General features: G+C 48.6%; 3 protein-coding genes across 3 annotated transcripts; 1 reads left to right on the top strand and 2 right to left on the bottom strand.

The window, feature by feature from the left end:
• Nucleotides 1-608: 608 nt before the first annotated feature.
• On the bottom strand, nt 609-13,429 carry LOC309408232 (nuclear pore glycoprotein p62-like; the record flags this gene model as incomplete). The annotated part of the gene is made up of 12 exons (XM_082004021.1): nt 609-700; nt 3,393-3,459; nt 5,391-5,502; nt 6,197-6,331; nt 6,444-6,493; nt 6,881-7,025; nt 7,166-7,280; nt 8,467-8,562; nt 10,533-10,661; nt 11,066-11,179; nt 11,904-12,298; nt 13,137-13,429. The coding sequence occupies 12 exons, from the start codon at nt 13,427-13,429 to the stop codon at nt 609-611; spliced, it is 1,743 nt and encodes a 580-aa protein (XP_081860147.1).
• Nucleotides 13,430-15,123: 1,694 nt separating this feature from the next.
• Nucleotides 15,124-26,707, bottom strand: LOC309408296 (nuclear pore glycoprotein p62-like; the record flags this gene model as incomplete). The annotated part of the gene is made up of 12 exons (XM_082004091.1): nt 15,124-15,215; nt 17,908-17,974; nt 18,674-18,785; nt 19,480-19,614; nt 19,727-19,776; nt 20,164-20,308; nt 20,449-20,563; nt 21,751-21,846; nt 23,817-23,945; nt 24,350-24,463; nt 25,188-25,582; nt 26,421-26,707. The coding sequence occupies 12 exons, from the start codon at nt 26,705-26,707 to the stop codon at nt 15,124-15,126; spliced, it is 1,737 nt and encodes a 578-aa protein (XP_081860217.1).
• Nucleotides 26,708-27,743: 1,036 nt separating this feature from the next.
• On the top strand, nt 27,744-37,023 carry DNAAF6 (dynein axonemal assembly factor 6; the record flags this gene model as incomplete). Its single annotated transcript, XM_082004184.1, has 6 exons — nt 27,744-27,830; nt 29,504-29,567; nt 31,069-31,174; nt 33,014-33,110; nt 33,861-33,946; nt 36,894-37,023. The coding sequence occupies 6 exons, from the start codon at nt 27,744-27,746 to the stop codon at nt 37,021-37,023; spliced, it is 570 nt and encodes a 189-aa protein (XP_081860310.1).
• Between the last annotated feature and the right edge of the window lie 34,015 nt (nt 37,024-71,038).

Genomic DNA, 71,038 nt, shown 5'->3' on the forward strand with positions numbered 1-71,038 from the left:
CCTCGCAGCTGAACACAAATCACCAGACAAGTACCATTTTTCTACTGGCACGTCTAATGACTTTTAATTGCATAGCAATTCTGCCTGCAGGTACCAGCACAAAAGCAGTTTATTGCCAAAAGTGCAGAAAACAAGGCCCACTTTCAGAAGCGGAAGCATACCTAAACAAAGACTCCGGCTGGCAATATGAGGAATTTGAGGCGCTCAGACTGCTGCGGCTCCTTCTGAGGACAGCTCTTCATCAAACCATCTCTGTAAGGACCTGAATAAAAGCTTATCAAGTTGACCATAGCCAAGGTACGTTTCAGTGCTGGAGAGCTCAGCCATGGAGTCACACACCGCCTCAATCCCTCAAGGACAGCATTTGTGTAACACCAGTCGTAAAGAACAGAGACAAACAGCACAAACTTTCAGCACCGAACTTCATGCAGTCTCTCAGACTGGAGGGGGTAAATTCCAGTAAGACACTGAAAAGACCGGCTTTGGAACAAACAACAAAGTTTATTGCAAGAAAAGAAACAAACCCAGATCATAATTCAAGACCTTGGTCTCCAGCAACCTCTGTTTCCTGGGGAGGTTTTAGGGTAATCCTTTAAGCTTTGAGTCATTCAATCAAATGTGATGCGAAAACTGCGCTCCTGCTCCTTGCGGCGGCTCTCGCAAACCTTTGTCACCTCTTCTACCTTTCTCTGCAACACGGCTGTGGGAGAAACAAGCTATTAGTCTTACAATCACCCTGAAACACAACCCTGCAGAAGGAGAAAGAAAAACATTTTGGTTTTGACAGTCACTCAGATTTGACAGGGCGCAAAGAAGGAGGAAAGCCCAACACAAAGCATTGCTAATGCTCCAAGGCAAAGATTGTCTAAAAAGCATTCTGAGGCATTCAGGGACTGGCAATCAGAATCAGAAGAGTCCTGGGACATGTTGTTGACACTTCTGCCATGCCAGTTTGTGGTGGTTTCGGGGCACTGTGTCAGAGAGCAGAGCAAAGCCTCCCTCAACAGCAACTGCAAGCTGCTCTGCAGCTTGAGAAAAAGCAACTGCTGCATAAACCAGCTTCCCCTACCCACCGCCTGCTAAACTAGCTTGGAATTACGCAAATTACAGGTGAACCACACAATCTGTTAGAAGTACATATGTATTTTCGTGCACGATATCACACAGCCCGAACAAGCTTTTAACTGTAAATACAGAAAAGGCAGCGCAACCGCACAGAAGAGCTGTGCACCACTCACAGCCACAACACAGCTCATCTGTTATTTGCAGATCAACAGTTTGGAAATACCTAAGCCACCAATTGGTCATCAACTTCAAATGCAGCAGGCATCGCAATATACAAAAATCTTGGCACAAGCTAAAGCAATTTCTAATTTAATTCCATGAAAGCTTATCAGAAGCTATTCAGCAGGGCTACGGCAGTATGTCAGCCTGTGGCCTGGAGACAGATATTCCAGGTTAGGTTTATTTCCTACAGCATGCCAAACCCAGAACTTTCCAGTAACATACTAAGCTGCACATTTCCATTTGTCACTTTTCAAAAATTCACCATGCACAAATGACTGCAGCATAAAATGGCAGCCTGCTTCATTGCCTCGCAGATCTCTCTCGCTCGGCTTGGAATTCAGTTGTAACTACGAAAGAAAAGACTCTGGTTCTCTCAGGAAGAGGCAGCAGGTCAGAACAAGGCTTTGCCCAAACACTCCTTCTTTCACTTGGAGAAGCAGCACCACCCTGCGTCCGTGCTCAGCAAGTCCATTTAATTGTGGCAGTGTAGGTTAACAGTAATTTGAATCAAGTGCCACGGTTGCACAGAGCTGTTTCACAACTCAGACAAGGTACAGCCACCGTGTATGAGTGTGTCTAGAAAAGGTCACCGGCTGTTGTGAAACAGCCCGGGAGGTGTTCCACAGGAAGCAAAACTGGTAACATCACCTACACCACAGATGTCCTAGTTCTGCCGGGGGGGGGGGAGGAGAGAGGGGTGTTTGGTATTTTTTTCATACAAAAAGAACGTTAAGGAATGTGTCCTTCCCAGGCCTACTCAATTTACTAATGGCAAGGCCTACGTGAAGCCTTATTTCCAACCTGCTTCGTTTTCCAACTTGCTTCGTTTTTCCACCATACCACTTCAGTGCACACAGTAACAGGAATTCTCCTTGCCACAAACCCCACACAGAGAGAGCAACACATCAACCTTTGCTTAAAAACTGCAATTTCTTAGGCTTATTGCTTCTTTCTTGTTTGATGGTGAACTGAAGATGAACCGTTTCTGTAGATGTACACTTCCCAACAAAGAGAAGGAATCGCTATTAACTGACAAGACAATTTCTTCAGTACTGAATGACAAATGGGTCTCCTTTCTAGGAAAGTTTAAAGGAAACAGGTTGCTATTTTCACACACATTCTGTAAAGTCAGAATTGTCATGCCACAGGAGCGGCAGCAGATTTCCCAATAAAGGCATGTTTGGAATGCAGAACTTAGCATGTATGTTCTGGAAGAAAAAGACAAATTAATTCCAGACCTAAGCCACTAATACTATTGGCTTAACATGGATAGTGGTATGCCTGCTTTCACCCAAGCAGCACACCAGGTATGAGCACTTTTGCAGCACTGCAGCCAGACGGTGCAATGTGGTGCTGGTGAGAGGAGCACTGCTTTATTCTGCCATGGCCCCACGTGGCTGCTAATATCAGTTAAAATCAGAACTGTGTAGAATTCTTGAATCCCTCGCAAGGAGGCACTCCCTGTGAGAAAAGTTCCTTTCTGTTGTTTGTTTTTAGAATGGCACCATGGTATACTAGTTAAGGGTGAATCCAAAACAAGAAACAACAGTAGCTGCACTATCAAGTTTTCACTGCTGAGTGCATCTTCTGCTCTGTACTACACCTCAAGTTACTGCTACTGTGAAATTTCCACACTATTACACCAGAGTTACCACGCCTGCAGCTAAATGCACACGGCTCAGTCTTACCTGGATTTGGTGTTCCCATTGTAGGGGGGAGGGTGGTAACATTAAACACACATACACACCCCGCCCTCACCAATTGGCCTGTTCCAAAGGGAAACCCCAGGACACTTTAGAAGTTGGAATATTTAACCTTCGGTCGACAGAACAAAGCCTAAGGTTTTCAAGTCCTCTGCTTTGCACTGATGCATTTCAAGCAGTGCTTTTTTGTAAAACAGCAGCAGTTGCCAGGAATTACTTCTCAGCAGAGGCCTTTAATGCACATCAGGCGACTTCCAGCACAGAAGGGACAGTGTCGTTGAAGGTGAGGAGGAGAAGATTCCTCAGGAATCTTCAAGAATTCATTTATGTTCAAGAAAACACTTGCACATGCACTGCCTGCTTTCTAGTCACATTCCCAAAGAGCTGCAAGACAACTCTCACCTGAGTTCTGCTCAATCCACTGAAGTGAATCCATGTGTGCATTCAAAATTTTACAGATCTGCTGAAGCTGCGCAGAAAGAGAAGGTGCAAGTCATTTGTTATGCTACATAAAAACTAAGAACAGTAAAAGACAGTCTGCCTGTCACTGCCTTTGGAACATGATGCAATCAAATTTCTCATATGTACAGCTCCATTAGCTTAGCAGCCACTTTCCCAGGGAAGTCTATGCAGCAACTGTGTTGCTTTGCTTCTCTTCACCTTAGAGCATACTCCTGTGTCTTAGGCTTATTCCAATTCAGACCTAGGAACTACCACAACATTCATCACCTGAGGCTTGAGGTGTCAAAGGTAAAAAGGATTGGGGACAAAACCTCCATCTTGCAATACTGACTGGAAATTTTTACTGAAAAAAAACTTCTCAGTAAAGCCACAAGGTCAATTAAATAGTATCAAGGGTCAATTTAATATATATCACAAAGAGCTGGTAATTCAGATCATGTTTTCATGAGGGTACAAAAGTAGTATAAGGAAAAAGCAGCTATGGAGGGCATTCTGAACAAAACTAAGATTTGCCACAGGAAAGATACAAGTGGTGGAGCAGTTAGCTGGATCAACTTTAAGAAATGCCTCTGAAACAAGTTGTCATCTACACAAAAATTAGACAGCAAGCAAATAACCATTTTGTTATTTGAGTTCATACCAGAGTGAGATACTTTGAAAACTATTAACAGAACTGTAGACTAACTACGAGAGTCAGGCTGGCTTGTGTTGTGCTATAAAATGCATAGAATCATTAAGGTTGGAAAAGACCTAGAGATCATCAAGTCCAACTGCCAACCCAACACCACCATGCCCACTAAACCATGTCCTGAAGTGCCACGTCTACATGTTTTTTGAGCATCTCCAGTGAAGGTGACTCCACCACCTCCCTGGGCAGCCTGTTCCAATGGCTGACCACTCTTTCAGTAAAGAAATTTTTTGTAATATCTAGTCTAAACCTCCCCTGGTGCAACTTGAGGTCATTTCCTCTCATTCTATCACTAGTAACTTGGGAAAAGAGACCAACACACACCTCACTACAACCCCTTTTCAGATAGCTGTAGAGAGCGATAAGGTCTCCCCTCAGCCTCCTCTTCTCCAGGCTAAACAACCCCAGTTCCGTCAGCTGCTCCTCATAAGACTTGTTCTCCAGACCCCTCAGCAGCTTCGTTGCCCTTCTCTGGACACGCTCCAGCACCTCAGCATCCTTCTTCTAGTGAGGGGCCCAAAACTGAACACAGTATTCAAGGTGTGGCCTCACCAGTGCTGAGTACAGGGGCACAATCACTTCCCTACCCCTGCTGGCCACACTATTTCTGATACAGGCCAGGATGCTGTTGGCCTTCTTGGCCACCTGGGCACACTGCCGGCTCATGTTCAGCCGGCTGTCAACCAGCAACCCAGGTCCTCTTCTACCGGGCAGCTTTCCAGCCACTCCTCCCCAAGCACATAGCATTACATGGGGTTGTTGTGACCCAAGTGCAGGACGCTGCACTTGGCCTTGTTAAACCTCATACAACTGACGTTGGCCCATCAATCCAGCCTGTCCAGATCCCTCTGCAGAGCCCTCCTACCCTTGAGCAGATCAACACACCCACCCAGCTTGATGTCATCTGCAAACTTACTGAGGGAGCACTTGATTCCCTCCTCCAGATCATCAATAAAGAGACTAAGCAAGACCGGCCCCATAACTGAGCACTGGGGAACACCACCTGTGACCAGCTACCAACTGGATTTAACTCCATTAACCGCAACTCTGTGGCCACGGCCATCCAGACAAGTTTTTACCCAGCAAAAGGTTTAATGAGAAGAGAACCAACTGAGGGACAAAACAAAAAACCCTTCTCCAAAGGTGAAACTACAAACAGCAGAGTATCCACAAGTGGACAAACAAACATATCTTCAAATATCCTTTGTCTCTTTAGTAACAGAAAAAAACCAAAAAAAGCTTGGATTTACCGGGTCACTCGTGTCTGCCGGGCCTCCTGATGTATTCAAATGCTCAATGATGTCCTTCAGATCTTGTGCCATACGCTTCAACTGAGCATCAATGTTTTCAGCCAGTTTATAGCTGCAAAACGCATGGGAACTGAGGTCAGAATATTTAAAGTGAACTTCAGAAGACCTGCTCCCAGTCACACCACCTTTAGGCAATCAGAATCAGCCTCCACGCCTTGCAACCAAGGCTGGAAGATACGTGGGAACAGCACCATGAGAGCCATTCTATCACACACACGAAGTAACTCCTAAACTCCTTCTCTCTTGACAGATACACGGAGACACACAAGCAATAGTGTGGAGAGCTTTCTGGAACGTTTTGTCAGAGCTGAAGGAACCAGCTCATCCAGATGCTTCCAAGATTCCTATCCCTTGCACCAAACACTTTTTTAATTACCATGCTACGATTCCACACTTAAGCCTTTACAAGGATGCTTGTGCCACACACAATGCGTTCCGCTGTCATCGCTTCGATGACTAAATAATCACCGATTTTTAGAGATTATGCCAAAATTAGTAGCCTTTTCCCAGACAGCTGATTAGACCAACACCCAAAAAGCTTTTCATGCTGATTCAAAGGCTTCCAGTTGCAACTCCCCTGCTTCTAACGCACAAAATCTAAGTTGCCATGCGTAAAACAGGACTTCATATTTGACAAAGGCCATTGACAGTTCAATATAGTCATGTATCCCAACTCCACTTCTTGCTGATGGATCATCACCACATTAGCCTGCTCATCACATGTTCCAAGCAGATTTTTGTCTTACGTCCTCTCCCGTTCTTCATCTGCATGCTGCAAGTAGATAGTCCCGCTCTGTTCCTTCACAGACTCCTCCAGAGGGGTCAACAAGTCTTCAAGCTCTTTCTGCTGGGACAGAATGAAGTCTAGCTCCTGATCCAGTCTGAAAAGAGAAAACGTTAACTACTCAACTCAGAGGTCACATACTTTCTAGATCCACCATAGCACAACGCAACAAGAGTTTGTTCCTTTTTCCAGCGTTCATGGTTTCATACCTCTTCTGATCGAGCTTCACTTTCTCTACTTCTCTGTGTAATGAAGTAATCTGGAGACAAAAGACACTTGGTTATACTATGAAAATTCAAAAGTCAACTCATAAAAGAAGAGCGGTGGAACTGAGAAAGCCAGCACCATACAAATGTCCACTAGAAACAAGAAGCAGTTACACAAAGATTTACAGACCAAAAATTGAATAACGGAGGTTTGGCTTTGAAGGCTCCACCCCAAGATAACTTCTTACCACAGTGTAAACACATTTCCAACAGACATACAGTGAGTCTTTCAAAAGCATCCAGACGTCATTCACGTCTATTTTTTGACAAGTAAAAAGTCCCACCTGGGACCAGCCAGCACCTGCTGGCTGCATCTGTAACACTTAAGGCATTTACGGATCTAAGCAAGCAAAATCAGGTCACGCTGGATGTCACCTTACCTTCTCCCCATTCTCTATCAGCGTCCGATCCCAGGCATTAACTTGCGTAGCTTGATGGAGAAAGTGTTTCTCCTGGTCTTCCAGTTCCAGACTCCACTTGTTTATCAAACTCTCCAGCTGGGCATAAGTCATCACTGGAGGCGCACTGAGAGGAAGCGCGAGACGGTACAGAACACGAGACCAAAAACCAAAATATAAACAGGACAACACTCATTTCCCCTTCCTCCCCCAGATACCAGCATTAATACTGCCTCTTGCCCCAGTCGGTTGTAACAAAATACTCACCTGGTGGTGGTTGTTGTGGTGGTGGTGATGGCAGCTGTGGACGTCCCAGCTCCAATGGCACCAGTTGTAGTTAACGGCTTAAGACTCAAAGCAAAGCCAGAAGCAGAAGTAGTGCCTGAAAGAAGAGATTCAAGTCAAGCAACGGAAGAGGACCCATCTGCTCTCGAGCAAATCGAGACCAGGTCCAACATACACTTCTAAGCACACTGCTCTATGAGCTCAAATAGGTCCCTTTAACAAAAAGCAAATCCCACGTCTGTCAAGAAGGGAATGAAGCACATCTTGACACAAAGGTAGTGGACTGCCAATGCCTGACTAGTAGTTCCAGTAAAATGAGGAACTGACAGCCTGCACTTAACCTGGGCATTACTCAAAGCAGCACAGCATTAGCCCACACACCCCGCTCAGTCTCCCCATGCTTAGACCTAATAACTATCAGCACGCCCAGTTCCTCTCCGGCATCTTTTTCCAGAAGATGAGATTTCCAAGTTTTCACAAAGCTAAGAGCACCTGTCAGATGGTACCGTCAGCAGGTCACATGCCACTTCTAGGCATTGAGCTCAAATTCTTCACTCCAGAAACAAGCTTTAAACAAACCTTGAGAGCCGAGCAGCATCCATGTTCTTACACGGAAAACTGAGCACTGACTGCATCCGAAAAAGGATGTTCAGTCCTGAATCCCAACACTGTGCAGCCGCAGATGCCACCGCAGGTTTTCACAGGACAGTTGCTGCTTAAATACAGCACTTACCTCTGCCGCCTTTTGTTTTGGAAGAAAAGCTAAATAAATCCATTCCTTTGAAACTCACAATATGGAAGAAACAGATTAATGGGGCAGAACTGAAACATAAAACAGCTCTCCCTAGCACTGCCAAGTCTTTGGCCTCTCCCTTCCCCCATCGGGACACCTCTCCCTCACCTCGCAGAGCAAGGCAGGCTACACAGGCAGGCTAGAGAAGGAGCAGATAACCTATTTACTTTACTTGCTCCAGACCGGAACATCAAAGCCTACGGGCCTTCCTTCACCCAAAGCCCCTTTGCTGCTGACAGGCTCTCAGAAGTCACAAGTAACTGCGCAGCTCGGGAGATGGAAAAGGACGATCAGAGAAAGAAACACTGTGCTGTTTTCAGCTACTGCAGGACATTACAAATTAGAATTGCTGTGCTGCTGCACCAGCGTGGCCGTTTACACTACTACAGAGCACTGAAGTCAGGCTTCATAGAATCTTTGGGTTGAAAGGGATCTTTTAAGGTCACCTAGGCCAACCTCCCTTCAGCTACTTTCAGCATCCAGTTCTTACTAGTGGCCGTGCTTGTTGCGGCAGCTGTTGTTCCAGGAACTTTCAATCCAAACCCAAGCGTTCCAAGACTGGCTGTCCCAGTGGAAGGGGCACCAACTGTAAACAGAAGACAACATTAAGAGTTCGTGTAACCCATTAAATACAGTGCCCCTTTGGAAAGCTCTGCCCTGCCCGCTCACCCATCTCCACTTGGTCTGGATTTCTATTAACCAGCATCACTGTTTAGGTGAAGGATCATCCAGCCACGCCATGAAAAAACGCAGGCTGAACCTACAAAATAGCCAGAGTGCTCTGCCTGCCAAGCTACTGTCACTTCTCTTTAACCGATTTTGAATTATCCAACATTTAACTGCTATCAAATGCTAAAATAAGCAAAGGGTCCCGGACACGGGCAGGCAGGAAACCCAATCTCTGCATGAGCCTACTTGCTAAAGCAATACAATCGCACACACTACAGGAAACACGCTGGTCACATCTCAGGCGCCTGGAAACAAACCACCTATTTCCATCCAAGAACAAGGTTTCAGACACCCTGACAGAGAATGCCCATTAGCTTAAAAGCATTCTTAAACACTAAGATAAAGGTCAGCTTTGGAACTAGAGTAGTAATGCAAGCATTGGAGAGCTACTAAGAAAACAAGTTGTTAGGCTGGTATATACTGTATCTACAAATGGCAGCTGATTAGTTAAAAGTAATCAGTGTGGCTTTAACATAGAACTTCTGAAGGTCCTTGGCAGCAGCTGCCTAAAGTTTCAGAGGCAGTGTAAGGCACCATTACCCACGGAATAGCAGCATTAGGTCTGGGAAACGTTGACATGTACTGCAGCTAGTCTCCATAAGCAAAGGAAACTGAAGCATTAACATCTCCCTGCGGGTTGAGAAAGCAGGTCATTAGGACTGCCTTCAAAACTTGGCTACTGCCTTATAGCGATCGGAAAATAAGACACTATTTCCCGCCTTAAAAGTAATTTTGCAAGAAGAAACTTGCCAGTCATTACCAGAGGAACTTGCAAACATACAACTGTGTGAATACTTGTTTTCAGCACACTGCACCTCCGCTGTCACAGGCCACCGTCCTTAAAGCAGTGTGAACACCTAATGCAAGAGTCAAAGGCAGACGTAGCCAGATTCAAGGCACTGGAGTCTGGAGGACAGCAGCTAAAACACCACTAGAAAGCTCAGTTGTGGCAATGCTACCCAGAGAGACAAACAAAAAATTCACATACGCCTACAACTGCCATGTGCTGCTTGCCCACCCTGAATCTAAAGTGTGCTTTGCCTCGAACATAACCCTCTGTGCCTCACCACTGAAGACAGCTTGCCAGAAATCACAAAGAGGGAAGGGGGCAAAGGGTGAGAATAGACAGCCTTTTGAGATCTCCCATAATATGGGGTAATATCCCAGCATCTGCAGCTCCACTACTGACACGTACCCCAACAGCCACGTTGTGGCATGCTCGTTTTGGGGAATGGCTGAGGACTTTGGGTTTGTCTAGTTTGGAAAAAAGGAGGCTGAGGGGCAACCCCATTTGCTCTCTGCAGCTTCCTGAGGAGGGGAAGTGGAGAGGGAGGTGCTGATCTCTCTCCCTGGACGCCATGGGAACAGCTCAAAGCTGCAATTGCAAGGGAAGGTTCAGACTCCGTATTAGGAAGCATTTCTTTACCAAGAGGCTGGTCAAACACCAGAACAGGCTTCCTAGAGAGATGGTCGATACCCCATGCCTGTCAGTGTTTACGAGGCATTGGGACAATGCCCTTAACAATAAGCTTTAACCTTTGGTGAGCCCTGAATGGGTCAGGCAGGTGGACTAGACAATCATTGTAGGACCCTTCCAAGTGAAAATATTCTAGTCTATTCTTGTTTTGAACAGAACCCTCCACGCCCCACCACTGAAGGCAATTTGCCAGAAACCATAAAGAGGGCGGGTGGAAGAGAGTGAGGAGAGCTGGCCTTTTCAATTCTCCCGTATTACCCCAGCATCTGCAGCTCCATTACTGACAGGTCACACCAACCATGCTGCTCATTTATTCCCCCAACGGATAACACCTGTATATTGTGACTTACGTGAGAGGCCCGTGGTGGCAGACGACGTCGGTGCTGAAGAACTCACTATAGATGCAAACAACGTAGGCCCCGTTGAACCAAGAATGGAGGTTGTGGTGGTAGAGGCAGTTGTAGCAGCTGTGGATGTTACTACAAACAGAACAAGCCGAGATCTTGCACAATCACGCTGAGAAGGCGATACAAATTTGCCCATCTACAACACTTTTTTTAGGGATGTAAGAATTTTAAACTAGCTTTCCTCTTCTTCTACCTCAACCCCATCTCTTTTGCAATGTACCCTTTAAACCCGTGGCTCCCTTCCACTACGCTCCAGCAACAAGTACAGAACACAATTTGGTACATGGGATGCAGTAATAAGCACAGGATGTTAAGTTCCACGGCTGTATGAACTGTCACAGATTACTCATGCCATTGCAAATTCACAGTAACAAATACTTCGAGCCCATTTCCAGACTCCACTTTAGAAAACTATTCCCAGAAAGACAGCAGATTCGCTATGTCTTGAGTAATCGTCTCCGGAAATCACTTCCTACCTCCAAGTTTCGTTCCAAAGGACAGAGCAGGTCCCTGGCTGGTACTAGTGGTCAGCGTTGCCGTGGGTGCACTAGTGGCTGCTGCTGTTGAAGGCAATGACACAAAGTTTAGAACTGTAACAAGTAGCATAAGTAAAAGGAAGAGACGAACCTTTTGCTACAGAGACACTGCAGTGCCTCTGCTGATCACAGCAATAGTCAAGTTAGAAGCAGTAAGGGGATAAGAAAAACATTAATATTCAATGTAACAACTACTCTGCGTTATCCAGGAAAGGAACTAGAGCTAACAAGCTCATTACCTACAAAGACTTTCAAGAACGATTCTAACACAGATGAACATCACCCTCACCCCAGAGCTGATGACCTTCCCTCCAAGGCCTGCACTGTCACCAACAAGTCAGTCAAAAGCTGCAGACAGAACTTCTGCCAGACTCTGCAGGAGTGGGCAGGTTCCTGCCGTCAGGGAGGTGAACAGTGGCTTGGCACCCTGGGCCGGGCACATCCTGCAGCAGCCCCACCCCACCACTCTGAGCCCTTTCCCTCTGTACCAGCAAACACGCCAAAAACCCTTAAAAAGTGCTTCAAATGCAGCTGGCGCTTCTACACACACTGGAAAATTATTTCAGCCTCACTCTCCAAACCCAAAGGCTAAATAGCAATTGCTGCTCACCACTGAAGACCTAGGATAAGCATATCGGAAAAACCACTCATTCCAGGCACTCGCTTCATTTCACACCAGCAGAAGCAGGAGGCTGCAGAACCTACACACCATCCCCAGTTGCCCTCCATGCCGACAGGCTTCCCGACCACAGCTGCCTTTTCAAGCCCAGGCACTCACCTGTGGACTGCCCTCCAAGGCTGAAGGGGGTTGTTGACTGGGTTGCAGCTCCCAAGGTGGCAGCAGTGGTGGCAGCAGCTGCAGGTGCCGTTCCAAAAGTCAACCCTGCGGGCGCTGCTTGCGGAGCTGTAGCGCCGATGTTGAAGCCGGCTGTTCCAGCCTGAGTCATGGTACCGCTGGAAAAAGTAAACCCTCCAGTTGTCCCAGACTGAGCGGTGGTGGTGGAGGTGGTGGTGGTGGTGGTGCCAGCAGATCCAAACACAAAGCCAGAAGGGGCTGCTGCTTGACTCGAGGGCACGCTGGTTGGTACAGAGCTACCAAATCCAAAGCCCCCTGTGGTGCCAGTAGCTTGAGTTGCAGTGCTGCCTCCAAAGTTCAGTTTTGGCGCATTTGCCCTAGAGAAGGAAAGAAAAGAAGCCCGTCTGTTTGAGACATACATCCAGTCAAGTACAGAGTCGGCTTTCCTACAGACCATTTGCTGACAGCAGAAACCACCTTTCAGAGAGACATGCACTGGGCCAGTTTATGTTTCAATTTTGACAAAGACTGTACCGCAACTCTCACCACCTGCAATCCTCTGTTTGGTCTCTTTATACTGACACCCCCTTAATTACCTCCACCCATCCCGGCACCAGAACACCTTTATGGCAGCGTTAAGTGAAGTTGCTTTTCCTCTCAGCTCCTAAAGCACCCTTTTCACTTCCTCCACATACGACTATTTTTTCCCAACTAACTTTTACTGCTAGTCCCCATATGAGCTCCCTTCCCACTGCTCCCATCTGGCAAGCTTCGACAACAGCAGTTCTGAAGAATCGCTTCAACGCTTGCAGCCTTTCCTAAGGACTAAATGGTCCCACTTGGCCAGAGACACGTTCTAAGCGCTCTGGACTGGGATCAGAAAGGACGAGACGTTTTACACTCGGACGCAAGGCTTTATCATCTCGTCCTGCAAGCGTCAACGCCCCAATCACAGACAGAAGCATGGAAGAGCTTATTCTTAGCACCCATCTGAAAAAGTCACGCTGACAAACAACCGGGTCTCGCTGAACGCTGTTCCGCATGTGCTGCAGTGCAGCGGAAATTCTAAGGCACAAGAGCAACAGGTTTGCTCCCTAGAGAATTACTTGCGAAGCAACGAGGAGGACCTCATCCACTCATACTCCCCAGCGGCCAGGGCCGCTCGGCAAAGCCGCCACCCCCGCCCCGGGAACGGCCGATCCCCGCGCCCCTCACCCTGGCGGGAACACGTTTGCTGCCGGAGCTGCCGTGGCCGTGGCCGTGGCCGTGACCGGCGTCCCGAAGCTGAAGCTGGCGGGCTGCGCGGCAGTGCCCGGCGTGCTGAAGGAGAACAGCCCGGCGGACTGGCTGCTGGCAGGAGGCTGGGCCGCGCTCCCGAAGCTGAAGCCCCCCGAGGCGGCAGGCGTGGAGAAGGAGAAGACGCTCGTGGACGTTGTGGCGGCCGTCTTCGGCGTGCCGAAAGTGAAGCCGCCTCCCGCCGCACCCGACCCGAAGCTGAACTGGTTCATGGCGGACGCGGGCTGCGGGAAGGGGGACCGCCCCCGTCAGGGAACCCGGGCCCGGGACCCGGCCCGGACGACGGCGGCCCAGCTCCCGAGGCCCAGACCCGAGCGGCCGACCGAGCCGCACGGCGCCACCACCGACAGCCCCGACCGCCCCCAGGCGCCGCGCGCGCACGGATGACGCACTTTGCCGCCACTCTTGCGCCTGCCCCTCTCCCCCGTCTCCCAACCACTGGCCGGGGCCTTCCCACCCTCAACAGCTATTGGCTAGTCCCGCCGCCGCTCGGGCGCGGCCCGGTCGGATTGGCTCGCGAGGCTACAAGAGGCGAGGCGGGGCAGCGGCGCCCCGTTGCTGGGGTGACGGGCGGCGCGGCCGGTGCCGGCGGGCGGCTGCGGGCCCTGCGGTGTTTGAGCGCGCGGCGCGGCTGCTCGTTACCGCTGAGGACCCGGTCGGCCGCGGTCGGGCCGCTGCGTCGAGCCGAGCCGGGCCGCGGCTGGTGCGTCTGTGGGACGGTGGGCTGCCCCGGTGCCCGTACCGGCGCGGTCGGAGGCTGCTGTGCGGCCAGAAAGGGGGGCTGGGAAGCTGGGTGTTTCCCAGACACTGTGTCTCCCTTCGCCCTCAGCCTGGACCTTGAGCTGGGGCTGTCTTAAGCTTCTGGGGCAAGGCAGATGGGCAGAGAACCTATGTAAAGACCTCTGCCATAAGACAAGTTACAGAGCAACTCACAAGTGTTGAGTCACATCAAAGTCAGTAAATGACGCTAGAAAGCGGGCCCTTCCCTTTTTTCCAGGGGACAATAAGACAAGGCATTGAGTGCAGCGAGAGGGAAGCAAATACAAAGCCAAGCCCACTACGCATTATTTGCACCCCTTCAGCTTTTTGCAGAATAGAAGCATAAAGTGCAAAGGAGAACCGAGTATGACAGCAGTTCTGCTAAACATGTGAGCATTCACTTCCCTCTATCAGTAAAGATACACCGGAATGTGCATTATAATCACACTTCACCAAAAAGCAGCAATATGACCCTGTCCCTCAAAAAGTCCTCGCAGCAGCCTTGTTGACAAGTGTTATTCCCCACACCCTCGCAGCTGAACACAAATCACCAGACAAGTACCATTTTTCTACTGGCACGTCTAATGACTTTTAATTGCATAGCAATTCTGCCTGCAGGTACCAGCACAAAAGCAGTTTATTGCCAAAAGTGCAGAAAACAAGGCCCACTTTCAGAAGCGGAAGCATACCTAAACAAAGACTCCGGCTGGCAATATGAGGAATTTGAGGCGCTCAGACTGCTGCGGCTCCTTCTGAGGACAGCTCTTCATCAAACCATCTCTGTAAGGACCTGAATAAAAGCTTATCAAGTTGACCATAGCCAAGGTACGTTTCAGTGCTGGAGAGCTCAGCCATGGAGTCACACACCGCCTCAATCCCTCAAGGACAGCATTTGTGTAACACCAGGCTGCACGCAGTCGTAAAGAACAGAGACAAACAGCACAAACTTTCAGCACCGAACTTCATGCAGTCTCTCAGACTGGAGGGGGTAAATTCCAGTAAGACACTGAAAAGACCGGCTTTGGAACAAACAACAAAGTTTATTGCAAGAAAAGAAACAAACCCAGATCATAATTCAAGACCTTGGTCTCCAGCAACCTCTGTTTCCTGGGGAGGTTTTAGGGTAATCCTTTAAGCTTTGAGTCATTCAATCAAATGTGATGCGAAAACTGCGCTCCTGCTCCTTGCGGCGGCTCTCGCAAACCTTTGTCACCTCTTCTACCTTTCTCTGCAACACGGCTGTGGGAGAAACAAGCTATTAGTCTTACAATCACCCTGAAACACAACCCTGCAGAAGGAGAAAGAAAAACATTTTGGTTTTGACAGTCACTCAGATTTGACAGGGCGCAAAGAAGGAGGAAAGCCCAACACAAAGCATTGCTAATGCTCCAAGGCAAAGATTGTCTAAAAAGCATTCTGAGGCATTCAGGGACTGGCAATCAGAATCAGAAGAGTCCTGGGACATGTTGTTGACACTTCTGCCATGCCAGTTTGTGGTGGTTTCGGGGCACTGCGTCAGAGAGCAGAGCAAAGCCTCCCTCAACAGCAACTGCAAGCTGCTCTGCAGCTTGAGAAAAAGCAACTGCTGCATAAACCAGCTTCCCCTACCCACCGCCTGCTAAACTAGCTTGGAATTACGCAAATTACAGGTGAACCACACAATCTGTTAGAAGTACATATGTATTTTCGTGCACGATATCACACAGCCCGAACAAGCTTTTAACTGTAAATACAGAAAAGGCAGCGCAACCGCACAGAAGAGCTGTGCACCACTCACAGCCACAACACAGCTCATCTGTTATTTGCAGATCAACAGTTTGGAAATACCTAAGCCACCAATTGGTCATCAACTTCAAATGCAGCAGGCATCGCAATATACAAAAATCTTGGCACAAGCTAAAGCAATTTCTAATTTAATTCCATGAAAGCTTATCAGAAGCTATTCAGCAGGGCTACGGCAGTATGTCAGCCTGTGGCCTGGAGACAGATATTCCAGGTTAGGTTTATTTCCTACAGCATGCCAAACCCAGAACTTTCCAGTAACATACTAAGCTGCACATTTCCATTTGTCACTTTTCAAAAATTCACCATGCACAAATGACTGCAGCATAAAATGGCAGCCTGCTTCATCGCCTCGCAAATCTCTCTCGCTCGGCTTGGAATTCAGTTGTAACTACGAAAGAAAAGACTCTGGTTCTCTCAGGAAGAGGCAGCAGGTCAGAACAAGGCTTTGCCCAAACACTCCTTCTTTCACTTGGAGAAGCAGCACCACCCTGCGTCCGTGCTCAGCAAGTCCATTTAATTGTGGCAGTGTAGGTTAACAGTAATTTGAATCAAGTGCCACGGTTGCACAGAGCTGTTTCACAACTCAGACAAGGTACAGCCACCGTGTATGAGTGTGTCTAGAAAAGGTCACCGGCTGTTGTGAAACAGCCCGGGAGGTGTTCCACAGGAAGCAAAACTGGTAACATCACCTACACCACAGATGTCCTAGTTCTGCCGGGGGGGGGGGAGGAGAGAGGGGTGTTTGGTATTTTTTTCATACAAAAAGAACGTTAAGGAATGTGTCCTTCCCAGGCCTACTCAATTTACTAATGGCAAGGCCTACGTGAAGCCTTATTTCCAACCTGCTTCGTTTTCCAACTTGCTTCGTTTTTCCACCATACCACTTCAGTGCACACAGTAACAGGAATTCTCCTTGCCACAAACCCCACACAGAGAGAGCAACACATCAACCTTTGCTTAAAAACTGCAATTTCTTAGGCTTATTGCTTCTTTCTTGTTTGATGGTGAACTGAAGATGAACCGTTTCTGTAGATGTACACTTCCCAACAAAGAGAAGGAATCGCTATTAACTGACAAGACAATTTCTTCAGTACTGAATGACAAATGGGTCTCCTTTCTAGGAAAGTTTAAAGGAAACAGGTTGCTATTTTCACACACATTCTGTAAAGTCAGAATTGTCATGCCACAGGAGCGGCAGCAGATTTCCCAATAAAGGCATGTTTGGAATGCAGAACTTAGCATGTATGTTCTGGAAGAAAAAGACAAATTAATTCCAGACCTAAGCCACTAATACTATTGGCTTAACATGGATAGTGGTATGCCTGCTTTCACCCAAGCAGCACACCAGGTATGAGCACTTTTGCAGCACTGCAGCCAGACGGTGCAATGTGGTGCTGGTGAGAGGAGCACTGCTTTATTCTGCCATGGCCCCACGTGGCTGCTAATATCAGTTAAAATCAGAACTGTGTAGAATTCTTGAATCCCTCGCAAGGAGGCACTCCCTGTGAGAAAAGTTCCTTTCTGTTGTTTGTTTTTAGAATGGCACCATGGTATACTAGTTAAGGGTGAATCCAAAACAAGAAACAACAGTAGCTGCACTATCAAGTTTTCACTGCTGAGTGCATCTTCTGCTCTGTACTACACCTCAAGTTACTGCTACTGTGAAATTTCCACACTATTACACCAGAGTTACCACGCCTGCAGCTAAATGCACACGGCTCAGTCTTACCTGGATTTGGTGTTCCCATTGTAGGGGGGAGGGTGGTAACATTAAACACACATACACACCCCGCCCTCACCAATTGGCCTGTTCCAAAGGGAAACCCCAGGACACTTTAGAAGTTGGAATATTTAACCTTCGGTCGACAGAACAAAGCCTAAGGTTTTCAAGTCCTCTGCTTTGCACTGATGCATTTCAAGCAGTGCTTTTTTGTAAAACAGCAGCAGTTGCCAGGAATTACTTCTCAGCAGAGGCCTTTAATGCACATCAGGCGACTTCCAGCACAGAAGGGACAGTGTCGTTGAAGGTGAGGAGGAGAAGATTCCTCAGGAATCTTCAAGAATTCATTTATGTTCAAGAAAACACTTACACATGCACTGCATGCTTTCTAGTCACATTCCCAAAGAGCTGCAAGACAACTCTCACCTGAGTTCTGGTCAATCCACTGAAGTGAATCCATGTGTGCATTCAAAATTTTACAGATCTGCTGAAGCTGCGTAGAAAGAGAAGGTGCAAGTCATTTGTTATGCTACATAAAAACTAAGAGCAATAATAGACAGCCTGCCTGTCCCTGCCTTTGGAACATGATGCAATCAAATTTCTCATATGTACAGCTCCATTAGCTTAGCAGCCACTTTCCCAGGGAAGTCTGTGCAGCAACTGTGTTGCTTTGCTTCTCTCCAGCTGTGATGAACTGACTGTAACACCTATTCCACACTCCCTGTGCCAATCAGGGGAAGGAGGGAGAGAAAATCAGGAGTAAATTTGAGCCTGGGAAGAAAGGAGGGGTGGGGGGAAAGTGTTTTAAGGTTTCAGTTTATGTCTCATGATCCTACTCTGATTTTGATAATAATAAGTTAATCTCCCCAAGTTGAGTCTGTTTTGCCCGTGATGGTAACTGCTGAATTCTCCCTGTCCATATCTTGACCCACAAGCATCTCATTATATTTCCTCTCTCCTGTCCAGCTGAGGAGTGATAGAGCAGCTTTGGTGTCCACCTGGTATCTAGCCAAGGTCAACCCACCAGAGTTGTCTTAAGATGCAAGTTTTAAATGGAAGAGAACCAATCCAGGGACAAAACAAAATACCCTTCTCCAAAGGTGAAACAACAAACAGCAGAGTATCCACAAGTGGACAAACAGTTAGAACTCTTATCTCTTAACACCACACAAAAAAAAAAGCTTGGATTTACCGGGTCACTCGTGTCTGCTGGTCCTCTTGATGTATTCAAGTGCTCAGTGATGTCCTTCAGATCTTGTGCCATACGCTTCAACTGAGCATCAATGTTTTCAGCCAGTTTATAGCTGCAAAACGCATGGGAACTGAGGTCAGAATATTTAAAGTGAACTTCAGAAGACCTGCTCCCAGTCACACCAACTTTAGGCAATCAGAATCAGCCTCCACGCCTTGCAACCAAGGCTGGAAGATACGTGGGAACAGCACCATGAGAGCCATTCTATCACACACACGAAGTAACTCCTAAACTCCTTCTCTCTTGACAGATACACGGAGACACACAAGCAATAGTGTGGAGAGCTTTCTGGAACGTTTTGTCAGAGCTGAAGGAACCAGCTCATCCAGATGCTTCCAAGATTCCTATCCCTTGCACCAAACACTTTTTTAATTACCATGCTACGATTCCACACTTAAGCCTTTACAAGGATGCTTGTGCCACACACAATGCGTTCCGCTGTCATCGCTTCGATGACTAAATAATCACCGATTTTTAGAGATTATGCCAAAATTAGTAGCCTTTTCCCAGACAGCTGATTAGACCAACACCCAAAGAGCTTTTCATGCTGATTCAAAGGCTTCCAGTTGCAACTCCCCTGCTTCTAACGCACAAAATCTAAGTTGCCATGCGTAAAACAGGACTTCATATTTGACAAAGGCCATTGACAGTTCAATATAGTCATGTATCCCAACTCCACTTCTTGCTGATGGATCATCACCACATTAGCCTGCTCATCACATGTTCCAAGCAGATTTTTGTCTTACGTCCTCTCCCGTTCTTCATCTGCATGCTGCAAGTAGATAGTCCCGCTCTGTTCCTTCACAGACTCCTCCAGAGGGGTCAACAAGTCTTCAAGCTCTTTCTGCTGGGACAGAATGAAGTCTAGCTCCTGATCCAGTCTGAAAAGAGAAAACGTTAACTACTCAACTCAGAGGTCACATACTTTCTAGATCCACCATAGCACAACGCAACAAGAGTTTGTTCCTTTTTCCAGCGTTCATGGTTTCATACCTCTTCTGATCGAGCTTCACTTTCTCTACTTCTCTGTGTAATGAAGTAATCTGGAGACAAAAGACACTTGGTTATACTATGAAAATTCAAAAGTCAACTCATAAAAGAAGAGCGGTGGAACTGAGAAAGCCAGCACCATACAAATGTCCACTAGAAACAAGAAGCAGTTACACAAAGATTTACAGACCAAAAATTGAATAACGGAGGTTTGGCTTTGAAGGCTCCACCCCAAGATAACTTCTTACCACAGTGTAAACACATTTCCAACAGACATACAGTGAGTCTTTCAAAAGCATCCAGACGTCATTCACGTCTATTTTTTGACAAGTAAAAAGTCCCACCTGGGACCAGCCAGCACCTGCTGGCTGCATCTGTAACACTTAAGGCATTTACGGATCTAAGCAAGCAAAATCAGGTCACGCTGGATGTCACCTTACCTTCTCCCCATTCTCTATCAGCGTCCGATCCCAGGCATTAACTTGCGTAGCTTGATGGAGAAAGTGTTTCTCCTGGTCTTCCAGTTCCAGACTCCACTTGTTTATCAAACTCTCCAGCTGGGCATAAGTCATCACTGGAGGCGCACTGAGAGGAAGCGCGAGACGGTACAGAACACGAGACCAAAAACCAAAATATAAACAGGACAACACTCATTTCCCCTTCCTCCCCCAGATACCAGCATTAATACTGCCTCTTGCCCCAGTCGGTTGTAACAAAATACTCACCTGGTGGTGGTTGTTGTGGTGGTGGTGATGGCAGCTGTGGACGTCCCAGCTCCAATGGCACCAGTTGTAGTTAACGGCTTAAGACTCAAAGCAAAGCCAGAAGCAGAAGTAGTGCCTGAAAGAAGAGATTCAAGTCAAGCAACGGAAGAGGACCCATCTGCTCTCGAGCAAATCGAGACCAGGTCCAACATACACTTCTAAGCACACTGCTCTATGAGCTCAAATAGGTCCCTTTAACAAAAAGCAAATCCCACGTCTGTCAAGAAGGGAATGAAGCACATCTTGACACAAAGGTAGTGGACTGCCAATGCCTGACTAGTAGTTCTAGTAAAATGAGGAACTGACAGCCTGCACTTAACCTGGGCATTACTCAAAGCAGCACAGCATTAGCCCACACACCCCGCTCAGTCTCCCCATGCTTAGACCTAATAACTATCAGCACGCCCAGTTCCTCTCCGGCATCTTTTTCCAGAAGATGAGATTTCCAAGTTTTCACAAAGCTAAGAGCACCTGTCAGATGGTACCGTCAGCAGGTCACATGCCACTTCTAGGCATTGAGCTCAAATTCTTCACTCCAGAAACAAGCTTTAAACAAAACCTTGAGAGCCGAGCAGCATCCATGTTCTTACACGGAAAACTGAGCACTGACTGCATCCGAAAAAGGATGTTCAGTCCTGAATCCCAACACTGTGCAGCCGCAGATGCCACCGCAGGTTTTCACAGGACAGTTGCTGCTTAAATACAGCACTTACCTCTGCCGCCTTTTGTTTTGGAAGAAAAGCTAAATAAATCCATTCCTTTGAAACTCACAATATGGAAGAAACAGATTAATGGGGCAGAACTGAAACATAAAACAGCTCTCCCTAGCACTGCCAAGTCTTTGGCCTCTCCCTTCCCCCATCGGGACACCTCTCCCTCACCTCGCAGAGCAAGGCAGGCTACACAGGCAGGCTAGAGAAGGAGCAGATAACCTATTTACTTTACTTGCTCCAGACCGGAACATCAAAGCCTACGGGCCTTCCTTCACCCAAAGCCCCTTTGCTGCTGACAGGCTCTCAGAAGTCACAAGTAACTGCGCAGCTCGGGAGATGGAAAAGGACGATCAGAGAAAGAAACACTGTGCTGTTTTCAGCTACTGCAGGACATTACAAATTAGAATTGCTGTGCTGCTGCACCAGCGTGGCCGTTTACACTACTACAGAGCACTGAAGTCAGGCTTCATAGAATCTTTGGGTTGAAAGGGATCTTTTAAGGTCACCTAGGCCAACCTCCCTTCAGCTACTTTCAGCATCCAGTTCTTACTAGTGGCCGTGCTTGTTGCGGCAGCTGTTGTTCCAGGAACTTTCAATCCAAACCCAAGCGTTCCAAGACTGGCTGTCCCAGTGGAAGGGGCACCAACTGTAAACAGAAGACAACATTAAGAGTTCGTGTAACCCATTAAATACAGTGCCCCTTTGGAAAGCTCTGCCCTGCCCGCTCACCCATCTCCACTTGGTCTGGATTTCTATTAACCAGCATCACTGTTTAGGTGAAGGATCATCCAGCCACGCCATGAAAAAACGCAGGCTGAACCTACAAAATAGCCAGAGTGCTCTGCCTGCCAAGCTACTGTCACTTCTCTTTAACCGATTTTGAATTATCCAACATTTAACTGCTATCAAATGCTAAAATAAGCAAAGGGTCCCGGACACGGGCAGGCAGGAAACCCAATCTCTGCATGAGCCTACTTGCTAAAGCAATACAATCGCACACACTACAGGAAACACGCTGGTCACATCTCAGGCGCCTGGAAACAAACCACCTATTTCCATCCAAGAACAAGGTTTCAGACACCCTGACAGAGAATGCCCATTAGCTTAAAAGCATTCTTAAACACTAAGATAAAGGTCAGCTTTGGAACTAGAGTAGTAATGCAAGCATTGGAGAGCTACTAAGAAAACAAGTTGTTAGGCTGGTATATACTGTATCTACAAATGGCAGCTGATTAGTTAAAAGTAATCAGTGTGGCTTTAACATAGAACTTCTGAAGGTCCTTGGCAGCAGCTGCCTAAAGTTTCAGAGGCAGTGTAAGGCACCATTACCCACGGAATAGCAGCATTAGGTCTGGGAAACGTTGACATGTACTGCAGCTAGTCTCCATAAGCAAAGGAAACTGAAGCATTAACATCTCCCTGCGGGTTGAGAAAGCAGGTCATTAGGACTGCCTTCAAAACTTGGCTACTGCCTTATAGCGATCGGAAAATAAGACACTATTTCCCGCCTTAAAAGTAATTTTGCAAGAAGAAACTTGCCAGTCATTACCAGAGGAACTTGCAAACATACAACTGTGTGAATACTTGTTTTCAGCACACTGCACCTCCGCTGTCACAGGCCACCGTCCTTAAAGCAGTGTGAACACCTAATGCAAGAGTCAAAGGCAGACGTAGCCAGATTCAAGGCACTGGAGTCTGGAGGACAGCAGCTAAAACACCACTAGAAAGCTCAGTTGTGGCAATGCTACCCAGAGAGACAAACAAAAAATTCACATACGCCTACAACTGCCATGTGCTGCTTGCCCACCCTGAATCTAAAGTGTGCTTTGCCTCGAACATAACCCTCTGTGCCTCACCACTGAAGACAGCTTGCCAGAAATCACAAAGAGGGAAGGGGGCAAAGGGTGAGAATAGACAGCCTTTTGAGATCTCCCATAATATGGGGTAATATCCCAGCATCTGCAGCTCCACTACTGACACGTACCCCAACAGCCACGTTGTGGCATGCTCGTTTTGGGGAATGGCTGAGGACTTTGGGTTTGTCTAGTTTGGAAAAAAGGAGGCTGAGGGGCAACCCCATTTGCTCTCTGCAGCTTCCTGAGGAGGGGAAGTGGAGAGGGAGGTGCTGATCTCTCTCCCTGGACGCCATGGGAACAGCTCAAAGCTGCAATTGCAAGGGAAGGTTCAGACTCCGTATTAGGAAGCATTTCTTTACCAAGAGGCTGGTCAAACACCAGAACAGGCTTCCTAGAGAGATGGTCGATACCCCATGCCTGTCAGTGTTTACGAGGCATTGGGACAATGCCCTTAACAATAAGCTTTAACCTTTGGTGAGCCCTGAATGGGTCAGGCAGGTGGACTAGACAATCATTGTAGGACCCTTCCAAGTGAAAATATTCTAGTCTATTCTTGTTTTGAACAGAACCCTCCACGCCCCACCACTGAAGGCAATTTGCCAGAAACCATAAAGAGGGCGGGTGGAAGAGAGTGAGGAGAGCTGGCCTTTTCAATTCTCCCGTATTACCCCAGCATCTGCAGCTCCATTACTGACAGGTCACACCAACCATGCTGCTCATTTATTCCCCCAACGGATAACACCTGTATATTGTGACTTACGTGAGAGGCCCGTGGTGGCAGACGACGTCGGTGCTGAAGAACTCACTATAGATGCAAACAACGTAGGCCCCGTTGAACCAAGAATGGAGGTTGTGGTGGTAGAGGCAGTTGTAGCAGCTGTGGATGTTACTACAAACAGAACAAGCCGAGATCTTGCACAATCACGCTGAGAAGGCGATACAAATTTGCCCATCTACAACACTTTTTTTAGGGATGTAAGAATTTTAAACTAGCTTTCCTCTTCTTCTACCTCAACCCCATCTCTTTTGCAATGTACCCTTTAAACCCGTGGCTCCCTTCCACTACGCTCCAGCAACAAGTACAGAACACAATTTGGTACATGGGATGCAGTAATAAGCACAGGATGTTAAGTTCCACGGCTGTATGAACTGTCACAGATTACTCATGCCATTGCAAATTCACAGTAACAAATACTTCGAGCCCATTTCCAGACTCCACTTTAGAAAACTATTCCCAGAAAGACAGCAGATTCGCTATGTCTTGAGTAATCGTCTCCGGAAATCACTTCCTACCTCCAAGTTTCGTTCCAAAGGACAGAGCAGGTCCCTGGCTGGTACTAGTGGTCAGCGTTGCCGTGGGTGCACTAGTGGCTGCTGCTGTTGAAGGCAATGACACAAAGTTTAGAACTGTAACAAGTAGCATAAGTAAAAGGAAGAGACGAACCTTTTGCTACAGAGACACTGCAGTGCCTCTGCTGATCACAGCAATAGTCAAGTTAGAAGCAGTAAGGGGATAAGAAAAACATTAATATTCAATGTAACAACTACTCTGCGTTATCCAGGAAAGGAACTAGAGCTAACAAGCTCATTACCTACAAAGACTTTCAAGAACGATTCTAACACAGATGAACATCACCCTCACCCCAGAGCTGATGACCTTCCCTCCAAGGCCTGCACTGTCACCAACAAGTCAGTCAAAAGCTGCAGACAGAACTTCTGCCAGACTCTGCAGGAGTGGGCAGGTTCCTGCCGTCAGGGAGGTGAACAGTGGCTTGGCACCCTGGGCCGGGCACATCCTGCAGCAGCCCCACCCCACCACTCTGAGCCCTTTCCCTCTGTACCAGCAAACACGCCAAAAACCCTTAAAAAGTGCTTCAAATGCAGCTGGCGCTTCTACACACACTGGAAAATTATTTCAGCCTCACTCTCCAAACCCAAAGGCTAAATAGCAATTGCTGCTCACCACTGAAGACCTAGGATAAGCATATCGGAAAAACCACTCATTCCAGGCACTCGCTTCATTTCACACCAGCAGAAGCAGGAGGCTGCAGAACCTACACACCATCCCCAGTTGCCCTCCATGCCGACAGGCTTCCCGACCACAGCTGCCTTTTCAAGCCCAGGCACTCACCTGTGGACTGCCCTCCAAGGCTGAAGGGGGTTGTTGACTGGGTTGCAGCTCCCAAGGTGGCAGCAGTGGTGGCAGCAGCTGCAGGTGCCGTTCCAAAAGTCAACCCTGCGGGCGCTGCTTGCGGAGCTGTAGCGCCGATGTTGAAGCCGGCTGTTCCAGCCTGAGTCATGGTACCGCTGGAAAAAGTAAACCCTCCAGTTGTCCCAGACTGAGCGGTGGTGGTGGAGGTGGTGGTGGTGGTGGTGCCAGCAGATCCAAACACAAAGCCAGAAGGGGCTGCTGCTTGACTCGAGGGCACGCTGGTTGGTACAGAGCTACCAAATCCAAAGCCCCCTGTGGTGCCAGTAGCTTGAGTTGCAGTGCTGCCTCCAAAGTTCAGTTTTGGCGCATTTGCCCTAGAGAAGGAAAGAAAAGAAGCCCGTCTGTTTGAGACATACATCCAGTCAAGTACAGAGTCGGCTTTCCTACAGACCATTTGCTGACAGCAGAAACCACCTTTCAGAGAGACATGCACTGGGCCAGTTTATGTTTCAATTTTGACAAAGACTGTACCGCAACTCTCACCACCTGCAATCCTCTGTTTGGTCTCTTTATACTGACACCCCCTTAATTACCTCCACCCATCCCGGCACCAGAACACCTTTATGGCAGCGTTAAGTGAAGTTGCTTTTCCTCTCAGCTCCTAAAGCACCCTTTTCACTTCCTCCACATACGACTATTTTTTCCCAACTAACTTTTACTGCTAGTCCCCATATGAGCTCCCTTCCCACTGCTCCCATCTGGCAAGCTTCGACAACAGCAGTTCTGAAGAATCGCTTCAACGCTTGCAGCCTTTCCTAAGGACTAAATGGTCCCACTTGGCCAGAGACACGTTCTAAGCGCTCTGGACTGGGATCAGAAAGGACGAGACGTTTTACACTCGGACGCAAGGCTTTATCATCTCGTCCTGCAAGCGTCAACGCCCCAATCACAGACAGAAGCATGGAAGAGCTTATTCTTAGCACCCATCTGAAAAAGTCACGCTGACAAACAACCGGGTCTCGCTGAACGCTGTTCCGCATGTGCTGCAGTGCAGCGGAAATTCTAAGGCACAAGAGCAACAGGTTTGCTCCCTAGAGAATTACTTGCGAAGCAACGAGGAGGACCTCATCCACTCATACTCCCCAGCGGCCAGGGCCGCTCGGCAAAGCCGCCACCCCCGCCCCGGGAACGGCCGATCCCCGCGCCCCTCACCCTGGCGGGAACACGTTTGCTGCCGGAGCCGCCGTGGCCGTGGCCGTGACCGGCGTCCCGAAGCTGAAGCTGGCGGGCTGCGCGGCAGTGCCCGGCGTGCTGAAGGAGAACAGCCCGGCGGACTGGCTGCTGGCAGGAGGCTGGGCCGCGCTCCCGAAGCTGAAGCCCCCCGAGGCGGCAGGCGTGGAGAAGGAGAAGACGCTCGTGGACGTTGTGGCGGCCGTCTTCGGCGTGCCGAAAGTGAAGCCGCCTCCCGCCGCACCCGACCCGAAGCTGAACAGGTTCATGGCGGACGCGGGCTGCGGGAAGGGGGACCGCCCCCGTCAGGGAACCCGGGCCCGGGACCCGGCCCGGACGACGGCGGCCCAGCTCCCGAGGCCCAGACCCGAGCGGCCGACCGAGCCGCACGGCGCCACCACCGACAGCCCCGACCGCCCCCAGGCGCCGCGCGCGCACGGATGACGCACTTTGCCGCCACTCTTGCGCCTGCCCCTCTCCCCCGTCTCCCAACCACTGGCCGGGGCCTTCCCACCCTCAACAGCTATTGGCTAGTCCCGCCGCCGCTCGGGCGCGACCCGGTCGGATTGGCTCGCGAGGCTACAAGAGGCGAGGCGGGGCAGCGGCGCCCCGTTGCTGGGGTGACGGGCGGCGCGGCCGGTGCCGGCGGGCGGCTGCGGGCCCTGCGGCGGCACTGCGGTGTTTGAGCGGGCCGAAGCGGCTGCTCGTTACCGCTGAGGACCCGGTCGGCCGCGGTCGGGCCGCTGCGTCGAGCCGAGCCGGGCCGCGGCTGGTGCGTCTGTGGGACGGTGGGCTGCCCCGGTGCCCGTACCGGTGGGGTCGGAGGTCGCTGCGGGGCCGGGAGGCTGGGTGTTTCCCGGACGCTGTGTCTCCCTTCGTCCTCAGCCTGGAGCTGGGTCTGTCCTAAGCTTCTCTGGAGCAAGGCAGATGGGCAGAGAGCCTGCGTGAAGACCTCTGACTCGCCCATGGCCTGAGCCAAGGCATCCTGCTGTTCCTGTACTGGCTGCAGTAGTAGCAAATCCATGTTGACACTACGTCTGCCAGACCTAATAGTCACCTTAGGGTTTGAGGTGTGATTTCACGTAATGGCTGTGGAACATAAGTCTATACTAAACAGCAAGAGGAAAGGTTGTTTATGTTCCACTACATATGTTTTGATATCATGCATGTAGGAATTTGGCTAAAGTTTATCCTTCCAGAACACACAGCAGAAAAATTGTGCTTTACTGACAGTACGGAACATGTTTTGTTCCTTCCTCATCTGTCACTCTTTTTTTTCTGCATAGATGAACAGTGGGTATTGATATGGACAGTGTTTCCTCAGGCTCTTCTCTGCAGTTCCTTGCCAAACTGCTTTGTGATGCTCAAGAAGGTGATGATGATGAACATTTGGTGAGTATTTCTTATGAAATGCTGCCTCTTTTACATGTTGTACCACAACCTAACCTTGTTAACTGAGGAGAAGCAAATCTTTCTTTTCCCAGAGTGAGTAAAAGGAGAATGAAAACCTTAGAAGGTTTGGGACTGACTGAAACATCTAGAAGTTACTTTTAGGGTAACAAGCTCTTGAGGGAGAGAATAATGAAGATGCCCCAGGAAAACAAGGAGTGATTGTGACTACAAAATGAGACAGAGATTTCATTTTTCAGCCTGAAGAAAATAAGAACATGTAGTTGAACGAGCTTTAGATACTTTATACTTCCCCCTGAAGTCTGCCAGAGATGAAGGCAATTACAACTAAATACTTCATATGAAGGCAAAAAGTTGCTGCTCAACTTCTGAGTAAAGACTAAAATGTCCAGAGGCGACTGAGTATACTAATTCTGTATGTCAGGCATTGAAGAATGGTAGAGATAATTGATCATCAATGTACAATAGATTTGTTGGTGACTGTAGAATAGGGAAGGGTTGAGCAATCATTCTGATGATCATTCTAATCTGAATGATTAATGAGAGAAATATTTTTCCATTCTTCTATATCAATTCACCTCAGGACTAGATGAAAATCACAGCTTTTGGAAAACATACGTTGTTCCTGCAATATGCAACTGCTGCTTTTATGTAGGCATGTGTGTCTGCTTGGGAGAAATATCCTAGGAGGGCCACAGGTGCCAACAATCACAATGCAGAAGGCTCAAAACTTTGCCAAGTCTCTTAGGATTTTGAACAAGTCATGTTATGACATGGATTAAAAAAATGGTAAATGCCGCAATGTTCCTCCAAATCTGCTGGCTGACCCAGCGGTTGTACACTAGTAGTGGCAATGGTAATAATATTTGGAATAATAGGGGTGCATATTCCTTGAAATTTCCTTTCAGTAAGCGGTAGATGTTGTCCTTCACACCCAAACTACCCTCCAGCTGTTTAATGCCTGCCTTTTTAAAGCAAGCATTACTGCTGTACATCTTTGCAGTAAACATCCTGATTTTATAAGAATTTGTTTACATCTTATTAATAAAATGAATGATGCTTCAGAGACAGAAATGAAAAATTGCCTCAAGGGATGTCAATTATGTCTGAGTCAATCTGGGTAAATTGAAATCTTTATTTGGATGTTCTGTGCATATGAGGCTCTTTTATCAAACCAAGGAATCTTCATATATAGAGAGAAATGCTTCACATTGGCCTATTAGCACTAAATTGATTCATAATTAGAGGAAAATGTTGTTGCCTCATATGATCTGTACTGTCAAAAGGAATCCAAATGCTGTGATGGGACTTTCATGTAGCACCCTTGGTTTTCTGCAATATTTACATGGCAGGCAGAGCATGGAAGTTTTGCCAAAATGCCATGGAAACTAATACTCAAAAAACACATCTGTCTGTAATACTGTGCTTCTGGGAGTCCTGCTTAAACCCAGTGCATTACGGTCACTTTCTGCTGGGTGAGAGTGAAGAAGAGAGAATATTCAGTGGTTCAGTCATGAAATTGTGGGATAGTATTTTTTGGATTCTAGCAGGGAGTTGTTTGACCTCAGATAACATTTTATATTTATTGACATTTTCCTTGTTACTGAGCTGGGTTCCATGAAAATTGATTGAAGTTCCATTTGCGTTTTTTGCAGCCACACTATTCTGTTAGCACCATGACTCCTGGTAGTATTGGACCAGTAAAGAAAGAGACCACTGGTAAGGAGGAATGTTTGTAAGTTTTAGCATTCAGTCCCATTCCATTAGCATTCAGTTCCATTTAGCAGACTATAACAGCTTTAGTAAGTTACCACTGATGGGGTTTGCTTCAATAAGAGAGCGGGCACTGACCTTTGACTTGGAAAGTGTGTTACATTTTTACAATTACATTGTAAAATTCTTCTTTTCCTGAAAGCTTACCTGCGAAATATACAAAGAGAAGCAGAAAGGGTAACTCCAGAGCACAGCACCCTCACGTGGCAACGATAAACAGACTACAGAGCACAGCCTGGTCAACGGGCTGAGTGGAATAATAACTGAGCAGCAAAAAGCTCCATATAAGTACTCTTGTGGAACTGTTAATGCTTACTTAGAGCAAACAAGGAAGATGGACTTCTAAGTACTCACCTGAAAGGATCTTTGTGGAGTAAACTGAACTGAGCCTATGCCTATGAGGAGGAAGAGCTATGAAGTGTACTGTGAAACACAGTCATACCATATTCCCCCAAAAGTTTCACAACCCTATTTAGACCACACATGAGAAGAAATAGAATCTTTGTTCAGTTCTGTCCGCAATGGATGGAGAGGCATTCTTCTCCTTCCTGTGCCTAGTTCTTTGCCTGGAAACCCTGGACAATTACATGCTTTACATGACTATAGGTGTTCTGGCATCATATAGAAAGGCAGACTCTCAGGCAATGAGAACAAATATCTTGAGAGTTCCTAAATTTGTGTCAACACCTTGGATTGTACTCAGGAAAGAAAGGAAGACAAGTTTAGTCTTGGCAAAGTTAATGTAAAGTTCTTCCTGCAGCTAATGCTGTCACATTATTGGGCAGCTTAGTTATGGGCCATAAGAAAGGTCAACAAGGACCAGCATGAGAGTAGCAGGAAATGAACTGTGTTAAATATAACAAATAGAGTAGTTCTGCTTGGGATTTCAACAATAACCAGAGATTCTACTATAAAAACTTTCAAGCTGCAGATTTACCAGCTTACTAGAAAACATATTTTTCCATGTAGGAAAGGCATAAACCATAGTGTTCTGCCTGTGAACTTTCATATGCCTTCAGTACCTTGTATGGGCTGTGCTTAATAATTAACTGGAAGATCTGGTTTTCTATGTGAGGAGGAGGTCCTTTTGTAAATGACACTGCTCACTTAAAAATCTCATGTCAGAGGGCTTGGGAAAGATTAATATTTCATACTTCTACACTTTACCCATTTTGAAGTGCTAGATATTTTATGCCTGAAAGGAGGATTTCCTTGACATAGAGGTTAGGTAAAGGAGATTTAAGGGAAAGGAAAGTATCCTTCCTCTGCAAATTCTAATTCATAAGATACTGAGGTATCGAATTATTACAGGAGACTGTAATCATTTACTAGAATGCTTTTAATACAAAGATTTTTCTAAAGCCTAGAAAAATCAAAGTTTTCAGCAAACCTAGAGGAACACAGACATTCCAAAATATGACAGGGTGATTTTTCTCATCACTTACAGATACTTTTCAAATGAAATCTGAAAACAAGAAAACTATTTGGAATACAGAAGAGGTCCCAGAAGGATCTGAATTTGATGATATCTGGGACCCTAGAGAACAGCCAGAGTAAGTGAGCTGAGACTGCCTGCATGAGCTTTACATAGCATTAATGGAAATGAGTTAAACAGCGTGTACTGCATTTGAGTGAAACAGCCATCCGAAAAGCTTGTGTCATGGAAGGGGAAGGGAAGGGTATCGGTGTTGCATCTAAAGCAACATGTAAGGAGTGATTTTAACCTCTCCCTTGGAAACCTTCTGATGTCATAACAGAAATGTAGAGTTGGTTTTTCCCATCATAAGATTACTTGCAGTGTCAGATACTTGTATAAAGTGAGGTTAGGAGGGGAAGGAGGCGAGCAAAATTATTTACTAGCTTTCAGATGTGCCATTTGTGTGAAATACCTGTCTTTTCCTGCTGCAACAGATATGCATTCATTTTTCATACTCATAAATTCATAAAGTACTCCAACTTATATTTGCATTTCAAAGAATTAAGATTATAGAGACAAACAGTACTACAGGAAGGGAGGCTATATGCAGGCAGTTTTGAACTTTTAAATCGTCGTTCAATCTTAGTCTGTCAAGGGGCAACCTAAACCCAGAGTTTTTTCCCCTTTCTCATAGAAAAACAATTACAAAAACATTCTTGAAATACATACAATCAGGCATGTTAGTTGTAGTTTGTAGAGGTCAGAAAGCCTTCAGAGTCAATCCATAAAGCAGCCTTTGGATTTCTAATCAATGTGTTATGATGCCATGTCCTGGAGTGCTAAATGCTGGAGCAGATGGACTGAAGCCCATGAAGCTGCATATTGTACGCTAGTTTGTAGTCCAGAATCCTCATTTTTCTCTCCATTTAAGTCATGCTCTTAGGTGTTCAATTTCCTGATCTAAACACAGGAGTGAGACCCACCTGAACTTAGACTCAGCATTTCTGAAAATGATTGCACATTCACCTATAGACTCACATACAGTTACACTTGAAACCGTTACCTGTGAGGTACAAGAAGATGCTGTCTTTGCATTGTGGGCACAACAGAAGCTTTTCTCATGCTTTTTTTTTGACCCTTCACCTCCATGCTGGATAAAATGCAGTGCTTTTATAGCCTCAAGCAATTATGACCTGTGTTGCACAGATGAAAGAGTATAAGTCTTTCTAACAGTTCATCAAATTGAATCAAGGAAAATGGCCCAAAAGGCAAACAGATGGCTAGAGAGGCGCATCCAGAGCTATTAGACAGATTTCTCATTGACTTAGGAATTATTGCATACACATATGAACACTGGAGATATAAAAAAGACTTTCCATACACTCTTTCCAACAGCTTAGATAAATGACTCCATTTATTTTGCTCAATTTAGTAGCAGTAATATATGTTCTAAATACAATATTTAGTTTGTATTTCCTCATTCATTAAGTATCTAGAGCAAGGGAGTACGTGATTCTACATTTTGTAGACATGGTGGAGTAGGAAATAAATGTTGGTCAAATGCAAAAGAATTAAAATTTGACAGAAGAGTGTTTATGCTCAGGCTGCAAGAATATGTTGAATGACAGAAATGAACACATGTAATGGTGACAGCATCCTTTTCAAATCCATTTCCCAAGAGTTTGTGGTGTTTAACTAGTTAATAACTATCAATTCACTTAGGTTGCATTTCCTGATCCTGCAAAGGCTGGTTGGTGAAGTAGAGGCAGCAAAATGAGAGCCTTGGAAGGTGGGATGAATGATGTTCACCTGCCTTCTAGCTAACTCACTCATGACTCAGAACAGAAACCCAGTGCAGATGTTAAAGGGAGACAGACAATGCAATGAGGATATTTACAGACCTCTGAGAAATACAATCTCCTTTAGTCTCTTGCCCCTTCTACAGTATTACTAGGCAACTACTTCTCTTTCTCAGGTATCAGATTTTATTCAAACAGTGTGTGGGAACAGAGGATGTCTTCTTTGGGATGAGCAGGAAAGATCCTTCCACAGCCTGCTGTGAAGATATGGTGGTGAGCTGAACCTGTATTGCCCATCCTTTCTTTCTGCTCTTTCTCTGCCCTTTTCAATCTTGCTGTCTTCTTGAGGGACAGAACATAAACACCAAGCTGTATTGCTGCCTTTGGCTTCCTTATTTATACTTGCTAACCTGAGGAACTCATGTGTATCTCCTCAAGGACCTAGTGTACTCAAGAGAATCTGTGTAAATGCATATGTCACATATAGACTTGAGGGAAATAAAAAGTAGCTCTAAGATGAAGTTTCATCTTGGACAGAAATTTGGAGGGGACAGGGGCTGGGAAGGAGATGGTTTTCATCTGCCTGCATTTATTACAAGGTATGCGAGTTAGCAGAACACTACAATACTGACAGTCTTTAAAGTTACAGGTATCAGATCCTGTCCCATTATATAATCAAAGACCTCCCTGCTTTCTGAACTTCAGGACATGTAGAACTGCTGTGCAATTTTTCTAGTAGAAGTACACTGTCCTTGGAATACACAAAGCCAGGGGCTTTTGCTGGATGTAGAACATCTGTCAAGTACATTATCAGCTCAGGGTTTTGAAGAAAATAAGTTATCAGTACATGTCATTAAGTTATTGAAAGCAATCATTATCACTGTTAGATTTTCTGTGATACAAATTACCTACTCGGAATGTTGCTGTTTGACACTAGCATCAAAATATTCATGAAAATGAGATCTTTTATGGCTTGTAGGGCTACATATCTAATCACAGCTTTACCTCTGCCCATCATTTCAGATTAAAATCAAACTTCCAGAGACAAAATACTCAGACATAACATTGGATATCCAGGACAAGGTTCTTGACCTTCGAACTCCCAAAAAGTAAGTGAATCACAATTTATAGAATTGTTATTATCTTGTTTGAAAGGAGGTTTAACCAAGCCTTCAACTGAATGCTGTGTGGAAAGCAAAGCTAAAGATGAACATCGGGTTATTAATTGCACTTGAGAAATAGATACAGACAAAACCAGCCATAGTCCATCTGTAGGTGTATAGTGTGCTAGATTTGAATCTGTGATACTGTTCTAGAAAAAGTAGCTTTAAGACAGATTTTGGCTACTTAAACAGCAAAGCTTCAAGGGCCCCAGATGTCTGGCAATAAACTGCCCACGGTCTTGAAGGACTTCTTGTGAGTTTGCTTTTTAAATACTAATTTGTACAAAGATATAACTGAAGATGGTAAAAAACATGCAGATACTTTTTCAGAAGTTGAAGGCCACATTGTGGATATATCCAGGCATCAATGCAGAGATGGAAATGTTACAAGGTTTCCCTAAACTGTTTTCCTTTGATTTCTTTTTTTATAGGACTATTTCAAATCTACAAAGATAATCAACTGACTGATTATCAGAGATAATTAAACAGACTTCTCAGTCTTCCTTCATATTTCCTTCAGTGTGCAATTGCCCTGCCTGAAATTTCCAAATAATTCCCATGTCTTTTTTGCTTTAAGTCCTCCTTCACAATAGAGTGCTTTCATAAGAAAGTTTAATCCTCTCTAGGCTGACTTGCTGCATTGAATGGGATGTGGGAAGATCCATATGTGAATAGCTTCCTGCAAATAAATTCAAGGTGCAGACCATGGATTAAGGCCCAGATAAATTCTGTCCCTAGTGGACTAACTATAGAAAAGCCACCTTTCTCACGGACAAAACCAGGCTGATTCAGTGTTGTGGTTTAACCCAGCAGGCAGCTAAACACCACACAGCCTTTTGCTCACCACCACCCCACCCCCTTGGTCCAGACTGAGGAGAGAATGGGAGGAAGAAAAAAGTAAAATTCATGGGTTGAGATAAAAGACAGTTCAACAGGAAAGAAAAGGAAGGTTTAAAAAGGAAATAATTATAAAAGGATGTACAAAATAAGTGATGCACAATGCAATTGCTCACCACACACCAACTGATGCCCAGCCCCTTCCTGAGCAGCAGCTCTCCCCAGCCAAACCCCTAGTTTATATACTGAGCATGGCATCGTGGTATGGAATATCCCTTTGTCCAGTTTGCGTCAGCTGTCCTGGCTGTGTCTCCTCCCAGCTTCCTGTGCACCCCCTGCCTTCTTGCTGGCAGGCCAGCATGAGAAGCTGGACAGTCCTTGACAGCTTAGCAACAACTAAAAATATTAACATTATCAAAATTATTTTCACCCCAAATCCAAAACACAGCACTATACCAGCTGCTAAGAAGAAAATTAACTCTATCCCAGCCAAAACCAGGGCAGTCGGTTACCCCCTGCTTGGATTTAACCCAAAGATGCAACAGGGGTGGAATAATGTTTGGAAGTGCTAGCTCTGAAACTGGAAAATCAGGAGGAATAATTCTTCAGCTGGCGACTTGCAGAACCTGCAGATAGTAAAAGAGGTAGCTTAATACAGTACTGCAGATGTAGAAAAACCTCAGCATCCTTTTTTCTTTTACAATTCTTTCTTTTTGGTGACTCAGATCTGCTGCTATCTTCTGAGTATCCAGCTGTCTCTAGTCACAAGCCTAGCAAATAAAAATTTTGCTGTAAATCTGTTGGTTGCTTGGGTACAGCCTGAGCCAGTGCTGCTTTCACAAATATAAGTGCAAGTCTTCTCAGTATGAAAGAAACAAACAAGATTTCAAGTTCTACATACTGAAAAATGCTGTACTCTCGCAGATGTGTAGGAGGGCTGAAAGGAACTGTTTCCAACTATGTAGTCCTGGGGATGATTCTAAACCAAGTTGATTAAGGACTTCTCCAAATTGTAGCAAATGGCTGCCTCCAGTAGGTGTGGTGCAAAGGTGTTTTGACTGTAACTCTTTCAGCCATGGCTCCTACAAGACTGATGAAAAGGTCTGGAAAAGAATCAGTATGACTTAAAACCCAATTTAAAGTAATCCCCAACTAGACCGTGTTGTCTTGTTGGGCTTTATAGAGTTTGGCTGGGCAGTTCTCTTGATTCTAAAGTGTCCTTGATTCTGTTTGCACTGTCAATTGAGTGGAGGTCCGAGACTGGCCCATCACCTGGGATAAGAGGGATAAAAGTCCAGACTCTGTGTGAACAAGTAAACTTGAACTGTTGTCAGTGAGAAGAGTTGAATGGGTCCAGACAGAGACATCCTCATAAGGAGAAAAACCAGAAGGCTTGTCAGCCGTTCCAGGAAAAGCTGTGTTTCTAACATAGAGAGGGACTGTGGAATAATTCCTGGGTCCAAGATCCAGCCTCTCTTTGTGTATTATGTACCTGAAGCCACAGGTAGGGGATCAGTGAATTAACCTTCAATGTAGGTTAAAATCCCAGCAACTTCATAACTGTAAATCCATTCTCATACTTGAACTGTGCTTTGCAGTGTAGACATATCCTTTATTGAAGCTGGACTGGCCAGAATCTATAATCAGGCTGCACCACTTCTTTTTACTGGAGAAGACATACTCCTGAAGACACATTCAGGCTTTAGGCATTATTCAGATTTTTACCACCAGGAGAGCATTATCAATGCAGCTCCTCCTTCCTCTGTATTTAAAATGCAGCACTGTGCAAAAGCAAGAGCAGTGGAGAGAACCAACAATCCATCATTGGAAACAGTTGTCATAGCCACAGCCAAAAGAAAGGAACAGTGTTGGAAATATTTCAGGGCCTGTATAGCTGTGCATCAGGTGTTGCAGGAACCCCACAACCTGTCATGAGATATACTGAAAGAACATTCCTTGGTATACTGATGGGCAAATTACAAGCAGTAACTTGCAATGCCATCTCAATTTCTCACCCAATCTGAGACACTGAAATTCACTGTGTCCTTTTTTACAGGAAGCTGCTGCTGCACCTCCCCTACTGTGTAGACAGCAAGAATGGAAAAGCTTGTTTTCTCTCTGAAGAGGAGACCTTGGAAGTCACCTTGAGACTATCAAGGAAGTTTGATTTCATAAATTTTGTCTGACAGATAGAGAAAGTTTGCAAAAAATAATCTCTTAGTTTGAAATCCTCTTGAAACCTAACTGTTCACGAAATAGTAGATTGTTTCCCTTGAACAGTCCATGGGGAATATCCCTGGAGAAATTGAATGAGTCAGGAGGAACATAGCACCCGTAGCTTCTATAAGCTGAGGCTGTCCAGCTCTTGTGCTGCTCTAGTTAATGTTCTGCCTCCTTTGGTCTGATACAGGCTCTGTGAACCAGAAAATAGATTACAATTCTGTAAACCAGAGAAAGTCTTTTTGTGGTTATGGCTGATAAGTAGCACAATGAGGCTCTGGCCAGTGTGTCTGGTGGTAAGTTACTGCTGCAAACTTGCAAATGATGATATCCTTGCTTGGCCTCCAGTGCTGGGACTAGGGTCAGTTCAGAATTCTCCTCTTAGCTACTTCTTGATGAGAAGATCAAAGCTCTTCAGGGATCCATATCCACATCTGAGGCTCCTTTACACTGGCAGAACAAGGTAACTAACTATAGTTGGATTGTTGAACAGCTCAACTCCTTTGAACAATTTTTGACGATGTATAGTTCAGTGTCATCTATTCACCTGCTGGCTCTGCAGCTATTTTTCTGATCTTTCTTGATTAATAAAAGAATGTGTTCTAATGAACAGTTGCAGCTACCTTTCAGTCTGCCTTCTCTATGTTATGTCCCGAGAGACTTCCTAAAAGTGAGATAAGAGGAACTTTGCATAACAAAGCATCACTTAAAGGCTGGAATGTGGCAAAAGCTTTTCTTTGGCCAATCCAGAGCTACAGAGGTGGGTAACCAAAATATTTCTTTTACTAGCTGCTGGACAAATATATTCATTTAACATTGTTAATCATGCAGAAAACAAAGGTATTTGCTCAATGATCAAAGTGGAGAGGACAAGCAGGGCCTTGCATGTTGATGGAGTTTAGGCACACTTAACCAAAAACTTGTACGCACTTTAAAAACAAAATGGCTTGGGTCCTGAATTCTTCTGGCATAGAAGTAGAGGAAGATAATTGACCAGCTAGGTTGCAGACAGTATGCATGCAGCTAAGTTTGTGGCAGGCTGTAATGAGAAGATGAATTCTCCATGATAGATTGAAGACACTGACGGAGTGTTTCAAAGTATATTTTTTTGTTTTGTCAGGAATTTTCAGAATTCACAGCATGTTTGTAATATACTGCATTATAACTCCTAGGACAAATTAAGCTGGTGTCTGGACATTTCAACCACTTCCCTTAAAAGTGGACCCATTGCTTGGGTCGGAATAATATGACCCAACTTCTGCAGTGTTAGTGCACTGGAAAATGGGTACCTCAGTTATGATTCATCACAAGCTATCAAATATGCCAATAACACTATGGGGCCACTCCAATTTGTATCTGCTTAAGTTTCCATCAATTGCATTTGAATGTCTTTTATTCCTACTCTACAACGCTATGGTGGAGGGGAACAATGCAGATGTAGGAAAAGGCTGACATCATTACTCCTGACTCAGTTTGTACTGCCAGTGGTTGCCAAGAAGCTACAGTAAGGCTGTTTCTTGGAAAAAGGTTGTCTTTGTGGTCCCTAGACAATATGCTGCTTCATTTTTGCATTTCTTATACAGATTACAGGAAAAGTGGGAGATTGACCTGTATTGTTACACATGTGAAGATAACATTTGCCCAAATTCATTCAGTAAATCCATGGCAAAGCAAAGTAAAACTCTGCTCTTGTGAGCCCTATTCTAGTGCTCTATCCATGAGGTGATGTTGCATTTATAGTTGTCAGTAGTAATTTACTAAGTCTTAAGTCACCAAGTCCTGCTTAATTTAATGTCAATATTTGATACTGAAGATGAGTTTGGCACATTGTGCCTCTCTCCGGTGTTTCAGTTTCCTATAGAAATGAGCATATGCCACACTGCTATCCATGTCCTATTTTCTCCCTAAATATTTTTTAACCTGGTGGCATTTTATGTGCATTCAAGAGAGAAAATCTGAGGTAAGTATGTTTTGTAAGAAAGTTTGCTGCTGAATAGAAAAGAGAAATACAAATTAGTACTGCCTAAGGGAGAAGTTCTAGTGTGATTTCTTGTACCTGCTGGCCAGTCACTCTGTACACCCATACTCCAGGCTACAGTAGGTCCTCCATACCACTCCATGAAGGGAAGCTGGCAAGTTGGTGGCATAGCAGGATTGGGAGGGTATTGCAGGGAAAGGGAGATGTGTTGTCAGGGGGAAGATGAAATCACAGTGTTAAGGTATATGAATACGGGGAACACATTCATAGGAAGCCAGGCTTCGTATATTCCATTGTTTGAAAGGACAAGCTCTACTGCTGTTTTCAAGAGAGTAGAAACATTGGTCCGGGGCTGGGCAATTTGCTGTTCTGATCGGGTCCGTTGCCTGAATACACCATCACAACATGGAGATCCTCTCACATTCTTACTTTCTTCCTATCAAGGAGACAGAGGCTGCCCTAGGCAAAAGGTTGAGGTTTTTTTTCCCCATACATCATCCCAAGAGGAAACTGGTCAAAAGGACATGCAAGGCTGCCAAACTTCCTAGAAATAGGGCTACCGCCAGCTACAAGAGATTTAACTTTTTTGCAAGGGCTTGAAGGCAGTTTTGCTTTGCTGAAGTAGCGCTGGCATAAATCCTTTTGAAGGGGATACAAAACCCCCTTTGCCTCTGAACATCCAAACTGCTGCCTAAGTACCACTCTAACACCTGCAAGCATCTTAATTAATCAAAATTATGAGCCCAGTTAAACAACCCAGCCATTAAGCATCATCAAGCTTTATTTAGTTCCCTAAGAAACATCTTGATTAAATGTATTGCAGATAAGTAGAGGGTACTGTAGCTGTGGAAATGAGATAGAGGCTGTTTACAGTAGTATCCCAATAAACTGCAGGTTGTCATCTCGCCTTGTTCATGCAGTCTGTCCTCCAGTTGTGGTGGCAGAGCCACTATTCCCATTTTGACTTGTTCCTGCCTTCTGTCAGAACTATGGTATTGTGCTAAGGTACACAGCTCAGCTTGCTCTGTGTGTTTCACCTCTCTTCATAGTCTATTTTGTCCGCATACCTTCTGAGGGAAAGATACTTTCCTCATTCTACAGCCTGAAGAAAGAGAAAACCCAGAAGAGTTGCTCCATATCCACACCCAAGACAGAGCAAGAACTTAAATTTAGATTTTTCCTTTAAGCCTGCAGTCTATTTTCTGGGCTGCTCTCATTCCCATCTTCCTCCAGGTCTGCTGTTGGTATCATCATATACCCCTTGTATTTGTTTTAAAAGGAAGACTACTTAATTTTTCTGCTGTTAAGTTTAAAGTTTGTATCAAAAATTTCTATTTACTTTCATTGTGTGAAACACTGCTTTAGCGGTATCTGCTTCCCTCCAGATAAAGTTTATCTAAAATAACTGAACTGTATCTATGCGTACAGAAAGATCTCTCCCCTACAGCCTACAGAGTAAATAAGGAGACAAGACTGGTATTGCTTCTTTCTCATCCAACTTTGGGCCCTGATGCTCAGTGCATGAGACTGGATCCTGCAGGCAAAACACAGCTCTGCAGCATCCCTTGCAGGCTGCACTCAGAGGAGTGCAAATACACACAGGAAACTCCCAGTGAAGTAGCCTCTGTCCTCAAGGCCTTCCAGATTTTCTCATTCAGGTAGCAGGTGTCTGCTTTTGGCAGTATCTAGTCTGGATGTTTGACAGCACGGGCTACTGGATATACAGCAAAACAGACCGATGAATAGAAAAGGGAAATACAAATTAGTACTGCCTAAGGGGGAAGTTCTAGTGTGTTTTCTTGTACCTGCTGGCCAGTCACTCTGTACATCCGTACTCGAGGCTACAGTAGGTCCTCCATACCACTCCATGAAGGGAAGCTGGCAAGTTGGTGACATATCAGGATAGGGAAGGTATTGCAGGGAAAGGGACATGTGGGGCAAGGGCGTGCATCAATGCCAAGCCATGCAGGCAGCACCTCTAATATGTCCAGCAAGCTCACTGCATGCTCACGTATCCATTGCTTGTGCGCCTCCTCATGCTGGAGTGGGTGCCTTCGAACTGCTGGTGCTGGCAGACCTTTACCCTCTTCTCTGCAGCACTTGCAGCTTGGATTCATCCTTATTCTCTGGGATCCCCTTCAAGAGCTGTCGCCATGGACAGTCATTCACTGTTGTCTGCCTATGGTCTTGGCTCCAGGGAAGGTGCCTGGAATCTGCTGGGGATTGGGTTATTTCTTTCCTATAAACTTCACAAACAGGAGACAATTTTTCTCTTTGTGTCTCTCTTTGCTCTTTTTGTGTCTCTCCCTGTCTTCTCCTTCAGCTAGATTTTACTTTCAGATTGAGATGCAGAACAGCCTGCTCCCATTTTTCTTTTTCCCTCTCGTTTGTTCCATGCTCATTTCAGGGGACTCTGATCTCTTCTCTCCTAAGTGCTTTATCTCACTTCCCTCAGTGTTCTCACATTAGGACATTTCTCACCAGAGTCTCCTCACAAGTTGCAGTTGCTATATCTGACCCTTGCTGGATATGCCAAATGTTGGTGTCATTCATCTCCCCTCACTCAGCATAATGCTGGCTGAAGCTCTTTGTTCTTCCTTGCTATGCATCTGGTCTGTGTGCATGGGAAGGGGACACAAGCAGGAGCGCCACAGGCAGAACCTGGATTGCATTAAGGCAGTTCTCTTGAAGGACCACGGCACAAAAGCAGCAGATGCGGCAGGTCAAGGCAGAGCTGTGCAAGGAGTGTTGACAGAATTGAGGAGGGGCCCCTTGGCATAGGCACAACCTGCTTATGTCTATGCTTCAAATGTAGCCAGCCCCACATCTCCCCTGTGCAAATAGAGCTGGTTATGGAAAAAATCAGAATCATTCAGAATGATTCTCCCAAGGCCTGAAAAATTTCTTTCTGCTTCTCAATATGTCTCTCTGTGTCTCAGATGAGTACTTAAAGAAGTTTTTGAGATCCAGTCCAGGGCAACGGTGACACAGACAACACAGGAGTGCCTTTGGTTTTGGAGTATTTCTCTCAGTCCATTGAAATCTTTGACTACTTTGGGCTTACTCATCTCAAGGTCTCCTTTTCATCTCTTTTCTCTGTCTTCACACACTCATTTCTGAAGAAAAAATCATAGGAAGCTGCCAGCATGGTAGCAGATACTATCCACCTACAATCCATAGAGACCCTCTCTCTCTAAATGTGAGCCTCCTTTGTGGATCCCAGCAGCCTGACAGCTCACTTCTGATGCTGATCAGCATTTTTTTTAATCCACGACATTTTAACTTGGTAGTATCTCAACCCAGCAAAGACTGCCAAGGTAGCTAGGTTGTATTTGGCAACCTACCTCCTGCAGCTGCTCAGCAGGAATGAACAGAGCCATAGACCTCTTCTGGAAAATTCTTTTCCTGTTGGAAAGCTGCATATAAAGGAAGAGGATAAGAATGGAGATAGACACAGCTGATTTTGTTAACTCATAAGGACATGATGTGGGCAAGCCAGACATTTCATAGACTAGGAACTGTAGCAGATGGAAGCATGAATGCTTGAGATTAATGATGCTGTAAGCTTTGGTTGGGTTCCACCCCGCACACATCCCCAAGTAATGAGAGTCTACCAGCCCCGTAGTTTTCTCTGTCTGGGGACCCAGGTGATGGGATCTCCTGGCCAATAACTTTCTTCCTGGAGGACTCAGATTCCTGTAGCCATATCCCTGAAGGAGAGCCTTGGGTGGCACTGTGGCAAGCTGGCAAGTATATAGACGGGAACGAGGGGTTGACCTCACCTGGGATAGTCAGCTCTCCCTTGACTCAACTGAGCTGATCTGAGCCACCTGGGAGCCAAAGGGCTCAATCAGGATGAGTTAAAGGTTGCAGAGCAGCGCTGGGAGAAGCTAAGCAAGCAGAGGAGCTAGTAGGGGTAGTAGGTGTGATGTTCATGGTATTCCTGGGGCTTCGTGGGAGAGGAGGGAAAGTTGTATGACTACTGTATGAGAAACAGTAAGGTAGCTGGAAGATGCATGATTTGTCTTGGCTTTGGGACTATCTGTGCTGTGCCTGGGAGATTGAAGAGGCAATTGGCCAACAGCTGGATGTGGGAAGTTCTGACAAGGTGGGAAGTGTTTCTTGCTTTGTTCTGTGTCACAGGTACTGTATGAAGGCTAGACTGTCAGTGTGACTTAGCTGGATGTATGGCTCTTGGTCAGCAGCAACTGTCAGAAGTGTAACAAGCTTCTGGGGGGAACCTGAGGTGCTGAGGGGAGCTACAGGAGGTTACAGGAAAATGCTGCAAGTGCCACCTGGGCCCCTTGCACTGTGATTTGCCTTTAGTAACTTGCCGCCAGACCTGGATGATCATATATCTGTGAAGCTGCTTGGAGGCCAGTGACTAATGTGAGTGAAGGTGTTGCAGGCTATTGCTGATGTGTGTGGTGGAGAGCTAGGCAAGGCTCTGAGCCTTGGCACAAGAGACCACCAGTGGGACTGGAGGGTGCAGGCAGAGCTATATGGGAATTTGGGGATAGGAGCTTAGGGACAGTGTAGGACTGGAATTGTGTTGTAAGGCAGTAAACGACAGGCAAAATGGTGTGTGTGGTGATGGAGTGAGACAGTGAAAATGGGGGAGTGATGTGCATTGGGCAAAAGCACAACTGGGAGGAGAAAGAAATTATCGAAGTTTCTTTAAAACCACTGTGCTGAAGGGAAAGGTCAGAGCAGATGGTTCATCACCGTGAGCTCAGAATAGATGAGATGATACCTTTGTTAGAATGTCACCAGCGCTGGAAATCCTGTGCTAAAAGAAGCTGTGGGAAGGCGACTGTGCCTGGAACAGCTATGAGGTCCCAAAGAGGACCATAAGGTCTCATAGATCTATTGAGTTGGGAACCCTGCCTCACCCCAGGAGTCAGCCCAAGGTAGCACATGGCAATTGCTTTTATCAACGGTGAATGAAAAGGGAATTGGTGTGGGAGGAGTGGGAAATGTGGCTGCAGTTCATGAACCCAGTGCTTACAACCGTCAAATGCTTACAACAGCCTGACCCTCTGCATTGTCCTTGTTGCACCAGTCTCTGCGTAAGCAGAGTTAGTGTGTGAAGTGCCTGGGTGACAGATTGCTGTGCCCTGGCCTGGAACAGTGGATGTCCCATTCAGTTTTAGGCCCACATGCATAGACCTTCTTGCCTCTATTCTTTCCCTATTTAGAGCGGGCCTTGTTCAGTTAAAAAAAAAAAGAAGTAACCAAGCCTTTGCTCTAAGAACAGTAGGTAAATGGGTAAATAAGAGGATTAGAGTTATTCTGCAGCAAGATGCCACCTTCAGACCAAGGGCAGGGCACCTCTTCGGTGAATAGAAGGGTTTCATCATCTAGAAAGATCCCACAAGGTTGTCCTGAACCAGCGCTCAGATGAGCAAGTTGAAGGTGATCAACTGTTCGCTGTGATATGGGTCCTGAATGAAAAGAATAGCTGAAGTAATACAAACCCCATTTCTGTTGTTCTCTTTAACCATGAATTCCCCAGTTTATGCTCTGTGAGTTTATTTAAATTGGACTTCTGCTTCTATTTGGAAGTAACGTTTTTGTTTTCTTGAATAAAACATTTTTTCTAATGCTGTTGCCCCTCCCCAAGCCACAGTCAAGCAGCATCTCAGCCTAGTTCCTCAAATCAAGAGAATTATTTATGTCCTTGGAGGCTGGGATAATAACATCTGAACAAAGCCATGAGACACAGCAGGAATTCATTTGTAAGCTAATGAAGGCTGTGTAGTGCAGCGTAAGGATGATCAGGGCTGTTCCTGGGCAGCATTTACTAAGCTAGATTTCTTTCTGTTGGTATTGTTCTCTCTGGAAGCATCATGGACCAGCTTAAATACCACTTACATATGAGTTTGTTATAGTATTTCTTGGTACAAAGATGTACACTGTGTAATAGAGCAGTGTATGTGACAAAAAGGGAAAGTGTGATACGGATAAGAAGAGAGAATATACTTTTTTTTTCCCTTTTGGTAGGGCATATAAGCAAAATTACCACCTGGGTATTGGGTTTTTTACGTAATAAATTGTCACCTGGAAGCAGACTGATGCTTTGGTAATCGCTGGAGGGGATAAGACTGAAGTGGAGATGGCGGTGGCCCGTGCGCTGTGTTTCAGGCATTAGCCTGCTACATGAAGTCTTGGAGGGAAATGTCAATGATCTGCATGGGACTGAAATTGAAGCACCTGTGGGATGAACTGCTGAGCAAGACGGGATGGTGGGCTGCAGGAAGCAGTCTGAGCAGCCCTTTCCACTTGGCACTTGATTTGGAGGAGTCCTGGTGGGCTCTGACCTCCTTCCTCAACTGAAGGGCATGCAGGTGGCATGGTGGCAGCTTAAAACCCTGACCCTGCGTTCACTCCCCAGCTGGTTGCTACAGCCTCAGCAATGCTTTTTAACTGTGCTGTGTCTGCATTTTTCTACTGAAGACACTCTAACTTGCAGGACTCTCTGCTGGCCAGTTACTCATTGTACATTGTACCCACTGGCACAGAAGTGGTGAGGGCCATGTCTTCCCTCAGCAGGATGCTTCCGAGAGACTCGTGGAGAATGCCACTTCTGTGATAAGCATTACAAGCTGTGGACGCTTGAGCTGGCAGGACTTGAGGTCTCTGTACAGAGAATATCTATTGAGAACAAGATAACTCATGGGCCTACTGTGAGACTGGTCTTTGTAAAATAAATGGTCAGTCAGACTGGAGGGGAAGAAGGGTGTACTGTCAACCCTTAACACGACACAGTGCTGGAGCGACGGCAGGGAGGCAGCTGTCCCCTGCATGTGAGCCTGGATGCCGCCCGTGTGATCAGCTTGCTTAGCGCTCGGAGATGGAGAAACTTAGCCCCAGATTTGCAGGCACAGAGGCAGGAGATATCACCGCAGAGGACAGGAGTGGCAAGAGGGTGTGCCATATTCAGCCTGTCTTCAGAAAGCGAGTTCCCTGCCTTGGGGGTGGCAGAGCATGCAGGGGCTGCTGGCCGACGGCTGCTGCGCCAGGCAGAGCCTGCGGTGCCCGGTGAGGTGGAAGCTGGCGTGCTGCGTCGCGCCACCGGAGAGCCACGCGGCTCGGTCTCTCCCAAACCGTTCCTGCTAGACATGCAGGCACCGCTTTCTTCTGTGCGGTGGAGATCTTACTGGTGGAAGCTGCAGAATAGCTGAGTCCTGTCCTTGGGCTGGGGAGGACAACTTCCCCAAGGCTGCAGAACGGGCCTGCAGCAAAGGCAAAAGCAGCGGCCCGCTGATCTTCAGGGGTTTCCAAAGGGATGGAGGGCAGCTTATTCCTCAGCATGCAGCTGGCTTTGGCACTTGCTCTTGACTCTGACAGATGACAGTGGTTGCGGCTTTTGGGACCTGGATACCTTCCCAAGTACAAGTGGCTATATTTGTGTACCTTCACTGGCTAATATGAAACAAGTCATCAGACAGTAAATCGGGCTTTGCCAATAATTATTTCCCACCCTTCAAGACCAGTGGCACAACTGAAAAATTCAACTTAAATCAAAGCAGGGGGTTGGGGGGGTGAAGAATATGAGTTCCTCTTTCCTTGCCAAAAGAAATTTTCTGTTTCCCACAGCTTGAAATCCTTCTTTTGGTCTGAAGAAAAATTAGGTGGTTTGGGATTTCCTCAAGGAAAGCAAAGAAATTTGGAGACTGGACTTTTGAGACTGGTAGCGACTGCTTTTGCACCAGCTGGAGCACAACAGGGCAGTCACAGTGATGGGAAATGTATGTGCGCTGTCACCAGCTGATGTTGAGCTGTATGTTTCACGTGTACATATACACACAGAAAACAGCACTCTTTTCACTCATTCTTTTATTAAAAAAAAGTTCCAGTATCTATCTACCCACTTTCTGAGCAAGCATATTGGCTACAGACTGCTGGCAGAAACAGGGGTTAATGGCAACGGCATTCCCACCTACAGAAGACAGCGTGCAGCTTTGAAACCCCAAAACATATATCTTTCCAGCAAATGTGCAATATGCTGGAACAGTCCAACTCTCGTTTGCGTTTAGTGAGTTTAGGAATTGGCCATCGCAGTACACAGCTCTTGATGAGAATCTGCTTGGGACATTCCTGAGGCAATGAGACCCCCCAAGTCTAGGGCAGGGTTCACCAGACCTGCAGAGATTTTTTTTTTTTCTGATGTTTTCTGGAAGTATCAGATAGCTCGGGTGACCTGCACAGTGCCACTGCAGGGTTTTTTGCTGCTTTTGTTGTTAGTGCCATCCCTGCTTTCAAAGTGGGAACATACAGAGAGGTGCTGGGGTTGCTCCTACGACAATGCTGCTCTGTGTGTGTCTGGGCTTATTGGAGTTGTCCATTGGGATTTTCTGGAGCACACTAATGCTAGTTGTTCTTATGCAAACACCTGATAAAACCAAAGCACACAAAAAGCCCAAGCACAACTGAAGATGCACTCGTAATATTTCCCTGAGAGAGCTCAGAATGAGTTTGTGTTGCAAGATCTTAACTGGAAGACAAGCTGCTACAGTAAGCAAGAATAACTCTCCCTGTAGGTTTGTGATTGCTCTTGTGGTGGGGAAGTGGGGTCCTACAGTAAATGTGGAAATGAATGCTAAAGCTCTGCCTCAGTGCTCAGGTGGACAGAGCAGGTCAGTGGTGGTATATTACAGCATTGCTTGGCTGATGAGTCAGATCCAGGCTCATCACCATCATGTGGCTTTCCAGCCACAAGGACACGTTTGTCCCCTCTCATACTCGCGTTGTTGTGTGCCTTGAAGGAAAAGGAGCCAAAACTCCCTGTGGCAGGCTAAGCCACAGAATGTCTGCAGCAAGATATTCAGTGCCCAAAGGAACAGACCTGCTTCTGTTCTCTCTTCCTGCAAACCCAAGTGGTAGAGTGGGGACTGAGATACAGGTGGCCCAGGGCCAGCAGCCCTCCTGAGTCACAGGCTGGAAGAGACCCTGGCATTGTTAGCAGTGCTCTCCCACCCAGAGAGGGTCCTGAGTTCCTTCCTGACTATGGGTGCCTCTGAAAAGATGTTCAAAATGTATTTCAAGTACAGTTAAACTGAGTCAACTTTGCATATGTAGACAACTTGCCTCAAACGAGAGCAATGAGCTGACTTAACAAAGCCTAGTTTCTATGGATTTGTCTTGCAGTGGACATAGGAGAACCCAGTACAGACCTTGGTGATCAGAGCTCTCTTGCAGAGTAGGATGTGCCTGTCATCCACATGGATTCAGATGCCTGACAGAGCCTGAATCAGCACGCTGGTTTCCCCAACAGTGGGAGCATCAGTAGGTTTATTTTCCATCTAGTTGCTTGTTGATATGCAGGGTGTAAAAAAAACATCATTCCAGTTAACACTGATAGAGGTGTAGAGGTCTCATAGTAATTAAATTAACCACCAAGCTCAGAAATTGCTGAGAGTGGGAGGGTAGAGGAGCTGCAAACAGCACAATAGTATCAGCTGCTTCTTTCTTAAAAAAAAAACAAAAAACAAACAAAAAAAAAAACCCCTAAGATCTGCCAAACAAATTTAAATTGCTTAGATAGTCCTGGTAATGGGGAAACAAAACTGAAATTGCTTGGTGAGAGGCAGAGGGGTGCAGATTTGTGGTACTGTAACACAGCTGCAAAGAACCCAGATCAGAGTAGCTAGAGGTGATGTACATCATCAGTGACTTCACAGACTTAGGAGTTAACTGTGCTGTTAACCTTTCCATTCCCAGCACCTTGGGCCACATGATAACTTTGTAGGAAACACCCATATCTCCAAATACAGGCAAGGAAGCTGTATACTGCAGCTCTTCTTTGGTTAGAGGCTAATCCTTGAAAACCCAAGTGCCTGTACGGCTGAGCCTGATCATCAGCTTGAGCCTCGAGGGGAAGAAAAACATCCCACACCTGAAGCCCCTGTAGGAAGTACAGGTAACAGGAGAGACTGGCTTTTATGTTCACTGCAATATCACTTTTTTTTTTTTTTTTTTTAGGGTAAGAAGAGTTAGTGGATTTGCTTGGGTTAAACTTGAGACAGCAGGGCAACCAGTTTGGACACTCTTCCCTAGAACTGAGCTGCAATGCAAGCAGGGGTGGCATGGGTGGTAATTTAATTGCCCTCTTCACTGACCCAGAACATCCTCACTGGTCCCAGTCCTGCAGACTCTCGAGACACAGCTACACCTAGCGCAAGTGAAGCATCCTAAAACTGAATGGTTTATTTTTCTGTTTCTCTCTTATCTTGCCAAGATCTGGTTTCCTGACTTCTGGCCTGACACTTGGTGCAAGGCTCATTCAGGTTGCTAAGGGAGGCAGAAGTTCCTCCTGAAGTCTTAGCTCCTCATTTGCTGCTGATGTCTGAACTCCAAAGCAGCATTTGATTAAGATAACGGACTAGCTGGGCAGGGACCACAGCAGCCCTCTTGTTGATGCAATGCCAAGTGGGCTGTGAGCTTTCAATAAAAGGTAATTAATGTTAAAGCAGATTCCTGCAGAGTCTCTTCTGTTTCTGTTACTTGAGCTTTTAAAGCCAACAGGATCACAGTGGCTTGACTTTCTTCTCTAGCCAAAAAAGGAAGAGCACTTAATGTAGTGACCTCGCATTTATCTTCTGCCCTTCATTAGTGCCATCTGTCTCCCTCTGCCTGTTGAAAGGCAACTGTGCCTAATCCTCATTGCTGGGACAATACAAATACTGCTCAATTACAGCAATGCTCTAAATGCAATTATTCAATTGCAATGTTAATTGAATTATTTGAGTTTAATTATTCCATTAGGAATTCTATCAGTACAGCCTAAGTTGCTTGCTTTCTCTCTGGGCTAGCAGCACAATGCAGCATCTGGCCACACAGGGAAGGACTGGTTTGACTCTGACTCAGACAGCCCTAATTAGGCTGGGGAAAGTCTGGCATTGTTCAGAAATGGTGCTCTCAAGTTCAGGGACCGATGTTGAGGCTGCAGGGACCTTCTTTCCTCTAGTCAATGAGTTTCCAGGCACGAAAATATGTGCAAGCAGAAAACAGTGACTATTTATGCAGAAATAATTTTGTGAGAGAGCTAGTGTCAAAAATACTTGTGAAGGTTTTGTGAGTGAGGGAATCTGTCCTGAGAGATACTTGGCAGAAACCAAAAGGACCAGTTGCACGACATGAGCCTGTAGTTAGACTATATATAGCGAGACAGTGGCTAAGGGCTGCCCAGAGGCCATGTAGGGGCTGAGACAGGACTGCAGAGCAAAGCTCAGCAGTTCTTATGGTAAATGCACCTGGGAAAACAGAAGAGCTGTTTGGGCTTTGTTCCTGATCCATTCCTAGGAGAAGTAGGATGGAAAGAGGTAGGGTTAGGAAGACACGGACCTGTATGCCCCTAACGCCCTCTAAAATTCCCAAGCCATATGCATGCAACACTGGAAGCTGCTTTCCTGCCTCCCTGAGGCAAGGGCAGCTGCTGCCTCTGTCTGGGGAGGCCTGAATCTCCTATCCCAATATCCTGCCACTATCATTGTTTTCCTCACTCAACATCATCAGGAGCTCTTGACTCGTGGGGCACACTGATTAGGAAGGTTACCTCAATCATTCCTTCCCTTCAACCATATGAGCTCCCTTGGTTGATGCAAGACCTGCAGCATGAGTTGAGAGCTGTGACAGGCGGACTGGAAATAGCCCTGCCTACCCCAGCAGGAGCCCTTCACCCACAGCCTCTTCGCCTGCGAGCAGAGCTCAAGCTGCAACACATCTGTTCTGCAGCAGCCCAGGACTCTGACTGCCATAGGCAGCCCTGGGCTTTGTACTTTATGTCTATGCTGCACTTTGTAAATGTCTTCACTTAATATCTACACAGTGTTAAACACCCTGTCCTTGCAGCTCTGAGAGCAATAGCTCCTGAGATTTGCAGGTTGAGGAATTGCCCTTCCAAGAGACAGCGGCATGCAAGGCAGAGATCTCTGAGGTGCGCAGGTGGGTTTCCTGGTGTCATGCATCAGACAGGCCTCTCCTGCTGGGATAGTATCCCCAGCACTCTGGAACCGTGTGGGGTCCAAGTTGCTAAGGTAGCACTTGTCCAGTCTTTGGTGACTGATGGTCTCTGGGACTCCTTTTGTCTGCTTGGGCCCCTGCACCCCTCCCTGTGCCTGCCCCCTGCTACTCACCTGTCTGCGACAGTGCGAATGCTGCATGGTAAGTTTTATGGACCCATCATGGTGTGGGAGAGGAAGTAGAGGTCAGGGTTTGGGTGTGAAATGGCAATTTTGAGGTGGCTTCGGGTAAAATACTCTGATCTGGAGACCAGGAGTATCAAGGGATATTGGTTCAACACAGATGTAAGGGGATTAAGTAGTGAAATAGTTGTGCTTTAATATTTTTTGCAAACGTGATCCTCATCTGCCACATTCCTCATCAACAGAATAGAGATGTTGGCACTTTCATCCTGGCTGGCTTGTTGGGAGCAGTTGGAGTTTGATGGTGGCATCATCAAAGAAGTGACTTCCTGTGGTTGTCACTTCTCAGTCCCACTTAGCAAATATTCCTCGTGCCCGTTCTGACGGAGAGGCGTTTTCCTTTACATACCAGATCATACCCAGCTTTGGTGAGCACTGTCTCCTCCTGGTGAGGCTCAAACCTTTTGAGGCTGGGGTGCTAGGCTGCAGGCATGGATATGCCTTTGTGTGCCTCAGCACAGGACTTCCCTGGCCCCAACAGACCTCTGATGGAGCTGGGGCTGAGCAGCCATGCTGGCCCAGGAGGCTGCAGTGCCAGGGAAGGCAGCTCCCCACGGCCCTCAAGGGCATGACAAACTCTGTACTCGGCTGAAGCACCCGAGAGACTTCACAGAGCCGGCTAATTACAGCTTCCAGCTCTCTGCCAGCATGCTGATGGCTCCATGCTTCCACTATAGCAACATGTCAGAGGGGTTATTGTGAATAACAGCGTTGTAGGATGCGACTGATGGGGCAGTGCTGGAGCAGCAGCTGCAGGGCTGGTGCACGGAGGAGCACAGCTCCCTCCTGTCCTCATCCCCGGGGATGAGATTGGAGACCTTGCTCTAGGTGTCCTTGGGCTCTGCTGCTGTGAGGAGCTGGCTGAAGAACTGAGGCCAGGAAACCTGCCCTCCTGACGGCTGTGTGACCCAGGCCTCTGTCTTCCACTTCAAACAAATGGAGAGGTTATGCCAAGAGAAAAGGATGAGCCTCTCAGGGGAAGAGTGGAGGCTGAACATCCTACAGAATAACTGTGTAGAATTGCAAAAACAGCTCCTAAAAAGCCTCAGAAGCTGAGTGACCCTAAATGGCTGCTCCCAACGTCTTGGGCATCACATGTCCCTCATGTAGCTGTAGAGCAGCTTGCTGCTCAAGATGCACTCAGCCCATCACTTGGTACTAGTCGTTTGAATTGTCCAGGCTCCTTATGTTTTAATTTCCATATGCTCCAGTACTATACTTATAGGGTCTCCCAATCATCTTCTACATGCCCGTGTGTACACACGAGTGCCTTTCTGCATCTCCAACCTCATCTCTGTTTGAGAGATGTCACCGTATCAGCATTATCTTCAAAGCCCTGCCGTTTTCCACTTTAACAAGGAATTGCATTTCCATGTCTGCAGTATCTCAGCATCTCTTCCCCTCTATACCTGCTCTGTTTTCCTGCCTGTTCTCCAGGATGTCTCTGCCATTCTGGCAGAGCCTCCTTATTTCAGTTCTGGCAGATCCGGTCTGTGAAGCTCAATCTTGCAAAGCTGCTTTGGTTCCAGCGGGTGTACCAAGGCACTGACTGGGGCTTTTCACAAGCACCTACAGCAGCCTCCTGAGGCTTGCTGGCTATTTCTGTGGCAAGTGGAATGGACTTATGAGGAAAGCAATAGCCTGGCACTGGCTCTGTTGCCTCAGGCTCTGTGGGGAACTCTGAGCCCTGAAAGACCCACCTCCTGTTTCGGGGGGGTGGTCTGAGCATCACCAGGGACCTGGCATTAGCAGGATGCCGTGCAGCATCTCGCCAAGCACGGGGCTGGAGTTCGTGGATGTGCCCTCGCCGCTGGCAGGCGTGAGACGCGGGCTCTCGGGGGCCGGGCGGGAGCCCCCTCCTGTTGCCTGCCAGTGCTGGCGCCCGTGCTGGGGCAGGTTTGCTATAAATCCATATCCATTTACGTCACAGGCGGTCAGAGCCAAACCCTGAGGGTATTGGAAAGCGGCCTTCAGATGCGTAATTATGTTCTTTTCACTCTAACGCCTCATTTAGTATTTCACAATCTTCGCGGTGCGTTACTGTGCCAGAGACGCCCACAAAGGCCGGCTGGAGGCTGGGCGATGACATCTATGTTATTAGGCTGGGGCTCCAGAACTCGCGTTCAGCGAGGTGAGCGGGCCTCTTCCTTAGCTCCTAGCTGGAAATACGGGGTTCACAAGAGCTTTCAGCACCAGCTTTTCGTGCTGATCCAGCTGACGGTTATGGATGGCAGAGAGGAGTCGGGATAACACTGCTTTTGGAAGCTTTGCCTGAGGTTTTGTCTGGACTAGGGTGAAACAATCAAGAAAAGTGTTGGCCCCTCCATAAACACGATCCTGAGTCAGAAGGTGTTTCCCAGTGTTCCTGTTCTGAATTGCTTCCAGATCCTTAAAGACATCAGTTTAAATAATTGCCCTTCACTTTGGAAATATCGGCTCTTCTCTTGTATCAAATAACACCTAATGTCACTGTTGCTGAAAGCAACTAGGATAAAATTGCCTGCCTTATTTTTCCCAGTGTGTTGGCTTTATGCATTTGGCAGCATTTGGAGTCAAATCAATCTTACTTTCTCCTGGACAGGTACTTAGTTTTGCTGATGTCAGGGTACAGCTTTTGGGCAGGGAGGGTAGAGGAGGCAAACTGTGGCTGAAAACATGGGGAAGGGGGTTGCGAAGCCCCACAGGCTGGGAGGGAAGCTCGAGGCCAGTGCATGCATCTGGGATTTGCTGTATCTGCCTCCACTCCTGCCTGGGCCATCAGCTTCCCCTGGGCAAGCTGTGAAGGCCCCAACCCCACTCACAAGCCAGTTCCAAATTCTCAAAGGGATTTAGGTGCCTACAGAGGTATTTACCCACTATCGAGGCTTCATGGTATCTGCCCTGGCTTTCAAACTGTTTCAGCCTCTTTATGTACCCTGGGATGGGAGGGACTGAGGTGATGCTTCTGTTTGAAAATCCCCGTGGGCCAGGGGTGATCAGTCATTGCTGTTCTCCAAAGTAGCAACCCAACGCCCTGTGTGGCCAGAGCACCAAAGCAATGCCCCCTCCCCTGGACAGCCCGGGGTGGGAGCAGGGCTGCGGCAAGGAAATGCTGGTGGTTGGAGGTTGCTGCTTCCCTGTGGTGGCTGGGCTTGGAGCTAGGCTTGCTGCAGCCGGCCCGGTGGCGTTCCCACCACCTCCTTTCCCCCAGGCTCTGCTCGTCAGCAGGTCGCAGCCACTGCTGGACGTGTCATGCAGACCCCCAGCAGTGAGCTCAGACCCCTTGCATGCCGCAGCCACTCTGGAGCTGTGGGCTGTTGGTGCCCACCGGGGAGCATCCCTGCTGCTGGAACTGCCTTTGTGTTTTGTCCCTTTGCTGCACTAGACTCCTTTGATGAGGATGGTGTGTTTTGGTTTTTTTCTATCCTGGAGCTGTTCTGTGCCTCAGTTTCCCCAGCTGTGAAGCAGGGAGAACAGCAAAAGAGGGCTAGGAGAGGTCTAGAAACCTCAGCTTTGTGAGTACCGAGGTCCTGTCACTCCTGGGGACATGTGCCCACTGCAACCAATGAGGTGTTTCTCGCCCCGCATGAAGAAGCCATCCCTATGTCAAAGCTGACTGGCTTTCAAGTAAAGGATATCAGATGTCCTGAAGAGGAATTAAAAGGAACAATCCTCCTCACTCAAGTGCCTTAATACCCATGTGGATTCCTGACCTGCAGACAGGGTAGAAGATCGTCTCTGGAGGAGGCTAACATCGCAGGTGGACACGCTCTGCTTGTGTCAAGCTGCAGGACTCCCACCGCTGCCAGCGCAACTCTGGCATGTGAAACACGCACCCCGCATCCCCTGTGCCGCGAGTGTCTACCTAGCACTGCGGCTCGCTGCTTGTCAGAGCTTTCCTTTCCTTGCCCGTTCAGGCACTGTCTCTTGACTCTCCATCGCTGCAGATGACTCCTTTCATTCACTTCAAGAGGCCTCCTGCTGACTCTTAAATCTTTTCAGTTCAGCTCATTTAAATACTGCAGCCCACTCCAAAACCTGATAAGGCTGACTGAGCGCAGTGAAGAGTAGGTCTTCAAGAAACACTTTCCCTCTCGGCCCCGAGGCTGGGAATCACTCTCCAGGTGAGGGTCCTGGGACTGAAGGGCAGGCGGGTGGCAGCTGGACGGTGCTGCTGCCCATCAGCTGGGACCCTGCCACGGGCACTTGGGGTCACTGGTGAACGACCTCCTAGGGCACACAGATCCTTAGAGGGCTGCTCTGTTGTTCAGCTGGCACTGAGTAAGCGTTTTTCACCCTTTTGGGTAAAAATGGCTTTCTCTGGGTGGCACTTGAGGGGGAAAAAGCCTGCAGGTGAGACTGCCAGCACTGGATTTCTGGTCTCCTTCCAGCTGCAGCATCTGCATTTCTCACTCCTGTGCGGCTGCTCCTGGAGCTGGCTCATCGTCCCATGAGCAAGGATGGAGAGAAATCTTCCTCTCCAATTAGCACTTTCAGTGCAACTGCAGCCGGGTACTCCCTCGGATGCACAGCCACTGAAGAGTGCTCGTTTTACAGTTGCAGCAGAGGGAGCGTAATCTCCATTCATTGCTTTATTAGTGCTATAACTGCCTTGGGCTACAGTTACCTTTAATTACTGGCTCTGCTGGGGCTGGTTGTGCCTCTTCCAGTGAACAGTTTGGAGGCCCTTGCTCCCAAACAATGAAATCACTTACCATCACTTATCTTTTAAATCAGAGCTTATATTTAGCTGGTACCTTCCATTCAGTCTGCTTCTGAACACCTGCATGGAGAAAAGCTGTGCAATCATGCTGTTCACCGAAGGATTTGAAAACTGTCCTCCCTCTCTGCCACTGCAGCTGAGTAAAGACATGGTGTCGAGTAGAACACCATGTCCCGTAGCATTTGCCTTGCTGTTGAGCTCAGTTATGACACTTCCTTCGCTTTGTGCATTGCAGAGCGAAAAAGTCTTCCAAGCACATACAAAATCATTAAGACGCACACAGCCGCTGAGCAGAGGAGCGAGCAGCTGAGAGTCCTCCTTACTATGTGAGCGTGAGATGAGCTCTGCATCTCTCTTTCATGGGGTGAACGGCAGAGCTCAGCAAGGCGGGGGAAAGTGTCTGCTTACAATCCCAGAGAGCTGGAGACTATTTCTGAAAATGAGTGCTGTAAACCAGGAAATGGCATTCTTTGCCCTGAAATCATTATTCCTTGAATTTCACACCACGTGAAGGGAACCAGGAGAAGCCCCGGCATGTCCCAGCTTGTTGTTTCTCTTTACATGCAGCCTCAGGAGTGGAAACTGCTGCAACAAGTTGTCTTCAGCAGACACTGGCTCTGCCACGAAGAGCTGTGCTCTCACCAGCACTGTGGAAACTGAGGCAGCAGGCAGGGAAATTGTCCTTCCTGCTCATCCCCTTGCAATGACCCTGGCTTTGGGAAAGGCATCTAGAGGGACGGTGTTTGGAGGACACAGTGCCTTAAGATGCTGCGCCATCACCCTGGTCACTCTTTTGATGCCCGGTGACCTGCATCTAGCAGAGAGGATGCTTTCCCCCTCGGCAAGCCCAGCTGTGCTGCATCATGTTGGAGCTGGTGGGTGACTGAAGCCATTTCACACTGTTTCCATGGGAGGAGTGTTTTGGGCTGCAGCAGGAGAGCATGGGTCCAGAAGATGTTCTACACCCAACTGCTCGGCATGACTGTCTGGGTCTACAGAAGACCACATGCCGTGCCGTCTGCCTGAGCGTGCTCTGTGCAGAATGAGATGTGGGTGAGAGGGCAAAGAGCCCTCATCTAATTATTGCTGCGGTATTTACGTGTGAGGTAGGGGAAGCAAGCAAGACACGCACTGGTGCTGGGAACTCGATGGCCTTAGGTGGGTGAGTTGAGAGACAGGGCACTCCAATTTAGTTGTTTGTTTTTGCACATAATTACTGTCCTTTCCCGTGCCTGCCCGGGAGGCCGGATTACCTGCAGTGCTCCCTGTGGCAGGAGGCGGCTGCAGGGGAGCAGGGGTGCGCAGCCCTGGGCGGGGAGCAGGAGGGACCCGGTGCGATACAGGAGGGGTGCAGGGACCGGCAGGCAGGGCCAGACAGCAGCGCAGCCGGGGGGTTTAGAACGATGCCCTTCTGGCATTTGCCCTGCGTGGAGCGAAATGAAATGCACCGTTCTCCCGACTGGGGTTTCAAAATGCCATTAAGGGATCAGAGCGTGCTCCAGCCCTGCGTGCCTGGGTGCTGGCAGCAGGCAGGGGAATGAAATAATTGATTGCTTTCTCCCTGCGATCCAAAATGGTTTCGATGTCAGGCCATTCGTTGTGGTAGCTGGAATACTAACACAATTCATTTGAGCTGCAGCCCTGCAAATGGGTGGCTTTACTAACGGCTAATCGGGGATGATGGATGAGCTTGGGGGGGGATGCTACTGCTGAGTAAGAAGGTGGCAGTGAGAGGGAAGCAGCAACAGGCTGGGACCCAGCAGGCACGGTCCCAGCTGTCCCCCAGCCAGCGTGGGAGCTTGAGGGGGAGGCGGTGGGCCGGCAGGTTCAGAAAGTACCTGTGTCCCGGTCTCCTCTGCTCGGGGCCGTCACCTGAGAGGTAACATAAGAATTTAGCCACCTGATTTTTCCAGGTCTGGACTACAGATTAATAGAGAGATGATAGGTCTTCTCTCAGTCTTCTCTGCAGCTCTTCTTAAAAATTAGTTTTATTTATTTATTTTTAATTAAGAGTGCCCTGGGGTTGCCAGCATCTTCAGGTAAATGAAAGGCAAAGCTGAATGCAAAAGGACAGCAAGAAACAGTAAGGTTAGCAATGCCAGGGAAGAGCAGTTGTGCTAATCGGCAGCGGGCAGGTGCTGGAGTGTCCCCCAACGCCCCAGCCCAAGCCTCCCATGGATCCAGCAACTGGTCCCACCTCCCCAAGCAGAAGTTCATAGCAAGGTTGGTGGCTCAGGGAGCACTCCTGGGAGGAGGAATGGGGCTTGTCAGACCTCTGGTTCGATCTGCAAGGAGGGGACCATGCTGGCCTCTCACAACAGCACCTTTCCACCCAAAAAGCAACTTCTATGCCTACATGCATGTGAACAGATTGACTTTAAATGATTGCAGATCAAGAAGGAGCCTCGATCACCTAACTGATTACTCCAGCACTTGGTATTCAGCTTGTAAATAAGATTACAGGGTAAATCTAAAAAGGAAGCAGACAGATGATAAGATTCTGCTCATTTACAATAAGCTCAAAGAACTTTTCCCCCTTTACCCCCCCTTCAGCTTTATTATGAAGTCCAATAAAATACCCTGGGGATGAGAAGGAAGAGAGAGGAGCGATTCAAAGGAAACATCAAAAGGCACCTCTATCTATTTTGGCGTGTCAAGTAACAGGCACGGAGAGATGCTCCCAGCCAAACGCAGTGGCTGCTCCAAGCACAGCAGCCCGGCGCCCTCCCTGCCACCCCTGGGTCAGCTCTGCTCGGCCCAGGGCTTCACCACCTCCGTGCTGGACAGACAGACCCAACCCCATGTGTTTTTCTAAGATCTCAGATATGTTTCTATTTTGATGGCAAGCGTTCGAAGTGTTAGATGGGGAGTTCAATGCAATAGGCTGTTCTCACTGTTTTCAGCGCATCTCTGCAAAAGAGGAAAAAAAACACATGCTTTGCAGCTAAAAGTAATGTATTCCTCTTCTTTCCCCATGCTGCTGCAGTAGTGCTTTGCTTCGGGCTCCTAGCAGTGCCAAGTGCCCTGACTCTACCAAGACAAGCTGAAGGAGACTGTGATTTAATGGCAGGACATTTCATAGCTATGCACACCTTTGCCAGCCCTGGAAGCATCAGTCTTATGATATCAAGTGGCTGAAGTAAGCCCCAGCTCCTGGATTCATGGGAATTATTGAGAATTTTTAAATCTGGAAGAAATGTAGTCTCTGCCACTGGACAGCAATGGGACGTTTCCCCCAGCTCCATCCTCTGAGGGCAGGGAAAGCGTCTCCCTCATCTGAGCAGTAGCCAGGACATCGCCACAGGGAGCTGTGCAGGCACTGTCCAAAATGTGAGGATCCTCTGGACATTCTTTATGGCTGCCACTGCTTTAAGGAAAGGAACAATCTCCTTGTTTTGAGTTAATTTAGAACCTGGCACCATCCAGCTCCAGGTGCTGCAGAAATACGACTCAGCAGTGGACTTCCCTCTTTGTAAAAGGATGGGTTACTCTGGCTTTCCTGTGCGGGGTCTCAAGGAGACTTGAGAACATTTGGTCTAAATTTTGCTTTTCCCCACAAACCTGTGCAGTGATCCACTGCAGGAATTATGCCAAGTTATTATCCTTCTGTGCCATGTCAGGGACAGCTGTAAGCTGCCCCACCCCAGACCTCTCCTGGAAAGATTTGGACCCCCCAGTGTTCCAGCAGCTCATGCCCTCGCTGCTGGCAGTGGGGCATCTGTGCTGCATCCCTGCCGGCGTTTCACACCACATGCCAGCTCTGACACCAAACTCAGTGCTTGTGAGGCGAGGAGTGGTCCTTCCAGAATCAGGCTTTTAAATATAGCAGGATTGACTTAAAAACCTCCACCCATTAATTTTTAAATACCAGCTCTTGGATTCCTATCCTCTGCTTCTAGGTGTCTATCCCCAACCCACCCTGGGTGTTTATGAGATCTTGAAATTTAATCCTTAAAGAATACATTAAAAATTCAGTTCCTCATGCAGTCCTGTGATTTTGGAGGCTGAGGTCTGAAGGAAAAAAAAAACATCATGAGATGTGTTGTGAGACCGTGAGCAGCATTTCGTGCCAGCAGGATCGGGACGGCAGGAGCCCTGTGGCGATCCCTCCGGGGCAGCAGCGGCCTGCGCCATCCCAGGGCATTGATAATGTTCATTGATTGAAAGAGCACGATGCGAGTGGTTTTGCTGCCGGAGGAGCCGGGGCTGCAGCGCTGGGGGGGCACAGGGTCACTGCCGGGCGGGAGCGGGGCTGGGGCGGCCAGGCTGACACCCAGGGCAGGGCAAAGCCAGCCCTGCAGCCTCTGCACTCCAGTGACCCACGCTCTGGGGGGGTCCTCTCTGCTTTAGAGACTGCCACAAGCCCTGAAGCATGAGGTGTGGGATCCCCTCGACTTTTGGGACCCGTTACTGGTGTCATTAGAGCACGTGTATGCCCCTGCCTGGGACCTGCAGCAGTGCCAGCTGCGTGCTTCCCACAAACCCCACGCTTTCCACCACGTGAACTGATGGACCTTGTGCTTTCATGGCCTTTGAGTAGCTACTGACATCCCCCTTTTTTCCCATGTGAAGAGGAGGCAAAAGCCTCCACTTTCTTCAGGGCAAGGACTTCTCCTTGTGATCCAGAGCCCCAGGGCACCCGTGGGTTACTGCTTGGGCTAACGAAAAAGATAAAGTGTCTGAAGTCTGTACGTGTGCGGGGTGAATTTCCAGAGGGGTTTGTGTCTCCTGTGGAAAATTCAAAGGCACCTACAAAGCCCCTCATGTGCGGTTTCTGGCTGCCAGGGCAGCCCCTGAGCCATGGAATCATTGGCATGAAGCTTCCAGATATTTGCAAGCCCAGCTGAAAGTCTCTTCCACGTTGTACATTTTCAAGCCCATGGCCTCATCCAGCTGCTGGGGAATCTGCGGGTTTTCAGCAGACCACTCAAAAGCCCACCCGCCACCCGAGCAATATCCGTCACGCTTCACAGCCCTGCTCCTGCTGGGCTGGAGCAGCTGGGGAGGAAAGCCTGCAGTCGCATTTCCCCAGCAAGAGGAGTTCTCTCCAGCCTTCAAAAAAGCACAAAATGCCCAGAAAAATGCACACCATGGTGAGAAAAAAATGCCACCTCCTATCCAAAAAGGTGAAAAGACAGGAAAAAGTTATAAACAACTCCGAAAATGACTGCCAAGAATAGAAATATGTGTGTATCCATGGCTTCCTCTCTGCAGTGCACGTCTGAAATGCAGATGCCTACAGCTGGCCCTGCTGTGCTAGAGCCAGAGCCCGGGAAAATTCTCTGCTCCTGCGGCTGGGGACAATGCTGGGGATGGCAGCATCCTCAGCCTGGGGTGGGGGTCCCTGTGCCAAAAGTGGGGAGTGCTTGAGTGAGGGGAAGAGAGGCGGAAGCCCAGGAACGCTAATGACCTCTCGTCCCAGAGCTGCTTGCATGAGCTCAAGCCTCCCCTGGGGTCAGCCAGAGCCAGCCCCCTTCCCCATCCTCAGTGAAGGGGCCTTCCTGGGTGATATTGCTCCCCCCAGCTCCCTGGGAATGCAGATATAGTCCTCCTGGGATGGGCAAAGGCCACATCTGACCCCAGATACATCCTTCCTTTCAGCCCGCAGCCCATTGGGTGCCCTTTGATTCATGTTGGCAAAGAGCACCCGGGACTCGAGGCTCATTGCACGTACCAGACCCACACGTCCTGCTGCCACCAGCACTTCCATCCCTGCAGGGTCCCCACTGCGGAGGGTTTTATAATGTAGGCAGGGATCTGGGGCACGAACACGTGCCAAGACTGAGAATGCCAATATCTGAATGCCTTCACTTCCTTCCTCCAAATAAATCACCGCATGACTCTAATTATTGCGCTTGCCCTGGGTATACACCGGCTTAATACAGAAAATGAGTGTGGAGGATTTATTACTGCTGATCCTTGATCTTTCCTTTTTGATATTAAAACATGTTTAATTCATTGCAACATAGATTAAAATAAGGAAGACCACAGGCAGCATCTGGTTTCACTTGGGGAGAATTTGGTTGCCGGGGCTCTGACGGCGCTGCGCGCATCAGGAGCTGGACCATGCTGGCTCCTGCACCTTTCCATGCCGACTTTGAGTCCAGGTCTGGCTGAATCGTATTTGATTTCACCGCCACACTTTCTCTGTCTGTGGACTTGTGGTTGTTTAGACACCAACACTAGAGAGTTGGTGTTGCAAATGTGTTATTTTCCCTAGACAGGCAGATTGCACAGAGCTTATAAACCTGTTATACGCAACAGGAGTAAGAGGTTTCTGAGGTTTTAAGCTTTGCTACGTAAATGGCCATATCTGTCAGTATGAATCAGCTCTTGCTTTCAGAAAATGTCTTTTTTATGCTACAAGAGCCTTTGGCCTTCAGTGCCCAGTTCGCATTGAATCTTCAACTATCATGAAAGCATTTCTCACACAGCCTGGGAGCATGCTGCAGAGCTGAAACCATTTTTGCCCATTTTGCTTTTAAAAGCCAGCAGCACGGTACAGCTTCTGCATGGCGATGGCACCCTGGCTGTTTACGCAGGGCAGCTGCTCTGGTGTGAGCAGGATGCTCAGCAGATGCAGGAGCCAAGCTCACAGCCCCTGCCGCCTGCGGCTACGTTGGAGGTATGCAGGAGCATCAGCACCCACCATGAGGGCAAAGACGCATGCAGAGGGAGGGAGGACACACATGTCTGAACACCTGGACTGGCAATGCACGTGCATCCCAGCAGAGCATCTCCCAGCACCGCTGCGGCCCTTGGCCACAGAGTCCCAAAGGGATGTGTGGGGCAGGGCAGGGAGCAGAGAGGGTCCAGGGAGGAGAAGATGTGGAGCAGGCATGTGTCTACTGCGCTTATGGTTCCCCCAGCCAGGGTAGCGCAGGCCAGATGGGGAAAAGGCTGAGGACGAGGGAAGGCAAAGACAAGACAAGGAAGCCCTGGGGAAGCAGGGTTCACTGGTTGCACCAGTGCCACCCCACACGGCACTGCCCCGGGACACGCAGCCCAGCTTCTTGCACACACACCTTCCTTGACCATGCCAAGCTGAGCACTGGGAGTGAACCAGGCATACACTGGCAGTATCTGCTCCTCTGGCATTACAGGAGCAATCCACGTCAGCTCCATCCATCCATCCAAGTGCTTTTCCCGCTTCCCCTGACGTGAAGGTGCCGAGCACATCCCTGGCTGCAGCTCAGGCATACGTGAAGTGCGGCTCATGCGGAGCAAGGCGACTGGGAGGCAGCAGCTACATTGAATAATTCATCACCGCTGGGAGCCCAGTGTCCCCCCCACAAGCGAGCGGTGCACCACGTCACTAGAGCCCAGGGCCAAGGAGGGGGATGTCACCTCGGGCTGCATGTTGCCCCTGCCTCTGGCTGGGGGAGGCTCTGCACTACCCACTTCGCCAGGGCTTCTCCAGCCCCACAGCATCAGGCCACCCCTCCCAGGGCACCTGCGTGCGGCTCCACGGGTCAGACACTTCCTAAACCACCCATGAAATACAGAGGGTGGGATCCTTTCCTCTGATCGCACCCGGCCAGGGTGTGTCTGCATTTTGCAACATGTGAGGAGGGGGCACTCCTGGAGGAAACCGTCCTGGTTAATGGGCAGGAGGGAGCACGCACGGGCAGGCTGGCAGCAGCCCAGCTGCACTCTCATCCAGCCAATGGCTCACCTCTTGCTTCCTCCCATTTCAGCTCAAACAGAAATTTCTCTCTGGTGTGTGAGAGCATTTTGTCTTCCCAGGCCCCGTCCGCAGCTCTGCAAAGCCCGCTCCCCTCCCGGCGACGCTGACGCACATCCAGTGGGAGCAGGGCTGGTCCAGCCACATGGCTGGGAAGGGCAAGAAAGGGAAGAGAAAAGCACAGGAAGGAAAGGAAGGGACATGGAGGGAAACCACTTGGCTCACCCCAGCACCTCCTTCCCCCACTTCTCCAGCCCCAGCGGCTCCCTGAGCCGGGAGCGAGGTCAGCCAGTGCCGAGCCCTCGCTTGCGGCGGCGCTGGCAGGACGGAGGACACAGGACGCGCCCCAGAGGTGTGTAACGGGAGTCCCAAACCTGCCCCAGGGAAACCTGCTGCCTGAGCACGGTGCAGTCGCACGGTGGGACAGCGATGGGGAGGCGGCAGGGCTTCGCATCGCCATGGCAACCCGCGGAGAACGGCCCCACCGTGCGCGTCCTGCGTCTCAAGGGTGAGCCTTGGCAAATCAACAAACCCGGCAGGGACAGGGACGGGCTGAGACAGGGTTGGGCTGGGGGTCCCCTCCTGTGGGGCTGGGGACAGGGGTCTTTCTGCCCTCTGAGCACAAATCAGCTGAATCCCGAGCTAATCCACTCGGGGGCAGTTTTTCCTCGTACCCAAACGGCTGAGCCAGACGTGCTGCTCCTGCGGCCGCAGTGGCCCAGCCCTGACAGGAGCACCGATGTTTCTCTGCACCCGTGTTCTTCCCCGACTCTATTGGGAAGTTTCTCTCCTGATGAGGCTCTTGGTGGAGCCTTGGTTAGTGCACGGTAATTGAGAGACTGCGTCATACCGAGCTGATGGGGAGCTGACGTCCCCCGTGCTGATGGAGCTGGCCGATTAGGAAAATGCTTTTGTATTTCTAATGCTGCAGAGGTTTGGGCCAAGAAGCTCCTCAGAGGAAATCAGCAGCCTCGAGATGCTCGTGTAAAACGCAGCGTTTCTGCACTGGTGGGCAGCTCCGGCGGGATGCACTCCCATCTTCATGCCGTGGTGTGACACTCATGCAGCTGCCTCGTGGTACCTGCCGGCGATTCAGTGCCTCTTTGCACCTTCACTCTCCTGTCTCATCATCATGGCCCCACATGGGACCAGAGCATGGGTGGGAGAGTGGGGCTGCCCAGCTTTACCCCTGCCTTTTCTGAAGCCGCAGATCCATTTGGACCTCCTGGAAAAGGAGGTTCTGATTATCCCCATTTTGGCAGAAAGACCTGGGGGCTGGGTACAGGCAGCGCTGCCTGTTGGGTTTCCCACCCTCCTCGTGTCTGCCTGGGGGTGAGGTCCTGCCTGGCCAGCCTTGCCCGGCCCCAGGGAGCCGCTCTGCCCTGGTGTGTCCCTGGGACACATCCCAGGGCTTCCCAGCTGCCTGGCATGGACACAGTGCTGTGCCTGAGGTTTCCCCAAAGCAATGGCCAGCAGTGAGCTCATGTGTAATGAGTCTGTGTGTGCTCAGCATGGGAAGTGCCCCCATCCCTGCTGGTGTCTGCCAGTGGTTGCCCTTCAGTCCCAGCTGAGCCATGGGACCATTTAAAACATGGATGAACATGCCATCACTCCCCAGCAGCAGCTGAAGCTTGTGGCCACCCTGCCAAGCTCGCTGTCCCTTATGCAGGGCCAGACCTTTGCCTCCAGGTGCCAGCTAGGCCTCTAACCACCCCTGCCCTCCTCTTCCCCGGCTCTGCCCTGGCCACACTTACAGCTTTCCCCCAGCACCCACGTTTATTTGGGGTTGATTTGTGCTGTGGCAGAAAAGCCATTAAGGCACTCTTGTTAGTACAGAAGGAAAGAGGTCTGCTCTACGCCCATGGCCGCTTTAGAAAGCTGGGATGACAGCAGTAAATAACATTTCACTCTATTACGATGATTGGGAAGTCTTGAATGAGAGCAGTGGGCCAGGAGAGCTGCAGAGAAGGTGTCCTCCAAGGGGCAATTGCCAAGCAGCAACCTGCCAGCGGGGCGCTTTGCTCTCCATTTATCTTTCTGCCAAGCCGTGAGATGGTTTCAAGCTCCTTGTGCTGCCCAGGGTGTCTGAGGTGGCCGCGGGTGACCCTGGGGTCCTCCTGTGGGACAGGGCTGGGTGGAGGTCTCCTCCAGCAGCAGAGGTCTGCCATTTGGCTGGGTTATGGGTAGCAAATCTGCTTCCTGGGGATCATGAAGCAATGTAAAACATGGGAAGGGTTTGTTCTGCCACAGGTGGCATAGAGCAGGAGCAGTGGCTGTCCCCAGCTGGGATGCAGAGGGTGATGGAGATCTCCACTCCTGCCATCTCCCTTCCTGACTTCAGTACCTCTGTATGCTGGCTTCAACCCCAGCACAACAGTAGCTCAGCTTTCTTCTCCTCGTTGGGTGCTGGGTGACTCAATTCATTAGCATTAACAAAGCGTGCCTGGCTCGACTGCAGGGGCATGGCGGTACAGCTCAGCTGAAGGTGTCTCCAGCCCCAGGGAGCTGCTCGATGGAGGGGACATGCTGTCGGCACCGGGTGGTTATAGCTCTCTGTTTCCCCTGCTGCTGAGTCACAGCCAGGTTGAGTTGCAAAATAGGCTGTAAAGTCACTGTTTAGGGTTTATGGAGTCCCTGGTCCATTACAGTGCGTCTGAGCAGCACCAGTGCCCCTGCAACAGGCTGGGCTGCCAGCGAGGGCTGATCTCAGCAGGGTGCTTTTCCAGCCCCAGAGACACAGGCTCTCTCCCACAACATTAGGAAAGGAGCAATACACACCCAAGTCCTTGCAGTGCTTAATTAATCACTCTGAAGGGCAATGTCAAGTGCCTAAAATTAGTCTCCCACCTCCTAATTTAGGTACTTCAATAAATAGACTGAGAGAGGTGGTGGAGTCACCATGACTGGAAGTATTCAAAAAACATGTGGACTTGGCACTTCAGGACATGGTTTAGTGGGCATGGTGGTGTTGGGTTGATGATTGGACTTGATGATCTTAAAGGTCTTTTCCAACCTTAATGATTCTGCGATTTGCTTCTTCCTTCCTCCTCCCTGGCATTGCTCAGCACCCAAAGGGGTCCAGGGAGGTGTTCTCTTCTCGGACATGTTGGAGCAATCCAACAGTGCCAGGTGTAAGAAGCCCAAATCCTCCTGTATCCCTGATTTACCCTGTCAGGACCTGCAAAAGGAGGAGCTGCAGCGGTTCCCCCATCCCCGGAGGGGAGAGCCCTCCTGGTGCTGCAGGAGCCTGGTGGCTGGCAACTGGCTGCTCCAGCAGCTGTTAAGTAGCATTATAAATAAGCGGCCTGGTACCTGGCCTCAGCATCCCCAGGGTGGGCTGGGGGAAGCAGCCTGGTTATGCCCCAGGGGGTTTCTGACACCCTAACATAGTGTCTCTGTAGCACCTCCCTGCTCCCCAGCCCGGCAGGGCACGAAGCATCCCGTCACGGGTAACTGATGCAGTCGGAGTGTGTTGGACACAGCCAGCAGCGTGAAGACCTAGCTGGAGCCATAGCCTTGTGTGAAGGGAGCCATGGGGGCAAAGCAATGCCATCCCGGTCCCTGCCTGAGGTGCTCGCTGCAGCGGGACACGCTGCTCCCTCTCTGTGCTCCCTGCGTGAGGCTGTGGCTGGGCCGATCTGCCTGCACACATTTCATAGCACACGTGTCCCATTAAGAAAAAGATCAGAGTTCCTGGGAGCTAAAAATAACACCAGGCAGTGGAGTTTGGCCAGGAGACGGTAAGTGAACGCGGGGGTGTGGAGCAGAAGGTGTAATTTCACTGCCGGCTCCTCCAGTAACAGGGCACGGGGAGAAGGGTAATGAATCAAGCCTGCCACCGCGGCGGTAGATTGCTGTTGAAAGAGCAGTGTGCGTGCCTGGTAATTCAGCTCCGTGCCGCGTCGCTCCTTGTCTAACCGCGGTGGGTGCAGGGTGCTGGCGGGGGAGCGCAGCCGGGTCCCAGGGGTGCGCTGGGGCTGTGCCAGGGTGCAGCGGGGAAAGGGCAGAGGTGCCTGGCCGCTGCAGGCTGCACGCTGCTGGGGTGCCTCCCGGCGCTGAGATGCCGGAGCAGCAGCGTCCCAGCGAGAGGGGTGTGAGCTGTAGGGCCCTGTAATCTGGTAGTGACAGGGCTGCTTTCGGGTATGGCAGCCTCTGGTGCTAAATGGAAGAGTGAGTGCAAACACAGACTCCGATTACCACGGCTCCTCCAGAGCCAGCTCTTCCTGCTCTCCCCAAGCTATCAGATGCTCTCTAGCAAATGCCTCCATCTCCTTTCCATGGCCACATCAAAGCTATTTATTCTCTCCTCGAGATCCATCCGCTTCTGTTTTACTAGCTAGCTGAACAGCAGGGAGAAAGAGCAGGAGGAGCGAGGAGGGGAGAAGCCCCTGTAGCTCCGTGTAGCAGGATCAGTAGCACTGTGATCTAAGCCCCGTGTGACACAGAGGGGACAGAGGCCACTGACCCTCCCTGCCAAGGGAGCACCTGGCCCGCAGCGAGCCTCGCTGGGGGAACGATCTGCATCCCCCGTCAGTGGCATGGGGAAAGGGATGGGCAAAGGAATTTGCTCTTCAAGGTAATGTAATGCCTTGCCTTCCAGGTCTTGCATCCCAGCATGGGTGAGAGCACCCGGTAACCCTAGCGGGCTCCTACCACAGCCTGGAAGGAAAACAGCAAAACAAAAGCCATGGTAACAGGTCCAATTAGTAAAGGCATTTAGCTTCCCAGCACCGCTCCCCATCGCCTCTGGCTTTTGGAAGGGGCTGGTCGAGATGACTGGCAGCCCCAGAAGCTTTGTGCAGATGGACCAACTTGGTCAGGTGAGGAGCTGGAGAGCTGCCATCTCCCCGGCCGGCTCTGGCTCTTTAATTGCTGCTGCAGGTGGGAGCAGCAGACGACTGGTGTCTGTCACCTCCCCTGCACCCAGCCTGGTCCTGCCGGGGCCTCCCGGGGGGTCAGCACCCATGGCAGCACCTCGGAGGTGCCATTCCCTGGGTGTTGCATCCCTGCAGGGGCTGGGCTGGAGCCCCAGCTGAGCAGCTTGCTCTGCCCCAGGGGCTTTGGGCTGCGAGTGCTCCTTGCTGTGGTGGTTCATGCTCTCTCAGCCTGGCTTCCCTGGGTGGCTGTGCTGCCTGTGCATGCCTGGCCCCTTGGCCTGCCCTCAGCTTTGGGCTGAAACCAGATACCAGGTTAAATCTGAGATCCCAAAGATGATATCTGACAGGTGTTTTTTTTTAATCAGCAACTGAGTGGAAGACAGAAATCCCTTTTCCTGCCCTCCATGGTAGGGGAAAAAATCTGCTGTGTAAGATTAATGACTCCTTAATAATACCAAATGGGAGACTTTGAGTGTGCCCCCCCAAATAAGCTTCACTTCAGGCTGACATCTTCAAGGGAGGCTGATTTTAGGTCTGAGAGACAAATCCGCAGGGGAATGGCTTTCCTTGTCACACCCCTGTCCTACTCTGTTCATTCGGCCCAGACATGAGCGACTGCAGCATCCCTGTCCCGGGAGGAGCGTGAGATGTGAATCCAGGGCTGTCCCAGTCTGTCTGGACCAGAAAGGCTCCCTGGCACACCTATAGCAATAGCACTGAGCTGACAATTACTGTGTAGACCCAGCCAAAAACCTCAACCTTGCTGTTATGGCCAGAAGTGAGTGTCTGTTGCCTTGCACCCAAAGCTGTGCTGCAGTCACATGTAAAGGCAGCCTTGTGACACCTGTGTGGCAGTCCCTGGACTGCTGTGGATCTTTCCCCACAAGGAACAACGTGAGGCCAGGTACAGCTCCTGGGGCTGGACTGCAGTCCTGCCAAACAGGAAAATAATTCTTTAGAAACAAAACCACCCATCTTCTGCTGACAACATGGGGCTTTGCCTCCAGTGAGCTCCTGTGGGCATGCAAACTTGCACTTACCTATCTAAATTGGTGTGTGAAGAATGTTCTTCTTTTCCAGTTTGAAGGGTTGTTTTGCTGTAACTGGAATGCACTTCTAATTGCATGTTTAATTGAGGCCTTTGGGGACCAAAGAGGAAGAGGCTGGGCTGAGGAACATGTTGTGGAAGATGGGCTTTGGGCATGCAGAGAGACAAATCTGGGAGAGGCAGGAAAACAATGACCTGGAGGCTGGTGGTCCCTATGCCATGGCTGCTGTTGGACTTTCCTCCCCAGGCCTGGACTGGGCACCTCACTCCTGTGAGCGGGGCAGATGCTGCTACCAAACATCCCTGTGACTTTGCAGGAGTCACTATGTCCCCCTGCAGACTCCCAGTCCCCAGCTGGTCCAGGGTGCCTGTGCCTGCCTTGTGGGTCCCCAGGTTGCCTGACTGTGAAAGCTTCGTGCCCTCACTGCCTGTCAGCAGCCCTGGGCAGGGGGAAGGAGAAGGGAAAAGCCTCCTCACAGCTGCAGCTTTGAAATTGCCAGTTCTGGGCTGCCCGGGGCTTGCCGCTGTCCTTGGCATCCCATGCAAAGGAACATCTCCATAGTCCCCTGAAATAATTGCAGGTGCTGGCGTGCCCTGCCTGCTGGTGACAAACACTTTGGAAAAGGCAATGGTCTCGCTCTGCTTCCTTGTGCTGCTGCTCTCCTCTCAGCTGGTGAACTTGTTGCTTACATAAACTGCTCACTCTCAAGCGCTGATAGAGCTGTTTGCTTCCCACCCCACTGGGTTCTGCAAGCTCATTTTATTTTTTCTTGGCTTAATGGGATGTTTATTCCACAACAGCCTTCCCTCAACACCCAACAGGAGGGACTCTGAACCATCACCCCAACAACTCTCTGACTGAGCCGGGAGCACACATGAGCTCCCTCCCTGCTGCAGGTCCCAGTGCTGCTGGGGTTGAATGCTGGTCCCCAAATCCCACCGAGAGGGCTTGTGCCCAGCAGAGCTCCTTTCTGCCCAGGGAAGAAGCTCCTCCTTTGGTTTAGAGTCTGAGGACTCGTCAGCCTTGTGCAGGTAGGGCTGCAGCTGGGATCTGTGCCAGAGTCCTGCCATGTCATGACAGTGCAGCAATAACCAGGCGACAAGGATCTGGCTTGACAACTGTCAGGCTTGTTTCACGACAACTGTCAAACAGCCATCAGGTAGTCGTGATTTCTCCTACTCGCTCTGGCTTGGAGCGAGGGACAGAGTAGGAGGGGGCTGCTCTGCTTTTCTTGTAGAAGAGATAAAACCCAGGTATGCACAGATCCCTTTGTCCATCCATCCCCCTTACGCCAGTGTGGCACTTGCTGTGCTCCCCACCTTCCATCCTCATCTGATCCCCCTGTGTACTGGTCCCCGTGCAGTGAGGGTTGTACCAGGGCAGGTGTTCTTACAACAGCAGTCGGTACCACCAGCACCGCTGCTTTGATCAGCAGCTGTGCACAATGGCTCCATGACACCTCTGCCACATGCAGATGTCATCTTC

The sequence above is a fragment of the Phaethon aethereus genome (genome assembly GCF_964289735.1).
Source record: "Phaethon aethereus genome assembly, chromosome: 10".
In the NCBI taxonomy this organism is placed as follows: Eukaryota; Metazoa; Chordata; class Aves; order Phaethontiformes; family Phaethontidae; genus Phaethon; species Phaethon aethereus.